Source organism: Chlorocebus sabaeus, chromosome 14 (genome assembly GCF_047675955.1).
Source record: "Chlorocebus sabaeus isolate Y175 chromosome 14, mChlSab1.0.hap1, whole genome shotgun sequence".
In the NCBI taxonomy this organism is placed as follows: Eukaryota; Metazoa; Chordata; class Mammalia; order Primates; family Cercopithecidae; genus Chlorocebus; species Chlorocebus sabaeus.
The window spans coordinates 38,273,238-38,339,198 of NC_132917.1; the positions used below are offsets into that span (position 1 = coordinate 38,273,238).

The 65,961-nt window shown below is 39.0% G+C and overlaps 1 protein-coding gene and 1 non-coding gene across 3 annotated transcripts; one reads left to right on the forward strand and one right to left on the reverse strand.

Moving 5' to 3' along the window:
* Positions 1–2,525: 2,525 nt before the first annotated feature.
* On the reverse strand, positions 2,526–44,001 carry HNRNPLL (heterogeneous nuclear ribonucleoprotein L like). 2 transcript variants are annotated; one of them, XM_073022930.1, is made up of 14 exons: positions 43,894–44,001; positions 43,475–43,637; positions 32,275–32,393; positions 26,256–26,493; positions 24,434–24,514; positions 22,666–22,767; positions 22,507–22,579; positions 17,889–17,960; positions 13,071–13,288; positions 9,360–9,481; positions 8,689–8,890; positions 7,957–8,014; positions 7,770–7,868; positions 2,526–3,243 (listed from the first exon to the last, which is right to left on the reverse strand). In XM_073022930.1, the coding sequence occupies exons 1-14, from the start codon at positions 43,902–43,904 to the stop codon at positions 3,188–3,190; spliced, it is 1,614 nt and encodes a 537-aa protein (XP_072879031.1). In that variant the 5' UTR covers positions 43,905–44,001; the 3' UTR covers positions 2,526–3,187. The 2 variants fall into 2 exon arrangements, with proteins under 2 accessions (XP_072879031.1, XP_072879030.1); XM_073022929.1 differs by lacking the exon at positions 43,894–44,001 and having other exon boundaries at positions 43,475–43,761.
* Positions 44,002–57,984: 13,983 nt separating this feature from the next.
* LOC119627490 (U6 spliceosomal RNA) lies at positions 57,985–58,088 on the forward strand. The gene has a single exon (XR_005243676.2). It is a non-coding gene; the product is annotated as a U6 spliceosomal RNA (small nuclear RNA).
* Positions 58,089–65,961: the final 7,873 nt, after the last annotated feature.

The following is a 65,961-nucleotide window of genomic DNA, read 5'->3' on the forward strand; positions in this document are numbered from 1 at the left end:
AAAATACCCCTCTAGGAAGACCTGCCACCCTTATTAAGAGGTACTGAGTTAGAGTGATGAGGCTAAGTCAATAAGGCTCACTCAAACCTTGATTACTGCTAAAAAAATAGGGGAGGGTGGAATGGAGGATAGAGAAAACAATATCCAACATTACTAGCTTCCTCATTTGTAAATTAAAACCCAGAGAATTTCAAGTGTTCCCTCGAATGAAGGGCTTTCTATGAAAGTAACTAGTAAAGCAAAGTCCATTTTATTTGTTCAAGTTCAAAAAACATTAGAACTAAGATCCCTAGAAGATGGTATTTTGCTAAATAAAATATATTAGGTTTTAATTAACACTTGAATCCATTTGATGAAAATGTTAGGTTTTAGGCAAACGCAACGATATTATGGATTAAATATCCACTATTTAAAATCCAAAATATCCGCGATTTAATATCCCAAATAATTTATTTGGTTTAAATAGTATTCATGCCTGCACATTCACTTACTTTTTGGTTGACACTGAAAATCATCATGAGCAGAGCTGCAGTACTATGAAGACAAAGGCCTGCTACTCTTCACACGAACCCTCAGTGGACTAAAAGTCTCTTAGACCAAACAACCACATGGAGATAGGAAGTTCATCGCTGTTATCTTACAAGCACTTTCGTTACCTTTAAGAGAAGCAAAACTCCTTGTGCTTCAGATTCCTAAGTATGTGAGAATGTTCTCCACTCAAAATTTCTGTATTCCAGAAAGAGTATCACTGACAGCTACTTTGCAGTTCCCTAGCAGCCTATCTGTAAAGAAAACATGAAACAACTGACCCCATTTAGTCATTTTTTCCCCTCTTCTCAATTCTGTTCAAGACATAGTTGAGTCAACCAAATCACTAGGATGTTTGCAAAGTCTCATGTTGGCTACAGTTGCAAATATTTTTATTTGGTGAAGCAACACCTTTAGCAGAACAGGGATTTTTAAAAGGCAGCTCATATTCCATAACTCAGTTTGGCAGATTTATTATCAAATACGTAGTAGGATTTGGATACAGAGATGGGATTTCAGTATTTTTTTTAAAGAAACTCAAAGCTAGTATTATTTCTTTATAGCTCTTAAATCTGATTTTTCTTGTTCTTCTAAAAGCATAAAGATAGCTCAGAGAAGAATGTTGCCAAGGCTAAGGAAAGAAGGAGTATTCACAAAGCAAACTTCATTAACAGCAGTTATCCCTAAGTAAACTATCAAAAACATTAGTGACAGCAGCAGCATAGGGCTTACGCACCAGTGCATACATCTATCAGCAAGGCCCAACTTACCAACCAGTTTACTCCCAAAGAATTCACTTATTTTGGTAGAGAGAGAGCCTTACAGATAAAAATCATTTCTACAAGTCAAAACTAATTAAAATCTAAATGAAATAAGCCCTGCCAATACCTACAGGTTTATTTCTTAATATCTTAGGCATTAAAAAGTCTGTAATTCTGAGAACCTACATTAATTTTCAGAGGAGGAAAGAAAGTAGACAACTATTACATAAACCAAAATTAAGGCATTTCAATTTTTCAACAGAGGTAGAAAAGTATTTATAGGGGGAAAAAAGCTTTGTTTATTGTAAAGTTAGATAAACTTAGGTATTAAATTGGCAACGAGTAAGAAACATACATAGCCCAGTATCGAACACAGTTCACACAGTTACCCTTGGCATAACTTACTGGGTTCTGTGATAAGGGTCTAAAATACTTCTAGGTTAAAATTTAATTTTTTCTTTATCTTTAGAGGAAATGCTGGTCCACTGCCATCAAAATGAGGGGAAATAAACGTTAATGTGTGTTTAGTTTCCATCTAAACTTTCTATTAAACAGCTCTAAAACTGTAAACACGTGCCTTATTTATAAAAGGACTTTTATATTAAAATTTAAAATAAAGTCTTTACAAAAGATCTAAATGGAACTTGCATTTACAAATTTGTTTAAAAGTGTCAGGATTACAAAACTGCTATTACCAACTATTGATATCAGTTATTCTAGGTAGATGACACATATTCTCCCTTCTTTTAAAGATGAAAACAAAATGGCCACATCAGTTTTTCTATTGTAAAAAAGCTATGAACTTGATAACAATCGTGCTATAGTCTCTTAATACCACGTTTGGTCCTTAAATCTTACTTGCCTAGGTATAAAATCTATTATTTTAAAAAGAAAAAAAAAAAAAGCAGATCCAGTGGGAGAAAGAATGTTTAATAAATGGTATTGAGACAAATAGCTATCTGTTTGGAATAAAAATAAAATTAGATCCTTAAATCTTGTACCATATAGAAAAATACATATTACTGATGGATTCAAGAGTAAAAAATAAAAATGTAAATATCCAAAATTCTACATACAATTTTAGGGGGTACACAGATTCTCTGAAGCCCACCCATAGATCCCAGATTATTATCTATAAGAGGAACCGTTAATTATAACCTCTATTAAAATCTCAATGCCAAATACTAGCTGTATTTAAGTCACATGCAACAAATGAAAATGAATGAACACATTAACTCATTGTTATAAGTTTATAAAATCTCCAAACTGGACTAGAAACAGAGAGGCATGTCAATACAAATGGACACTGACTTAAAAAAAAATACACCAATTTAAATAAGTTTGAATGCATACTGTACAAGTGTATCCATGTCTGTTAGCCTTTCAGAAATATAAAATCAGTTAAATCTGTAGTACTTAAAATTCAACATATGTAATGTTATTCTCAAACTTGATTAAATAAATACAAAGTTATGTTTAATATGAGTAACTGCAACATACTTAAACATCTAAACATATAATAGGAATTCTATATTAAAATGCAATACTTTCACCTGCATTAATCTCTTACACAATGAAAAAATACTTGCAGATAATTAGCATTAAGAATGCAAATATATTTTTACTGTGGAAGAAAAATTACAGTAATAAGGTTAGAAATTATATATCTGTATAATCTACAATGAAGCTGTAGATAGTCTACATTATGATATTCTATCTTAAAATGAAAACAATATTTAAGTTTACAACAAATTTACTCAAGGCAAAATATGTTTATTACAGAACAGGATCTTAAAGTAAGCAAGGCAACATGAGATCAACCATTTTAGTTTTTTAATGAAGTGTAGCTTTGAAATTGTAATAAAGGTGAACATAAATTCTAACATGCTCTTCTCTTCTTATAAATGGGATGATGTAGAAAAGCAAAGCTTCAATGTATAGGGATTGGAACCATCTGTAAAAAGTAAAAAACAGAGTTAATATTTCACTTCATCAAACTTTCAATATCACTTTGAAGTACCAGAGTAAATTATTTCACCTTTTTATACTAAATATAAAGAATACGGTGAATATAAAGCAGGAATATAAAGAAGTAAAACTGACCAGACTTGGTGGCTCACCTGAAGTCAGGAGTTCGAGACTAGCCTGGCTAGTAAGGCGAAACCCCTCTCTACTAAAAATACAAAAGTTAGCTTGGTGTGGTGGTGTGCGACTATAGTCCCAGCTACTCTGGAGGCTGAGGCAGAACTGCATGAACCTGGGTGGGAGATGGAAGTTGCAGCGAGCCGAGATTGTACCACTGCACTCCAGCCTGGGTGACAGAGTGGGGTGACAGAGTGAGACTCCGTCTCAAAAAAAAAAAAAAAAAGTAAAATTTCTAAGTAAGGTAAGGGGAAGATTTTTATTCATATTTACTGGAAGGTAAGCTCATGAAGGTAGACTTTATTGACTGCTACATTTCTATTGTTCTCAACACTGTCCGGCACTCAAATTTTTTTAGTGAACTGATCATTAAAGAATAAACAGTATCGGCCGGGCGTGGTGGCTCACGCCTGGGAGGCCAAGACGGGTGGATCATGAGGTTGGGAGATCAAGACCATCCTGGCTAACATGGTGAAATCCCGTCTCTACAAAAAATACAAAAAAACTAGCCGGGCATGGTGGCGGGCGCCTGTAGTCCCAGCCACTCAGGAGGCTGAGGCAGGAGAATGGTGTGAACCGGGGAGGCGGAGCTTGCAGTGAGCTGATTATCAGGCCGCTGCACTCCAGCCTGCACTCTAGCCTGAGGGACCGAGCAAGACTCAGTCTCAAAAAAACAAAACAAAACAAAAAAAAGAATAAATAGTATCAGGATTAAGCAGCAAAGTTCACATTGCAAAAATACTGCCAGCAGTTAACTCTCTATAAAAGTCAATTCAGGCCAGGCGCAGTGGCTCACGCTTGTAATCCCAGCACTTTGGGAGGCCGAAGTGGGCGGATCACGAGGTCAGGAGATCGAGACCATCCTGGCTAACACGCTGAAACCCTATCTCTACTAAAAATACAAAAAATTAGCCGGTCATGGTGGCAGGCGCCTGTAGTCCCAGCTACTCGGGAGGCTGAGGCAGAAGAATGGCATGAACCCAGGAGGCAGAGCTTGCAGTGAGCAGAGATCGCTCCAGCCTAGGCGACAGAGCGAGACTCCGCCTCAAAAAAAAAAAAAAAAAAAAAAGTCAATTCAAATTCAAATACAGTTTGGGAAGTAGGACAAAGCTGGAATGTACATGAAGACATCCGTGATCCCAAAAGGTTCCAGGAAATCTAGTATTAAATCTCTCTTCATCAATGGGGCATGTAAGTTTTGAAATTACTGGAAAAAAAAAAATTGGGTATACTTCACAAAAATATTTCTACTTTGCAAATTTTTCTTTCCTTTAATTTTTCAGACCAGGCAGAAAATAGCTTTTCCTCAACTGTATATATAAGAAACCAAAGCAAAGAACCGGTTTTGCTATCTTAATGTATCACAATTTTAGTATTAAAAGCTGTAGTTCATTAAAGAAAAAAAATTCCTGTAAGGGGAAAAGCATATGCATCAACAAGTGTGTACAAGACACTGCGAAGGATAAAAACATACATAACTGTCCCTATCTCCAAATAGTTTACAATTTATATACTATCTCTAATGTATTTCATATAACTTTAAAGCTTTTTAAAACTTTCTCTCAAAAATTAAGCCTGACTCACTACTTAATAACATTTCCCTTTTTTTTTTTAAACTAAAAGTAAAATGAGAAGAAAGGCGACATTGTGGCTTGTGCCTATAATCCCAGCAACTTGGGAGGCTGAGGCCAGAGGATTGCTTGAGGCCAGGAGTTCAAGACCACCAGCCTAGGCAATACAGCAGGACCCCCCATCTAAAAAATTTTTTTAAATAAATATACATCAATAAGCTGGGCGTAGTGTTGCACGCCTGTAGCCCCAGCTATTTGGGAGGCTGAGGTGGGAGGCTCACTTGAGCTCAGGGAAGTTGAGGCTGCAGTAGGCTGTGATTGCACCACTGCATTCCAGGCTAGGACATGAGCAAGACCCTGTCTCAAAAAAAAATAAAGTGTTTCTTACTTTTTATTAAGGAATTTTCAAACATACACAAAAATATAGATAGGTTTAATGAATCCCCACATACCTATCACTCAGCTTCAGTAATTGTCAATATTTGGCTGTCTTACTTTATCTACCTACCCTTCACACATAGTTTTGAAAGCCAGAATATTTCAAAGCAAATTTCAGATGTTATTCCACCCATAAATCATTCAGTGGTTTTTTTTCTCTTTTTTAAACCATCATTCATCACCACACCCAATAAGGTTCCCCTATTATTTAAATACCCTTTAGATCCAGGATCAAAGTAAATTACACAGCACAAAGTTTCAAAAATTAAACTTGAGTTTTCTCATGCCTGTAATCCCAGCACTTCAGGAGGCCGAGGTGGGCGGATCATGAAGTCCAGGAGTTTGAGACGAGCCTGGCCAACATGGTGAAACCCCGTCTCTACCAAAAATACAAAAATTAGCTGGGTGTGGTGGCAGGTGACTATAATCCCAGCTACTTGGAAAGCTGAGGCAGGAGAATTGCTTGAACCTGGGAGGCAGAGGTTGTAGTGAGCTGAGATTGTGCCACTGCACTACAGTCTGGGGGACAGAGTGAGACTCGTCTCAAAAAAAAAAAAGAGGCCATTGTTAGTATAATGGAGACAATAAACAAGCGGTAACAATTTCACTTGACACAAATTAAAACAGAATACCATTTTTAATCTATCATACTGGTAAAAACTGAGTATCTGACAACACTCAGTGTTGCTAAGAGTGCTGAGCAATGAACATTTTCATATACCACAGGTGGTAATGTAAACTGGTGCAACCTTTATAAAGTACAATCTAGCAACATTTTACCTAACTATAAATCTTCATGTCCTACACTACTGAAAAACTGTCCTAAAAACACACATTAGAAAGTGCAACTATTGATCAGTCGTGGTTGCTCACGTCTGTAATCCTAGCACTTTAGGAGGCTGAGGCAGAGCTCAGGATTTCAAGACCAGCCTGGGCAACACAGTGAGACCTTGTCTCTATTTAAAAAAAAAAAAAAAAAAAAAAATTAAAAACTAAAAAAAATTTAAAAATAAAAAAATGCAACTATAAGGATGTTTATATTATATTACAATAAAAGATAAAAACAAACAGAAGCAACCAGAGTGTTCATCAGTGGGGAGATACAGTAAATAAGACAAAACTGTGATACATCTCAATTATAAATAGCTATCCTGAAAATGCTTTAAAAAAGCAGCTTTGAATATGGTAATATAGAAATAGCTCCAAGATATATTAAGTGAAAACAGCAAGACATAGGCAAGTATGTACAGAAGAATCATTTTGTTTTTCTATTTTATTTTTTTGAGACGGAGTCTTGCTCTGTTGCCCAAGTTGGAGGGCAATGGCGTGATCTCGGCTCACTGCAACCTCACCTCCTGGGTTCAAGCAATTCTCCTGCCTCAGCCTCCCAAGTAGCTGAAACTACAAGTGTGTGCCACCACACCGGGTTAATTTTTTTTTTTTTTTTTTTTTTGTATTTTTAGTAGAGACAGGGTTTCGCCATGTTGGCCAGGCTGGTCTCAAACTCCTGACCTCAGACGATCCGCCTGCCTCAGTCTCCCCAAGTGCTGGAATTACAGGTGTGAGCCACAGGGCCCGGCCAAGTTTTAAAAATATATATAATTATATATACACACTAGGGAAGAAAAAAAGAATGAGACAAAAGGTTCGAGGTTGTAGAAAGCTTTAACTTTTCATTTTGTACCTTTATGTACTGTCTGAGTTTTCTAACCATATGCATGTATTGCTTTCCTCTAAAATGATCAATAGGGATTGTGGAAGTTATAGCTTGAAGGTGATTCCAACCTCCTGGTACTCCCACCTTGTATAGTCCCCTCTCACACTCACTGTACTATGTTTGGTCTCTGTGACCAAAAAAATTGTAATGTTAAGTGATGGTATGCCACTTCCAATGTTAGGTTATAAAAAACATTGTTGATTTATCTCTTGGATCACTCAGAGAGAAGTCAGCTACCATGAAAAGGCCAATGTGGCTTGACTGAGCCTGCACACAACAACATGAGTGCGCCTGGGGGTGGATCTTCTGGCTTCAGTCAAGCCCTGAGATTACTGCAGACTTAGATAACAGTTTGACTGCCAACTTCATGAGAGATCCTAAGCCTGAATCACCCAGCTGAAATGCACCCAAAATACTAACCCTCAGAAACAGTAAGATAATAAATGTTTGCTGTTTTAAGATGCTAAATTGTATGGCAATTTGTTGTACAGCAATAGATAACTAATACAGGAATTAATATGCCTTTTGTTTTCGTATTTATCTGTTATTTTTTAAGAAGCCTATTAAGTGTTATTTTTATATCACCATGAATGTTCTGTGAAGGTAACTTACTCGGGACTCTTATCTGATAGTGATTCAGTGCCGTCAGGGCTTCTACTGCATCAGTTTTACACTCCCATTCTAATAGCCCAGAAAGTGTTTTGGCTGAAGCTAAAACAAAAAAACACAAACTCAGTTATTATTACTTGCTTATCACCAACTTAACCAGAAAACTTTAAAAGAGGGACTGTTCACTTACGTTTTGCATCAAACACTTTATATTTGATAAATGTAAGAACTTCATGGTCATTACACAACTGCCAAAGAAAGTAAAACTTCATTAAAAATATAGCCAAAATAATATCCCATTATTACAGAAAGTAAACTTCATGGCAGAATTTAAGTTTCAATTCTGGAATGAATGGATTAAATCAAGTATGTTTTTACATACTTTCTCAAGTTGTACGAGAAAATCAATTAAAAACAGTAAAATTCTATAAATTATGTTAAGTAACTTAGTGCCGTACAATAAAATCACCGTTAACTAAAATACATATTCTCAGAGTTGACCAGGATTTATCTAGTGCTTAAGGTAGGGAGTAGAGTTCCAGAAAATCATTTATCTGAAGCATTTCTTACAATTCTTACTTAGCATTTTCTAAGTTAGGGGAAACAATATGGATAAAATTTTGTTGTGGGTGAGATTTAAAGACATGAATGTCTTTAAATAACTTTCTGAATGCAGGAGTAAGACGACCTCATTCTAATTCCAACTCTCAAAAGGACTGAACCACACATCAACAAAGACCAATCGAGGAATGGAGGCCAGAAAAGTACAACGGTCAAAGAATAAATTATCCGTACCAAGTAAATAAAATACTAATAATATCAAAAGCAAAAGAATGAGCAAGACGACTTCCAAATGAAGCCAAAACAGATTTTAAAATAGGAAATGGCAACATTCTATACACATTTGTATTTCAGTGCCTACCTTTGTGAAGGTCTCCTCTGTGACACACAATGGAACATTATAATAATGCAAAACACAGGAGGGTGGCTGGATTATATTCTTAGATGCTTGGCCAGCACTTGTAAAGCGATTATTTTTGCTCATTGCAAAATCTTTGTAGCTACTCGTACCATCCTCCAGCTCAAATATTTGACTTGGAACAACTGAATGTTGTTTAGACACGCTAAAGATTGGAAAGAAAAGACATACAAAAGTACTTTGTTAGATAAAAAGCAGCAAGTAGTCTCAGAATGCTGATATATTTTGCTTGCATAAATCTTAACCAAAAAAGGCATACATAGAGCTATTTAAATAGAGGATTTAGTTTGGGTTATAATCAATCACTCTTGTAGTTTAGACATCAATTAGAAAGAAAATCTATTAAATATATTCTCATATTAGAAAACTTTAACATAAAAACTTGCCCATTTTAACATGTTTTATCATCATAAAACTAAAAAACAGGTATAGCTAAGCAAAATCTCAGTGATATGACCCTAATCCTTATCTAAAATAACAATACTACAGCTGTTGTTTAAGATGTGCCCTCAGTTACATTAAAATATTCTCAAGTTGACATTAATGTCTCTAATAAAAAAGGATAAAGATTTAAAAATATTTTTAAAAATTTATCATTTAAGATAGATAATTACCAAACATTAAGTCTTTTCCCAAATAATTTGACATTATTAAGGTGTGTGACAGCTCTTTCTACAGCATACTCATCACCCATTTCTACCAGTGCTGTACCAGGAATGGTCTTCATAAATTTTACCTGTAAACACAAAATCCCAAAAAGGTGACCATTTAATTCCCTTTTACAGTAGCAGAATTTTTTAAAGACAATATGACCTAAGTGGTTTAACTAAAATACAGAAGATCACCTGGATTTTAACTATATTCTGCCATGTTATGAGATACCCTTAACTCTTATTAAAATTCAGTAGTTAAAAAGGAACACTATACTACTATTGTATAGCCCACTGAAGAACAGCACATTAATACATAATGTTATGTATTAATTATGTGATTTGAGGGCAATATACTTAACTTCTCTGAGCCATGGATTGTTGAAAATGTAGATAATACCATCTGGCAGGACTCATTAATATTTATTCTTTCAACAAATATTTATTAAGTGTCTAATATGTTTTGATAAGCACTGTGGTAGGTACTGGGGATTTAATGGTGAATGTTAACAGACATTATCTTCCTCAACCTTATATTCTAGTAGTTAAGTCAGAAATGTAAAAGTAAACAAATAGTAATTACAAACTATGTAGAATTCTATTAATGCAACAAACAAGATGCTATAAAAGAAATAATACAAAATAGCCTTGAGATAGCATGGTCACAGGAAGGCCTGTACAACGTAGGGGAATACATGTCATTTCAGGACAGTTTGGGCAGAGGCCATACTTACCCTCTTGTACTATTTCCAGTTTTAGAACATAATGCTGTAAGGGTTAGAAAGTGTAAAGTATGATATCATTCAGCATAGTGCTTAGTCTTGGGAAGTCCCTAAGTAGCTATTAAGTACAGTAGTTCCCCCTTATCTTTGAGGGATACATTCCAAGAACCCCAGTGGATGCCTAAAACTGCAGACAATGCCTGGCGCAGTGGCTCACACCTGTAATCCCAGCACTTTGAGAGGCCAAGGTGGGATGCTTGGTTGAGCCTAGGAGCTTGAGACCAGCCTAGGCAACATAGTTGAGACCCCATCTCTACAAAAAAAAAAATGCAAAAACCAGCTGGGCATGGTGGCACGCACCTGTAGTCCCAGCTACTCAGGAGGCTGAGGCAGGATTGCTTGTGCCCAAGAGCTAGAGGCTGCAGTAACCTATTACTGTGCCACTGCACTCCAGCCTGGGCGATAGAACGAGACCTTGTCTCAAAAGCAAACACACAAAAAAACTGCAGGGGAAGGGAAGGGAGGGGAGGGGAGGGGAGGGGGAGGGGGAGGCGGGTGGGAGGGGAGAGGGGAGGGGGGAGGGGGAGGGGGAAGGTAGGAGGGGAGGGGAGGCGGGAGGGGCAGGGAAGGGGGAGGGGGAAGGCGGGAGGGGGAGGGGGGAGGGGAGGGAGGGGAGGGGGAGGGGGGAGACAGCGAGACTGTCTCGAAAAGAGAAAAGAAAAAAGAGAAAAGAAAGGAGAAAAGAAAGGAGGGAAGAAAGGAAGAAAGGAAGGAAGGAAGGAAAGAAGGAAGGAGGGAGGGAGGGAGGGAGGGAGGGAGGGAGGGAGGGAGGGAAGGAAGGAGGGAAGAAAGGAAGAAAGGAAAAGAAAGGAAAGGAAAAGAAGACAGAGGTTAAGCATAGTATATACTATATATAAGCATAGCATATATATACTACACTTTTTCCTGTACATAGATACCTATGATAAAGTTTAATTTATAAATTAGGCACAGTAATAGACTAAAAAAAAATAAAACAAAAATTATAAATGATCTACTATAATAAAAATTATGTGAACATGCTCTCTCTCTCACAGAATCTTATTTTACTGTAGTCACCTATTGTTGGAGCAGTTAACAGTGAGTAACGGAAAGCAAAACTGTGGATAAGGGAGGCCTCCTGTATCAATGGCATAGATGACACCTTGAATGTATTTCCTTCTTATCTATTGACCTCTAAAGAATACTGAGAGTATATTTACACAACAAATGCAACATAGCATCTATTTCCATCACTTCAACTACCCACTTTAATAGGATATACTACACCTGTACTTGAACAAAACTCAGTTGTAACAGGATTTTTCAGCTTTATTTGAAATCTCTTGTCTTCTCATGGGCAAAATTCTCTCCCTTGATTTAATCCAATGACTATCTACAAATCTAATAGTGACTAAATATACACATTAAATATGTGGTTCTTGTATTGGTAAATCTTCAAAAGAAAGAAAAAATTAACTATATACGGATCTTTAAAGGATTATGATAGTTTGAGTTCAATGTACCACAGCCTATCATTTAAAATGTTTTAAAAACTTGGGAGATGTAGAGTGAAAGACACTAGAATTAGTCAAATAACATACAGAAAATCTAAGTTTCATTAGAAAAAGTAATTTGAGTTTCTAAATCATATGAGACAGTTTATAACACAAAAGACAAAGATCTACTAAAGATGTTGATTAAATTGCCTGATTCTGATTGTCTGCATATGTGAATAGCACAAAAAGAAAATATAAAGAAAGTTAAAATATACATTAAAGCCCATTTAATTATCAAACATGCAGTTCTCTCCACTTAACACTTGGGTCTAAGATAAAGTGTCTGTGTGAAAATAATACTTCTCCCAACGCTACTAAACCTATCCCATGTATTCTTGGCCAGTTACACAAGCGTAAGTATCCCATATGTTATCCCCCAGACCAAATGCGGAGTTTTCTTTTTTTTTTTCCTACTGTGATCAAATGGTTGACAAAATTCTTGTTTCAGAATTTTGAAGAGTTGCTTCCTTTGATCAAGGAGGCTTTAGAATTGATGAACTAAGAACTAAATGTACCAACTTTTCAAGCCATGTTCCCCTCCCACACAGTGACTCACATGCTGCAAGTACTTACTGTTGCAAAGAACACTAAAATCACTTAAAACAGGAAAAAAACACATTACTACAGTACTAAAACTCAAATTAGCAAGTGTATCAAACAACTGGTAACTTAGACTACCATTCACTTTCCTAGTTAAATTTTCCATGATTCTTTCAAAAACTATTTATCTCACATTTGTGAGAGATCAATAAATAAAATGTTGCAGATTTGGGGAAAACACAGTTATTTGATAATAAAGTTACAATTATTAAAGACCTCCAAAATATGTAAATTGCTAGACAGAAAGTTTTGGACACATTCTATCAAAGTGGGTCAGTTTCAAATACTGATTGGGCTAAATGCACATGGTTCCTCTGAAGATAATAGAACCCTGGCATTTAGGAGGCAAGTGCCTAAATTCTAGAACTCTTCTGAAATTCACAACTTCTGGCTAGGCTCTTAAGCTTGTTTTTATATATACCCTCCATGAAAGTAACTGTTCTTTCAACATGTTAAATGCTAGAATCTCTTTGAAATGAGATCACAAAAATATAGACTTCACGCCTCTCATACCATAGTGGTTGATTACTACTGCTTTAGACTTCTTTTTATATTGGTTATTTAAAAAATATTTGTAGTATCAACAACCTATACTTATTACTTACCAACAAAAAAACATTTTCCAGAGTTCTTATATAATGGATTTTTAGCTTATGTAGGTCATTACTGAAAGAACTTGGATATTCCTGATACAAGGAGAAGACACATATTTGCAGCCTTTTCAGAATTACTACTGAGTATCCTAGCAAAAGAATCTAATATAAAGAGAAACTTACCTTCTCAATATTTCCATATAAGCAGAATAGGTTGAAGACTCTTGAACAATTCATTTTTAGTTGATGTAATCCACTAACCATTACAACTGAACCAGAGGGATTTCCTCCATGCATGTAAGAGGAAGAAGCCTGCGGTAATGGATAAGCAACAAGCTCAGGTGTATCTCGAGAGCCCATTCTGTAACGACTTGGCAAAGGCAATAATGGACCATGGGATCCTATAAAAATGATCAAAATAAACAAATTAACTAACATATACATATACTTCTGTTTGTAAATACTTTAGGAGATATACTGCACCACACAAAAAATAAACTCTTAATATTAGCTAGTTTGATGTACAAAGAAAATTTAAATGTATGGATATTTCAGTATAACCCAAGGAAAATTAATAAAATTTGTATTCATTTGCACCAGATACAATATATATTGACCTATACCTGCATACACCAGGCTATGAGTTTATATTTTTAAAATATGATAGTTTAACAAAAAAGGCAATGGGGTGGGGGTTAAGAAAATGAATGTAAAATTTGGGGCCACTGTATATAAATTATACCTCAAATTTAAAAAATATCACACACTGGGTCCTATGGGGGGGGCAGGGATAGCATTAGGAGATATACCTAATGTAAATGACGAGTTAATGGGTACATACCTAATGTAAATGACGAGTTAATGGGTACAGCACACCAGCATGGCACATGTATACATATGTAACAAACCTACACATTGTGCACACGTACCCTAGAACTTAAAGTATAATAAAATAAATAAATAAATAATAAACCTCCTGCCAATGTCTTTTGGAGGAGTAATAATATTACATGTACAGTGAAATCTAGGAAGCTATCTCTATACAGATATACTAAAAAGAACTTCTTCAGTCCCACTGAAAAGTTGTTTCCTTGAATATATTTTACTGTGTACTTTCAGGTTGGTTATCTTATTCCTCTAATTCTAATTTAGGAAACTAAACCCTATATTTAGTTAATAACTCAACTACACACAGGTGTCTTATTACAACTTCCATTTTTTGAAACAGTATCAAAAACCCAGAAGGAAATAATGCCTGAGTACCTAAAACTATTTCAGCAGAAACACACACACAAATCTGTGTTTCTTACATTGAGAATCCTCATTAAGAATCAACTTGCTAACTTTAGAGTAGCTTTAAACAACTTTATCTGTTTTTCCCATCCACAATAAAAGTAACAAAAAATAAAGCGAGAGTATAGAATGAAAAGAAATGACGGTGGAGAAAACTGACACTCAAAGTAGGCATCGGGCACATTTTACAGCAATAAGAAGACAGAGAAACTCAAAAGCAGCAACTAAGATGGAGACATGCAGCTCAGAAACAGAAACCCTACACATCTTAGGTGCTCCTAAGTTAATTATAACAGAAGCATCGTCTGGGGTACATGCAAAGGTCCCCCTGATGTGCAAAACCAATCCAAAAACCCTAGTCCTTTCTCCATTTCTCAAGAACTAAAGAGTATGCAATGTCACTGAGTTGTACTTTTTGTAAATAAGACTAAGGGACAACTGTCATCTATCTACTAAGTGAATTACTAAGAACTACTAAATTTTGGTATTCATAACATACTATTAGAGCTTATGGTGGACTCCAATTTTCGGTATTCTAATAACAGCTGCCATTCATAACAACACAGTAACACTACCACCAAGCACACGCAAACTCAGTGTGAATTTCAGCAGTTTCAGGGAGGAATACTTTATCAATTTATCATCATCAGTGTCTCCTTAAATTGGTCATGGATTTCAACTACTCCTTTTATTGGCAACTGGTAGTTTAACAAAACAATCCAAATGAGCGACTGTTTAGTAATTACATATTTTAGCCTCTTAGACTGTTACACACACAACAAGATTCAAATATCAATTATTTTTATTCCTATCGCAAAAGTACATATACATACCACACTGCCTCCCCACCACCTACCATTTGCTTATACAGTAATGACACTTCACCATCATCACACTGAATTTTCTTTTTCATGGAAGTAAAAAGACACATGGTAGATAGGCAGTGGAAACTTTTACTCTATGTATAGTGGCTAAGGTCCAAAACCTCTGAGATCTACAGCCCTAACAACCAAAATCAGTCCAAAAGAATAACTAATGTTTATAATTATGACTTTGAACCATCATTATTAAATTACCTTATCTATACTACTTAAATTATTACCTATATTGTTTAAGAAAAATCAGAAGTCTTTTAAAAGTTTTCTATACTAAATTGATAATAGAAAGTCTGGGTGTTCAAAAAACTAATGCTTCAAATATTTAAAAAACTGATGTGGAAAAATAAATGGTATATTGACATCTTGAAGGCATTTTTCATCTTTTAAGCTTTAAAATCTTTGGTCTACAAACCATATCCAAAGATGCTACAAATTAATATACAAACTCTTCCTGAGCTTATAGCAAATAAATCTATATATCAATTTCTGCCACAGTTCAACTAAGAAAGCTTCTACAGCCGGGCGCGGTGGCTCAAGCCTGTAATCCCAGCACTTTGGGAGGCCGAGACGGGCGGATCACGAGGTCAGGAGATCGAGACCATCCTGGCTAACACGGTGAAACCCCGTCTCTACTAAAAATACAAAAAACTAGCCGGGCGAGGTGGCGGGCGCCTGTAGTCCCAGCTACTCCGGAGGCTGAGGCAGGAGAATGGCGTAAACCCGGGAGGCGGAGCTTGCAGTGAGCTGAGATCCGGCCACTGCACTCCAGTCCGGGCTACAGAGCAAGACTCCGTCTCAAAAAAAAAAAAAAAAAAAAAAAAAAAAAAAGAAAGCTTCTACCAGCTCATATCATTAAGTCTGGGCTTCCCAAATTAAAAGATGTAAAGAATTGTGATGATTCACATATATTTCATACTGCTATAATAAACCAATGAATAATAAACTTACTCTGATGGAATCTATGGGTCCTGAACCATAATTAACTCTTTCTATTCCCTTATAGGTCATCATATAGGAAAAGGAAAGGTAATCTATAAGGTGATTCCAAAATGCAAGTAAACCTGTTTTGCTGAACTGCTGATCTGAAGGGATACATTTGTGATTTGCAATATTTGTAAAAGGGCTCAATATCACTAGCACACATCCCCATCTTTGCTTTTTCCCCTATTACTCATCTTTCTTCACTTCTCTGCCTCTTTTTCACTCTCTTTCCTCCTATATCCCATTTTGCTTACTTTCCTAGAAAAGTAGAACAAATTAACCTCAGAGTTAAATATCTTAATGGAGACAGGTCAGAATGGATACCCCCCTAATACAATCCCACCACAACTCTCAAAAAATTTCACAATAGGCTTTTTAAAAATAAAAAATTTTTGCAGGGTATATAACATATTTTGTTTATACTATTTTTCGGTAAAAATTTTATAAAGGAAGGCAGACTTATACTAAGAAAAAATCTGTTTCCACACTACTACAGTACAGTTCCTTGTCCTTCATTTATTATTTCACAGATGTTTCTAATCCCCTTTGGCAAACTATTTAACCAGGTTTTAGCCTTTAGCTGACTGCCATGACTCTACAACTATACTACAAACTTGCAACGGCAAATTTTTTGTAATCCTCCATTATCAAAGTGCAAAAGACACCCAATGTTTCTTTATTGCAGGATCAGAACTACCCATACAACCATGTTTAATATTTACTCTGTTACAGGAATAACTAAGAAAAATAATCAAGGTACACACACATTCACTAAACCAACTGTAGTAAGATTTTCATTCTATACCACACTTACTGTTTTGACAAAACAGAGATGGTTTCAATCTTTTCTGCCATATAGACTATGGAACCTTAAAACACACACACACACACACACACACACACACACTCTCTCTCTCTCTCTCTCTCTCTCTCTCTCTCTCTCTCTCCCCCCCTCCCCGAGTTCAAAAGAAAAACACTAGAAAATAAGCTAAAACTCACAGCTAAGATTGGTCATTAAAGTAAATATGTAAGCAATTTGAACCGTTTAGGACAATAGGCAATACCAGGTGCTTTTCAGTGACCACTCCCAAGACTACAACATAGCAATTTCTATTTTCTGCCACTTTTAATAGTATTGTGCTTCAACTTTAAAGCACAGAATAGGTAGAGTCAATAACTACCACTAAAAACTAAAGAATATTTTAAAACCATTTACAGCTAGTTAAAAGATCTACTTATAAGGACGACAGTTTGATACCTAATGTTACCCTAACTTTTTCCTGGGGCAGATTATTATTCTAGGTTCCATAACCTTGTCAACGTAGCAAACAATAAAAGCTGAGAAGTTTTAAAAGGGGAATAAATATGAACAAATTTAACTGAAGCCAAAATACCAGCTATAGAACTAAAAGGTGAGTCTAACCAAAAGCATGGTTCCTTTTTGACAAATACCCTATTCTTTCTGCCTTTATTACTCAAAATTCCTCTTTGTTCCTAATTGCTGGAATGAAAGAAAATACACTTACTGAACAATAATTCTTCTTTCTGGTCCTCTTACAAGCCAGAACCCATTAAAAATCAAAACCAAACCAAAATATAATGGCAAAAAAGTATTCAATCCCCGACTAGTAGCACTCACTTATCTCAATGTTTTTTTTTTTATAATCAATATCCTAAGAAAACAAATTTTGGACAACTCCTGGGAGTACATTATAAGGGACTGATCCCATATAAACCGAGGCAGATGTGCAGGAAAAATACAGAGACAAGAAACATGCCATACTTCATCAGAAATGCAGCAAGTCAAACAGTTCATCTATACTACCTTCTTTCTGCCTTGACAACTTACCATAGCCATCATGTCTAAACGAAGAAGGGTGTTCTCCCAAAATGGCTTGTCTCTGGCGACCCTTTCCTCTATCTGACACAAAAGTAGAAACATGATTTTAACAATTTTGACCCAAGTACTTAACAGAGTTCTCAGATGGGAAACACCCATTCAAAACATCCAATACAACAATTCATAAAAGAAATATGATTCCTGGTTAACTTTAAACATCCATTCATATCCAATTTAAATACAACACCAAGAGTGTAAAAAATTAATTCTATCTAACAAATTCCACTTAACTTGAATATATCTTTTTGGCAAATGCCAAATACAATCACACTTTCAAATTTAAGGAAGAATGGATACTTTTCAGAAAGTGAATGTACACAATGCTAGAGGTTTGACACTGTACAGAAGTTTTTACCAATACATGTCTTTAAAACAAGCTTTAAGTGCAGTACTTTTGAAAGACAGTACCTGAATCATACTATTAGCTTCAACAGCAACACATTTTCAAAGTGGGCTTCTTTCAAGAAGTTTCAGCATAAGCCAACAACAACCTGTATTACATGGTTTCACAATCAGTAAACACAGAGTATTTTACATGTATATGCACATATTTACAAACACCTGACTTGAGAGCTGAAAATGTTCACATCACTGGCTCATATTATATCATGAATAGGTCATTGTCTATTGACCTTAACACCAGGTAGGACTATGAGCAACCCCCAAACTTTAAAGATGCCAAGATAAAGCTAACCAAGGGGGCTACATTATTGGATGAGAATACTACAATACTCTAAAGGATAATTTTTATTCTAGCTACATTTTCAGAAAAAGCATGCCAATTTTCCCAAATCTAATTAGAGACATCAACAAAAAAATTACTTATAAGTTTCTAAAATAGCACCTCCCATGTTGGTTAGTAAATTTTAAAAATCATTGTACAATACTTTTAGAAAGTTTGCTGATGAAATTACAGTGCCCAATAAAATTTTTTAAAATATGAATCTTAAGACTCTGGTCATTCTAATCCTTGAAAATTCTGAGAGGCTTTACCTATATCCTTAGTCACTTAAACAAATGAGGTTTATGGGAGATGAGAAATACTTTAATTTTCACTTCAGTCTAGAGAAGTAGAGTTTTAATCACGTATTCCAAGTTATTGTAGCACTGAAATGGACTGACACCATCTAGTTTAACTTTTATTCCATGTAAAAATTCTCTTTACATCATCTCTGTCAGTTGGGACCATTTAGCTTCTGCTTACCCAAAACCAGTAAGATTTCCAGATAGCCCTAAATTGTGAGAAAATTAATTTTTATATTGTATAGAAATTGATCCTCTACCCATATTCTACCCCATTTGGGGCCTTACAGACTTAGTCATTGTCCAAAACCTCTTCTAAATGCTTGAGTAGTTATTATGACTGTCCCCCCAACCCCATTTCCCCCAAGTCATTTCTTCTTCAATCTTAACATTCACAGTTCCTTCTACTACATGGCTTCTAACGTCTCTCATCATGCAAGTTTCACTCCTTTTGAGCCAATCTAGCCTACTAATCCATTCTGTTAAATATTCCTCTGCTTCAGCATATGCCATCAAACACTAAATACAATTCCTTATCTGACCTAGGAATCTTAAAACCACAACCATAATGTCTTCATGACTCAGTTTTATTGATACAGTTAACAGTGTGCTATAAAGGAAAGAGAACTGGGTTGGGAATCAGATGATTCCAATTTAAACCACTAGTTTGCTGTATAGTCACAGAAATAATTTTCATTCATAAATGAAGGAGTTAGATTATCTTCCAAGGTATCTTTCAGCCAAACATTCTCATTAATAATTCACTTCATTTGAAGTATTCGCTACCTAATAGGTCACGTAAAACAGAAGTGAGCAGAAAGCTGAACACTAAATATAACAGTTTCTTTTTTTTTTTTTCTTTTTTTTTTTGAGACGGAGTCTCACCCTGTCGCCCAGGCTGGAGTGCAGTGGCTGGATCTCGGCTCACTGCAAGCTCCGCCTCCCAGGTTTACGCCATTCTCCTGCCTCAATCTCCCGAGTAGCTGGGACTACAGGCGCCCGCCACCTCGTCCAGCTAGTTTTTTTGGTATTTTTTAGTAGAGACGGGGTTTCACCGTGTTAGCCAGGATGGTCTCGATCTCCTGACCTCGTGATCTGCCCGTCTCGGCCTCCCAAAGTGCTGGGATTACAGGCTTGAGCCACCGCGCCCGGCTAAATATAACAGTTTCTGAACAGTGGTAAGCTTTCCTAGAGTCAACTGATCTGATGGAAGCTGTGGACCTTCTCCCCAAAAAGATGCACCTATCTACAGGTTTTAAGATTTCTGGAGGGGTTCCCTGGCATCCTGGTTAGGGATTCTTTACACTAAAATATAACTCAAGCTGAAAAGGGCTTTGAAAAAAGTGAAGTTATGTTTTTAAAAGTTTTTTTTTTTTTTTTTTTTTGGTAAAAAAAAGTTTATGAAGGTCTTTATTTAGGGATAGCAACCTAACAGTTTCAATAGCTATCAACTTGAGTGTAAGCTAAGAGCTCTACAGAAACAAAAACATAAACTGTTATGGTCTTGCAAGACAAATATCTGTAAGGAATTAGAAAACAAAAAAAATTCCTTGAAAACATAAACTAAAACTCTTTTACTTGCTTTAATTATATTTCACTATTCACTTATCTACCTTACACATTTCCAAACTTATCTGACCGACTAGAATTATATGAAGAACTAACCTCAGCTGGCTTTGTGTAAACTTCAGACCTTTTAAAAGAATGTAAACACTATTAAAATAAGCTTATCTATACCTGTTTAAAAAGACCCTGAGAAAACCACAACCAAAACTATTTCAAATGAGATTTTTTTGTTAAAAAACAAAACCGCGTGGTCAAAAACCGTAAATTGACAGAAGTGAGAGATTTCTCATCAACCACTTGTCCTGTTGTTTGAGTGCTAAGGATTTGCTTTCTAATACTGACATCAACTGCACCAACCCTAGGCCAAGCAGATTTCCATAAGTAGTGAAAAACATGGGGTCTAGCCAAAGCTGCATTACAAAACAAATCTATTTGCAATTTCATGCATGAGGCAAGATCATTTCCTGGGAATTGAGAGTTAAAGGAGCCAATCATGTAAAAGTCCTAAATATGCAAACATGCAAAAGATCAATCATCACATTGTCTTTTTCTTTTTGCTAGAGTACATGCACTATAGAGTACCCACTGCCCAAGATATTTTGTATGCCATAAAATTTTTTTCTAGTCACTGACTTTTACAGACATACTTATCTTGAGTTTTTCCAATCTGTGGTTCAAACACTGATATTGTAGTTAAGATGTAGCCAATACTGCAGCCCCCTTGTTTTTACAAGATCCACATTTTAATTTGTATATTCCAGAATTGCCACACAGTTAGTTGAACAATTTTATCAGTCAAATTTATGCTCATGAAATCTAGCACTTATAGGTGAAGATGCATCTCAAATGAAATGCTCTTATTTTCAGATTTATCAAGTTTAAATATATTCTACCTTGAACAAACATGTTACTTTCACCTACATTTGAAATGTCAAAATTTCTAGTTACACAAATTGACATAGTGATAACCTTAAATTGTTACAAAAAGTGACAACTTATAAACAGCCACTTTACAAAAATCAAACCACACAGAACATCTTTCACATATAATGCACCTTTTCATTATGTTAGAATTTCTGTTCAGTGTCCACAATTGAGGAAAAAACAAAAAATTTAAAAAGTAAACAAGTGCAGCAAGTGTGCACCTTTCTAATCCTTTTATTTTTACTATCTGTGTGGATTGGTTGAGCGTTATCAATTCCCAAGACCTGTTAATAAACTGGTCCTCGTTATTTGCCAATTAACAATTTGAATCTAAGCTGCAAACAGTTACAGTAATGGGCATTAAGATTTACAACATTGCAGATGAAGTCTAGTTTCCGTTAGTGGAAAGTCTTAATTTCTACAACTGAAACCTTAAGGGAAATCAGACCAATATATACATACAACTTGAATAAATGGGCACAGTCTATCATGGTGTTCATCCCATGCAATTCTGAAGTACTGTTAAGTGTCCTCCTTTAAAAACTTGGGGTGATGGTGCATGCAGTATGCAGTCAAGGTGAATTGCGAGTCTGAGTTTTTCAGAGGGCTTTTTGCTGATGCCGATGTTGTGCATGATGAAGTGTAGAGTCAGCCTGCTGGAGTCCTCTATCCTTCTTAATGCCTCGTCCAGCTTGGGGGAAAGTCCTTTCCATAGAGAAGCAGTGTGCAAGTTTGCAGTTTGTAAGGAATATTCTGAATCAGTTTCCTCTCCTCCAAAGAGAGAGAGCTGCTTGGAGAAATGCAAGTCCTTGAACTGCGGGCGTGCCTGAATGTGTGGGCTCCTTGTTGAACTAAATATAAATAGCTCAGTACATACCAGTAGGGGGCACTAATGTTCAAGGTTATTTTCCAGCATTACATGGCCTTTTGCAACAAAAGCATTCATCAACAAGGTTTTCATTTGAACTAGCTCATCTCAGGAAAAAAAGAATCTAACTGCATGTAAATATTTGTCAGCAGATTAAGTACATTCTAAAATGCATGAAATACCTACCTCGTCTTCCCAAATATGGTTTAGTGTAGTCCCAACTGTCATTGTCATTCCTAATAACATTTAGACGAGTTGGCTGTTAAGATTGAAAATAATGTAAGTTCAAACTGTATATCCAAAGCATAAATATTTCTTTGGTAGGGTGTTGAAAAAAATATTTACCCGTGCATATTCAATTTTTAGTGTGCAACATCCAGCATATATATCAGCTCCATTGAGTGCTGCTTTAGCTTTCTGGGCACAAAGGACTGATTCAAACATAAGCTCTATTAAGGAAATTTGGTTTAAGGTATCTGATACTTAATCATCATTCACTCCCAAAGGACAGGATTGAAAATAATCACAAGTAGCTCTTTTATTTCTGGAAATGTTTTACCTATTTCAGGATGAATTTTATCAGAATTGTTTTGTTTTGTTTTGTTTTTGAGATGGAGTCTTGCTCTGTCGCCAGGCTGGAATGCAGTGGTGCAATCGGGGCTCACTGCAACCTCCATCTTCCGGGTTCAAGCAATTCTCCTGCCTCAGCCTCCCAAGTAGCTGGGACTACAGGTGTGTGCCACCACACCCAGATGATCTTTTATTTTTTTAGCAGAGACAGGGTTTCACCATGTTGGCCAGGATGGTCTCGATCTCTTGACTTCGTGATCCGCCCACCCTGGCCTCTCAAAGTGCTGGGATCACAGACGTGAGCCACCGCGCCTGGCCAGGAGAATTTATTTTTAAGATCGAGGGTGGCTGGGCACAGTGGCTCACATCTGTAATCCCAGCACTTTGGGAGGCTGAGGCAGCTCAGGAGTTCGAGACCAGCCTGGTCAACATGGTGAAGCCCCGTCTCTACTAAAATTACAAAAATTAGCCGGGTGTGGTGGTGGGTGCCTGTCATCCCAGCTACTCGGGAGGCTGAGACAGGAGAATCACTTGACCACCCTGGGCAACAAAAAGCGAAACTCTGTCTAAAAAAAATAATAATAATCAAGGGTACCAAAGAAAACAATACAACCAAACTATCTGCCTTAATTATTTTAGGTCATCATTAGTACTTTATAAATTGGAAAGCAGAGGAAATAATGGAGCATGGTCCCATTCGCTAGCAAAGGACAACTTGCAACCTTGAAACAGAAAAGATTTTACTCTTTAAGAAGAATATTACAAAGAGCCAAAATAAGACAAAACAAAATATATGATTTTTATATATTTCTGAGAGGGCAGAGTTTTATAATACTTTATCTAAAATTTTATCAGTGTTTTAAAAAAATTACTTAAGTCCATAATTTAAAAAAAATAAAATCACAAAGGTATATAAGGTAAAAAAACAAAAAACCAAAAGTGCCTTGCCAGAAGCAAGCACTATTAAAGAGTTTGCTGTATATCCCTACCTATTTCTATGCATACACATAAACACGTAGGTTGGGGTTTTCTCTTTATTATTATTTTTCAAGATGGGTCCAGCTTGGGGGAAAGAGTATTATCTATACTATTTTGTAAAACTTGCTCTTTTTACTCAACGTATGACAAATTCAACATAAAGAAGTTCTTATATAAACCATTACCATTTTAAAGGTTCAATAAAAAAAGGTAAGATTTTACTGACTCTAAAGTTTTGGTACTTCCAAACTATTTTAAAGAGGGAGTCAGAGTCAGAAAAGTTCACTTGGGATAAATTCCAAAATAGTACAAGTGTACATATCTTCAAATAGTGTTATTTAACAGCTTAAAGAGGAAGTACTAGATTGCTTTCTGGTAGCAAGTCATTCTTATAAATAGTAAAATTCCCTATGAGTACTGCAGTTTCATTTTTTAAATCTAAGTCACATAGATTTTTGTGAGAGGAGAAAGTAAACACCACTTGTCTGGAAATGCTTAAGCCAGAAAAAATAAGATCCGCATTAATTACACATCAATAAAAATTTACAAATAAAGGATATTCAACCATTGCTTGTATCCCATTTCTTTTGAATATAACAATACGCTGCACTTTGCCAACAGGGTTGCAGACAGTATATAAAACATCCTATGAAGGAAAAGAACAAGATTTCTTCACACTTTACATTTGGAAAAACATTAATGCTATACTTCGTTTTGTTTTACCTAAAAACCATCAACTGTCAAGATGTCATTTCTATTGATTATTAATAAAATTAGATTTTTAAATTATTACTTTTTTTTTGAGACAGGGTCTCACACTGTTGCCCAGGCTAGAGCACAGTGGCATGATCACAGTTCCCTACAGCCCTGACTTCCCAGGCTGAAACGATCCTCCCACCTCAGCCTCCCAAGTAGCTTGAGACTTCAAGGTATGCACCACCAAACAAGGTTAATTTTTCATTTTCTGTAGAGACAGAGTCTCACTATGTTGCCCAGGCTGCCTCAAACTCCTGAGCTCAAGGAATCCTACTATCTCAGTCTCCCAAAATACTAGGATTATAGGCATGAACCACCATACTGGCCTAAAATTATTACACTTTAATAAATCTTAAGTTATTTCTTCACCTAAACAATACACCCACATTAAAGTAGTTCCAATGGAACATTTGGAAAGCACTGTCACCTATTTTATCTCCTAAATGAATCCTCAATTGTTATTTTCTTAATAGGTGACTAAAATAACTTCTGATGATACAAAATAAACCGAAACTATAATCAATGAGTATTTTTTCCAAATGTGACTCTGAAATGTTTAATATTATAATCACTTGCATTATAGTAATAAATATGTATTAATATATAGTATTATAGTATTAAATTATAAAATTATAGTGTTAAATATATAGTATTAAATTATAGTAATAAATATATAGTATTAAGAGCTAATATTAGAACAACTCTGATACTGATTTTTCAAGGGATAATGGCTATAAAGAAAAGTCCCAAGGAAGATCAAACAGTTAGATGTCACTAAACAAGATGCCTGAGTCATCTAAGATTCTAAATACCTACTTAGGAGTAATTATTCAACTACCAAGAAATTTCTTGAGCACCTATAATTTACAGTTGCATTGTTACACACCAGAGATATAACAAAAAACAGAGTACCTATACTATATTACTTATATGTTTTCCCAACACCAGATATTATAAATATATTAATTCTATATATTTATAAGTCTATATTTAAGATACAAAATGTCTAATTAAATCTAAAGAGTATCTTACGCTTTAAGTTTATGTCCCAATATCATACGCCCAGACTACATATGATACCAACTGAAGTTTCCCTTACTATGATGTTCTTCTATTCATTACAAAAATCAAGCGTCTGTGTTACTAGCTTATCACCAGTAACACTTTTCAAAAGAGTAAAGAAGCAGGGAATTTAAAGTAAATCAAAGACAGATTTTTAACAAGCTACTGCAAAATAGTTCAAAATGGTATGTGCATCTTACCGTAACATGGGATTCTGTCATTACCTAGTAGATGCTCTTACACATATGCTGGCATATGCGTGACAGAGATTTTTTGAACCATTTCAAACAAGTCTCTCTAATTCCTTATTATCAAAACCAACACTGGTACTGATTATACATTAAAAATTTCAATGTGCCTATTTAATTATGACAACTGTGCTTATCTTTTTAACTAGAGTGCTCAGCATTTTTTCTTTGTTCATTAAACTTGCTAGTCAAGATTAATTTTTAAAATTAAAAAAGCTATTTTCTAGTATCTAGATGGTAATGAAAAAACTACATATCAGTCACTCTGGACACAAATTGCAAAATCACTTCTAATTTCATTTGTCACACTGAAACACATACCACTGTAATTGGATAAAGCGGATTCTGAATTGAGAGCAGAAGAACTTTGTTGCCTCCTGATGGATCATCAGTATTTCCTGGCCTAGTGATCCTTTTGCTTGTAGAATAGTTGAAAAAAGCCTGTTGACCAGCAATGTACACGGGTTCATCTGCAGCAAATGTCACACATTCTTTGGCACTATCTATGTTTTCAAATTCCACTAGAGCCTGTCGTTTAAATGGCATCATCATGACATAGCTGAAAAGGGAGATAAGGAGGAAACACAAAACCACAGGAAGTTCCGTTAACATTATTTGTCCTCAATTAGGTAAAAGCAGACTTTAATACAAATGTGTCAAATCTCACAGATTAGTACTCTTCATTACCTGTGTTCAATGTAAGTCAACTCTTTTTTGAGACAGAGTCTCTCTCTGTCACCCAGGCTGGAATGCAGTGGCGCGATCTGGGCTCACTGCAAGCTCCGCCTCCTGGGTTCACGCCATTCTATTGCCTCAGCCTCCTTAGTAGCTGGGACTACAGATGTCCGCCACCATGCCCAGCTAATTTTTTATATTTTCAGTAGAGACAGGGTTTCACTGTGTTAGCCAGGATGGTCTCGATCTCCTGACCTCATGATCCGCCCACCTCAGCCTCCCAAAGTGCTGGGATTACAGGCATAAAATAAATCAACTCTTAAATCATCCAAAGAATTGTGGTACACCAGGTAGATGTACACATATGAAAGCTTATCTCCCAGTGATTAAGTTTATCTACCTCATGATCTCCTCAAAAACAATTACCTGTTATTAGTTACTAACAAGACAACCCAGTTTACTCTTTGGGGTGCTACTCCGAAGCAGTATTAGAAAATTTCAAAGACACAGAAACCAACGGAGACTAAACTCAACAGAAGGTTGGCAGACAGAATCCCTACTTAACAGCAGAAACTACTAACCTCTCTTGAATTTTCTTGAATAAACATCCACACTAACAGCTAAGAACTGACTTTAATTTTAAAACAGATATAAATGGAAGCAACCACAGACTGACCAAAGTTCCAAAGTTCATACAAATAATCTCCTCCGAAACATTTTTACTATTAACCATCCATGAAAAAAATTCATTAGAATATGGCAATCATGATTGTCTACGAGCAGGAAGGTAAGATGTTTACTTTTCATAGTATACTCTTTACTAGAGAGACAAACAAAGCAGCCAAAAAACCCCAAAATACAACACATTAAGTAGTTCTTTTTGGAGGAGATACATTTTAAAACAGGAAATGAAGAATAAAGAAGTAAAGGAAGGGTGGAAGACAGAAATCACAGCACATGGATCACAATGGGGGAAACATGTCCTCTATTCACAGGAACGAGGACCTTAAAAATGCTTTAAAATACAATTAAGTGGTTATAGTAATAGCAGAAGGCCAAAGAAATGTCGGGTCCAGTACTCAGTGACATCACTGTTTCTCAATCAGGCATCCAGGACCTACTGCTACACTATGGAAACTGACAAATGGTACAGCATTAATAAGAAACAGATCACCTTACAGCCTGGCAAATTATTATTATAATAAATGTCAGCCTCCTCATTGATAAAACTTGGAGAATTGTCAAGATTAGAGTTACTACATACAAACTGCTAAGCGGATTGCCTTGCACATTGTACACCCTCAATAAAAGGTAACTATTACTGTATTATTATTTTTTTAACATACCTTTCCTCATTCATCTTTATGTCCTGAGAAGCTAGAAACAGAGCCTGGCACATATTTGTTACTCTAGGGGGCTTGTTAGTTTTCCCCACCCATATCATTCAAAATTAAAGAAGTATAAAAACAAGGTGTTGGATTTAAATATTTACCAACTAAAAGTGCAAGATATAAATCCCAGGAGACATTCCTTTTAGAAACACAGACGCTTCACTGAAGTTCTAAAGTCTTGCACGTGGAAAACAGAAAACCCTGGTATCAGGTCTATGCTAAAGAAATTCAAGAAGAAAAAAATCTTCTTTCACAAAACAAAAAGGTTGGTTTAATATCTAAATGTATTACTAAGTTTATGTCATTATGCTAATGATGCCATATGAAAACAGAAAATTATAAAGGTACTGATATGGTCTGGCTCTATGGCCCCATCCAAACCTGGTATTGAATTGTCATCACCAGTGTAGGAGGTGGGGCCTAGTGGGAGGTGATTGGCTCATGGGGGTGGTTTCTAATAGCTTAGCACTATCCCCCTAGTGCTGTCTCCTGACAGAGTTCTCACAAGATCTGGTTGTTTGACAGTGTGCGACACCTCCCCCTTTGTGTGCGCGCTCTCTCTCCCTCTCTCTTTTTTTCTCTCTCTCTTCTGCTGGCTATGTAAAGACATGCCTACTTCCCCTTCACCTTTTGCATAATTCTAAGTTTTCTGAGGCCACTCCAGAAGCAGAAGACTGTATATCCTGCAGAACCATGAGCCGATTAAATGTCTTTTCTTTATCAATTACCCACTCTCAAGTACATCTTTATAGCAGTATAGCAATGTAACAACAGACTAATACAGATACAGAAGTAAATTATTTATTGGCCTGTTAGAGACTTAGTAAATTTACTTTCAGTAACTAAAATAAGAAGTGAGCTGGCCGGGCGCGGTGGCTCATGCCTGTAATCTCAGCACTTTGGGGAGGCCGAGGTGGGTGGATCACAAGGTCAGGAGTTCAAGGCCAGCCTGGCCAACATGGTGAAACCCTGTCTCTACTAAAAATACAAAAAATTAGCCAGGCATAGTGGTGGGTGCCTGTAGTCCCAGCTACTTGGGAGGCTGAGGCAGGAGAATGGTGTGAGTCCAGGAGGCAGAGCTTGCAGTGAGCTGAGATCGTGCCACTGCACTCTAGCCTGGGCAACAGTGAGACTCCGTCTCAAAAAAAATAAATAAATAAATAAATTAGCTGGGCGCGGTGGCAGGTGCCTGTAATCCCAGCTACTTGGGAGGCTGACACAGGAAAATCGCTTGAATTCAGAGGGCGGAGGTTGCAGTGAGCCGAGATCGCGCCACTGCAGTGCAGCCTGGGTGACAGTGAAACTGTCTCAAAAAAAAAAAAAAAGAAATGAGATAAAAGCACAACTTAAAGTGAAGGTTACCCAGAAAAGTAGCATCAATGAAGAAAAAACTAAAATGTTTTATTTTCCTTTTTATTGCCAATATTCAATATAAAAAAAACTGAAATGTTACAGACATTTTACCATGTGCTTAAATTGTCTGGTGCACAGTTTTTTTTCAATCTTTAAAACGCACTCATATGAAACCAGGTATGGTGGTTTGTGCCTATAGTCCCAGCTACTTGGGAAGTTGAAGTGAAAAGACTGCTTGAGCCCAGGAGTTCAAAAAAATAAAGAAAAAAGGTATTAATATGAGAAAGAGTGGGAGATCAAAGAGAGAAAAAGCTAAAGAAACAAAAAAGCTAAGGGACATGGTGGGATCAATGCTTTTAACTCCATCAATCTAAACATCTTTACTAATTTCTAAAAAAAAACATAGGAGAAGACAACAGATTTAGTGCACAAACCGGGTCCCAAATGTTGTACTGTAAAACTAATCATTTCCTAATATCTCCTTTAATGGGAGAGAAGGGGAAAAAGAAATACAACATATATTTTAAATATTCTTTTGATTATAATTCATACAGTATAGAAAAATAACAAAAGTTAACAAACACAAGCACTTTTATCCTGACACAACACAACCATTCTTAATATCTTGTTATATTTTATTCCGAGCTTCTTTCCTATGCATCTAGTTTTTAGATATAAGCGTACTATATATTGAAATTGGTAATTCACCATTTTAATATAAACAGTTTCTATGCTGTTTATAATCCCACACCTTCCATTAAATAAAGGGAAAGGTTCCAAATTGTAACATTTTGAAGCAAAATTTCTACTGGAGTCTGTACAAGGTTCTTTCAGCCTTAATAGCAGCCACCTCTTATGCAAGTTCATTTCATACAACTGAAACTCCTATTATACTTATTTATGCCAATTAAGCTCTTAATTACACACTAATTTGTTCCAATTATTTCACAGACTTTTCTAACCACATAACTACCAATCTTGAGGGCAAATGACGCAAATTAACTGAATGACATTCACATATGGAATACTTTACCGGAGACTAAGTATCAAACAACCTAGAGTCTAAAAATGCAAAGGCCACCCAGGAGTAATTCAAATTATAACTTAAAATAGTTCTTTCTTTAATCCCTAACCTTCAGGTCATGGTACTAATTAACATCAAAATAGTTACTGCTTCCCAAAGTTTCCATTTGTATTTGCTCATCAACTTGTTTTCTGACATCTGCCTAAGAAAATAAATTTTAAAGCCCTAAATATACAAGAATAGAAGAAAAATAAACCACAGGCATCCACCTCTTTATAATTCCACAGGACAACGTGCCACTTACATAATCATTAGAAGGTCCTTATAGAGACTGGGGTTAGTCTACTGCCAACAGCAAGACTAAAGGTCTAAGGAGTCTGTCTACCTAATATGTAACTCTCCACACAGACTTAATTCCAATATCCACTCCAAATGACTGAGAATTGATATTATCAACTTAGTGATACACTTTCAACATACAAACTTTACTATGCCCATGTGGATTCTCAATTTGTACGTCCAAGGTTAACGTGTATTTGCCAAGTCATTTACTTCTCAATGAGGTCACCCAAGAAAATAAAATTATACCATGATGGAAGGTATCACCTAATATTACTATTCCTTTGAAGAAATAATCCATTTCTGCTGGATATCCTCTGCTGGACATCTCTGATCACTACGTCACTATCTATGCATTATCCTCTCAATACTCAAAAACTTAACCATGAATTTTTATAAAACTGAAGTAGTAAGGGTAAGTATCTGAGAAAATACATTGAAATTTCTCTTCTATTTATATACTTGAACTTGATCTGTGTCTTCGGTAGCTATAATAAAAGCTCCAAACATATTCATCAAGAAAAAAATAATAAAATCAACTCTAGATTATACTAAGAAAAGAACAACAGCCGGGCATACTCCAAAAATAATTTAGAATTTTTGAGTGTCTATTTTTGGCAGCAGATTCACTTTTCTAACTACGTTTTCACTTAAGTTAATATTATTAAGCATACACCAGCTGTGGGAAGAGACGGGGGAACCTGTGTGAATACAACGCACAAAAGGAAGACAAACTAGGATAAAATATTGCTCATGATTTGCATTAAGAACTCAGAGAGCCTATAATCCCAGCACTTTTGGAGGCTGAGGTGGGAGGACAGCTTGAATCCACAACAGCAGCTGGGGCAATGTCAAGAGACCCCCATCTCCACAAAATTTTTTTTTTAATTACCCAGGCATAGTGGCATATGTCTGTAGCACTAGCCATTAGGGAAGATAAAATGGGAGGATAACTGGGCTCAGGAGGTGGAGGCTCCAGTGAGCCATCAACGTGCCACTACACTCCAGCTTGGGCAACAGAGTGAGACCTTGTCTCAAAAAATAAAAAGAACTCATAGTAGTATGCACATAAACAAAAGAACTTACACAAATATGCACCCAAACAAATAATGTCTACCCTTAATCTATTTACTTTTAGTTGCCAATTCCTAAATATTCCAAAATCAGGAAGAAAAAAATCAATATTTAAGCATCACTACTTGAAACTCTGAAGATGAAGCGTGTAATCAACTCACTGGTTTAAAGAGTGTTTGAACAGGACTCATGTACCCATTTGAAAATCAGATGAAAAGTGCACATAATTTCTTTATACAACTTTGCTGGGGAGTGAGAAGTGATCATAGCTCCACAAAAATACATCCATGCATCACCCAGGAAGGTTAAAAATAGCAGGCTTAAAACATTCCAAAGAAATACAGTCATAGGCAAACAATAGATCCTACTTTGTTTATATATACAAACAATATTTACTATGCTAAACATCAAGGCTTGTAACAAGCAAGCAAGGATTATTCTGCCACACTGTTTTCAATCTACATGAAGTCCCTATCGTCCTTACCATATTGTCCCAAATTTTTCCAGCGCTTCCACAAGGTCTGCTTCCACCACAGATTCACAGAGTCCTCGAACATGGACGACGGGTGAAACAGAAACTTTATGATGACTTCCACCTGCCTCCTAGCAAGAGAAAATAATTTCTAGTTAAAAATTTTTAAGTCTAAGGCTGAACGCGGTGGCTCACACCTATAATCCCTGCACTTTGGGAGGTGGAGGTGGGCGGATCACTTGAAGTCAGAGGTTCAAGACCAGCCTGGCCAACGTGGTGAAACCCCATCTCTACTAAAAATACAGAACTTAGCCAGGAGTGGTGGCACATGCCTGTAGTCCCAGCTACCGTGGAGGCTGAGGCAGAAGAATGGCTTCAATCTGGGAGGTGGAGTTTGCAGTGAGCCGAGATTGTGCCACTGCACTCCAGCCTGGGTGACAAAGTGAGACTCTGTCTTAAAAAAAGAAAAAAAAATTTTAAGTCTAACTTGAATTGCATCTTTTAGTAAATTCAAATCTGCTTAAAAAGTAAACATTTTTCCCAGCACTCTGGGAGGCCGAGGCGGGCGGATCACGAGGTCAGGAGATCGAGACCATCCTGGCTAACACAGTGAAACTCCGTCTCTACTAAAAATGCAAAAAATTAGCCGGGCGTGGCAGCATGCGCCTGTAGTCCCAGCTACTTGGGAGGCTGAGACAGGAGAATGGCGTGAACCCGGAAGGCGGAGGTGGCAGTGAGCCGAGATCATACCACTGCACTCCAGCCTGGGCGACTGAGCGAGACTCCGCCTCTAAAAAAAGTAAACATTTTTAAAATCCCAAACCAAATCGCAATTCACAAGTTAGCAAAAGGATATGAGAATAAAATAATCAATTGTTTGTTTTAAAATTTTTAATCTCTAAAAAGGGAGTATTCTATCTCAGTAAGAAGTACAAAGATATTATTTAATAACATTTCCACTTCAAGAAAATCTCAGAAAGAAAATTTAGCAGATACATAGGGCATGCTACAACTGGAAGCATATTTGATACTCATTTCAGTCTTACCTCCATAAAATCAAAATCTCAACTAGTCCAAATGAACAAAAAGTTCCAATTAAAAATTTTTCCTCAACATGAAGATAATATTCTTATCTTTCCTGTAATGTAGATTTGTATCATCTTTTGTTCTTGTTTAATTGGTTATCCAGTCCCACTATAACTTGAAGATACTCACTTAGCATAAATTAATTAAACACATGACAACTAAAATTTATACAGGGGTACTATCTTTGCAAGGCAGGGGGATGAACAAGAACTACTCAAAAATGCAAGCTCTCCTGGGCATCTACGGAATATTGTGTATCTTCGAGTACGCAGGGCAGGATGTTTAAAAATGTAATATGGTCTTAAAGTTTATTTTTAAACATAGTTATCTGTAAAAATTACTTTGAAAATGCAAATAGCTTTCATTTACTTATTCAAGTTCCATTAAGACAAAGATCTGTATTTACAAATGCCATCAGGCACTTCTCTTGCATCGTAACTTCAGAAATGACTTTCACCATGTACATCCTTGTCTATACAAAAAAATTTTAAAGTTTTTTTCTCCATAACCAGACTAATCTGAAAGCACTATTTTGCCATTAAAATTTAACAATTGTTTTAAGAAAATTAAATCTCATTAAGGCTATTTTAAATGACTCACCGATTTTTCATTATTATAAAGACTGTTAGGAAAATATAACAAATGGAGTGCCCTGCCAGTAAAAATTTATGTCACAGCTGAAAGACAGGAACTGATTTAAATATATGAAGTAACCAGAGAGCTACTCAGGCTACTGTCAAATCCAAAAAATAAACTCAGTTCTTTGCCAATACTAATTCAATCGTTGGAATTTATTTGAATTGCTTATACCCCATCTTTCCTATGGTTAAACAGATATCCCTTACATGCCACTAAATTTGAAATGAATCATTCTGACTATACCCTAAGTAAATCAACACTTTCTGGCTGGGCGCGGTGGCTGATGCCTGTAATCCCAGCACTTTGGGAGGCCGAGGCGGGTAGATCACAAGGTCAGGAGATCGAGATCATCCTGCCTAACAAAGTGAAACCCGTCTCTACTAAAAATACAAAAAAATTAGCCGAGCGTGGTTGCGGGCGCCTGTAGTCCCAGCTACTCAGAAGGCTGAGGCAGGAGAATGGTGTGAACCTAGGAGGCGGAGCTTGCAGTGAGCCAAGATCACACCACTGACAGAGACTCTGTCTCAAAAAAAAAAAAAAAAAAAAAACAACACTTTCTTAAGCAACATTAACAATGAACAATCAAATGTGCATATCATCATTACATTCTTAAATATAACTGGAAATGAATAAAGCAGGAAGAGCTCTAAATAATACCTACCTGCCAAACAGAGCATGTATTTAAAGAATAACAAGTTTTACTCTCAAAATAATTAGACAATAATAATCTGCAAGATATAATTAAGAGAATCATATCAGTCCATTCTTAGAAATCAGGTGACAAAGGTAAAATAAAAGGGCAACAGAAAACTGTATTGGCCTGGACTCTTCAAAAAGTTAGTATCAAAAAACAGTGGGGGGAAGATTCCATATGGAGACTAAGAGACACAGCAACCAAATGCTGGGCCAGGCATGGTGGCTCACACCTGTAATCCCAGCACTTTGGGAGGCTGAGGCGGGTGGACCACAAAGTCAGGAGTTCCAGACCAGCCTGGCCAAGATGGTGAAACCCCGTCTCTGGCATGGTGGAGGATGCCTGTAATTCCAGCTACTCGGGAGGCTGAGGCAGAGAACTGCTTGAACCCAGGAGGCGGAGGTTGCAGTGAGCCGAGATTGTGCCACTGCCCTCCAGCCTAGGCGACAGAGTGAGATTCCATCTCAAAAAAAAAAAGACCCAAATGATGGCCGGGCGTGGTGGCTCGCGCCTGTAATCCCAGCACTATGGGAGGCTGAGCCGGATGGATCACAAGGTCAGGAGTTCGAGACCACCCTGGCTAACACGGTGAAACCCCATCTCTAGTAAAAATACAAAAAAATTAGCAGGGTATGGTGGCAGGCGCCTGTAGTACCAGCTACTCGGGAGGCTGAGGCAGGAGAATGGCATGAACCCAGGGGGCAGAGCTTGCAGTGAGCCGAGACTGCGCCACTGCACTCCAGCCTGAGCAACAGAGTGAGGCTCCATCTCAAAAAAAAAAACAAACGCTGTATGTGAGCCTTTATTATACAATAGTTAAAACTACTGTCAAACACATACGTATTAGGGACAACTAAAGAAATCTGAATACAGACTGGATATTAGGTTAACATAATAGAATTAATTATCATGTAATAGAATTAATTATCACGGTCTTTAAGAAAATAGTAATGGTTATATAAAAGAACATCCTTATTCTTAAGAATGTTGTGATATTTAGGCATGAAATGTCATCATGTTTGAAATTTACTTTCAAAGAGTTTAGGGGAAAAAAGTATGTATATAAATATAGATATGCAGATGTAGAGATAAAAACCCCACACAGCAAAAAGTTAAAAACTGCTGAATCTAAGTGAAGGGTATGCGTAAGTTTAACATTTTATGTAATAAAAAGTTGCAGAATTATTTTATAATATTTAAAGCCTACAAAAAGGTATGAAGAACTTTATTAAACATACCCATGGCCAGGCACAGTGGCTCACACCTGTAATCCCAGCACTTTGGGAGGCCCAACACAGGCAGATCACCTGAGGTCAGGAGTTTGAGATTAGCCTGGCCAACATGGCGAAACCCCATCTCTACTAAAAATACAAAAATGAGCTGGGAGTGGTGGTGCACGTCTGTGGCTACTCGGGAAGCTGAGGCAGGAGAATTGCTTAAACCCAGGAGGCAAAGGTTGCAGTGAACCAAGATCACACCATTGCACTCCAGCCTGGGCAACAGAGCCTCTGTCTCAATAAAAAGAAATACCCACGAACCCACCATCCAATTTAATAAATAAAACATTATTGGCCAGGTGTGGTGGCTATGCCTGCAATCCTAGCACTCTGGGAGGCAGAGGCGAGCTCAGGAGTTCGAGGCTCAGGAGTTTGAAACTAGCCTGGGCAACTTGGCAAAAACCCAGTCTCTAGCAAAAACACAAAAAATTAGCTGTGCGTGGTAGGGTACACCTGTAGTCCTAGCTACTCAGGAGGCTGAGGTGGAAGGACTGCTTGAACCCAGGAGGTGGAGGTTGCAGTGAGCCAAGATCTTGCCACTCTAGCCGGGGTGATGAGCAAGACCCTGTCTTAAAAAAAAAAAAAAAAACACAAATTGATCGCATCTCCTCTTACTATCCCCTTCCTTTCCCATTATAGGTAACCACTATCATGAGTATAGTGCTAAAAAATATAACTATTTTTCAAATTGCTCTTCTTACAAAGAAATGGATTATATAATCGATTTTTAGATCTCTCAAAAAAATCTCATTTTAATATATTATTATTAAATTATATTTCCTAAGTAGAATAAACTGAAACCACAGTCATCACTTAAAAGCTGGATGATGTGGGCTGGGCACAGTGGCTCACGCCTGTAATCCCAGCACTTTGGGAGGCCAAGGTAGGCAGAACACCTGAGGTCAGGAGTTTGAGACCAGCCTGGCCAACATGGTGAAACCCAATCTCTACTAAAAATATAAAAATTAGCCGGGCATGGTGGCAGGTACCTGTAGTCCCAGTGACTTGGGAGGGTGAGGCAGGAGAATGGCATGAACCTCGGAGGCAGAGCTTGCAGTGAGACCTTGCGCCAATGCACTCCAGCCTGGGCGATAGAGCGAGACTCCATCTCAAAAAAAAAAAAGCTGGACAAAGTTAAATATACTCAGTATGGTAATTAGGGGAAGATATGATTGTCTCAACCTCAAGGCAGAAAACATACCCCTCACCGCCTTGTACTTCCCTTATTCCCACTCAATGAATCTGCCATTCATAAGTTTATCTACCTTGATACTTCTATTTTTAAATTAGGTCCCCTTTTCTTTAACACACAATTTTCTCATTCCTTCTGTAGTGTTTTATTAAAAACAAAAAACAAAAACAAAAAAAACCCATGGTTGTTTCCAAATATAAAACCAATATATCAAAGATATCTTTTCAAACTATCTGTCTACCATCCTCTCCTGAGCTTCGTTTTCCCCCTCTTTTTCCCCCAAAATACTCATACTCTTCTTAAATCACTTCTTTTCTTTACCTGTACTATATACTGGTGACAAGAAATCTGGTGTCATTTGTAGAGTCTTCTCTTTTCTTTTTTTTTTTTTTGAGACAGAATCTCGCTCTGTCGCCCAGGCTACAGTGCAGTGGCGCAAGGTCTCACTGCAACCTCTGCCTCCCAGGTTCAAGCAGTTCTCCTGCCTCAGCCTCCCGACTAGCTGGGACCACAAGCATGCACCACCACACCCGGCTAATTTTTGTGGTTTTAACAGAGACAGGGTTTCACCATTTTGGCCAGGCTGGTCTTGAACTCCTGGCCTCCAGTGATCCACCCACCTCAGCCTCCCAAAGTGTTGGGATTACAGCTGTGAGCCACAGCGTCCAGCCTGTAGAGATTATTTTACCTACTCTAAAATAATCTCTTTTAAGCATCATACTATGAAGCTGACTCCTAAACTAATGAACAAATCAGTCTTGTTTTTACTCCCCATCAATATATTAATATTGTGGTCACGTCTTCTCCAACTTAAGGAGTCTTTTAATCTTTCCTCATACAGGAGCCCAAGCTATTTCCATTTCAGATGTTTAGTTATCTAGGCTCTCTCGTTTCTATCTTTATTGCTTACCAGACCAGCTGCGTATCCAGAAAACAAAGGCATGCTTGCAACATACATTCACTTTACAAACTTGCATAATCTCTTCTTTAGGTCAATTGGGTTAACTATAATGGCGGCATTATTTGGTCTCTACTACAGGCTCTAGACCTGTCTACTTACAGACATTTCAAATTCTCACCCCTTCAAAGGCCATTTCAGGAACAAACTCTTAATAATACAATTTTTTTTTTTTCACTACTCCCTCTTCACAGAAATACTAACATTAAATGCTAATTTTGACTACTGAAGATTAAGGACTAAACTCTACTGAAGAGAAGAAAAGCTCAGTACAGTATAAAAAAGGTTCAATAAACATTAGTTAGCACACCCTACCTCATCTACATTTCCCTCTTCTACATCATCTTTCAATTACCAATATTTGTAATGATTTATTAAGTCACACCTAAGTTTACTCTTCAGGCGAAATATCCTCCAGGTTCTTCTGTCATTCCTTTCATGATGCAACTTGTAGTGCCTTCTCCATTCCGGTAAGCTTTGTCTGGATACGTTAAAATTTATCAGTGTAGTCCCAAGAATGGGTACAGTATTTCCAGACATAAAACCATCGCCTATCTTACTCTGGACACTTCATATAGATCAAGGGACAAAGTTTTAATGGGCAGCTGTAAATATCATTTTAACCCACACAATGTTTAATCACACTTTTTCCTTACTAAATTAAATAATTACGTCTCCAGGTCTTTTCCTCTTTGTAAAGAAGCACATCTAAAATATGGGGAAACTAACTTTCCTATCCTAAGTTTTTCAGTACATTTGATCACATAACAGAGCAAAGATGTAAAATCATAGCCATATGAGTGAAGTAACTTTTTAAAAAACAAACTTTTGTTGTTGTTCATATAATAGGAATCATTTGGTTTTGCCTACCCAGAACTCCTTACCCCTTCTGCTTAAAAATAAAAACATTCAAAAAAAACCAATAAAAACAACTCCGTATTATTATTATACATGGGTATTTTCAATCACACGGTCATGCCTCCTCAACCTCAGAGGTGGCCTGGTGATTAATTAGATGGGGGAAGAGGGGAAGATCAAAAATGCTTGATAAGAAGGGATAAATACAGGCTGGGAAAGACAGGATGCTCTTTAGCTGCTAGCTATAAGAACGTCAGCCTAGCTTTACCACTACACAAGAGAAGAGGAGAATTGAAACATGGAAGGAGAATCAAGTCTCTATGACATCATCTCAATCCCCGGATCCAGCCATTCCTAAAACCAGTGTCACAATTTGGCTTTCCCAGTTACACAGGCCAATAAATCTTCTACCCCGCTCCCTTTTTGTTTTCCTTAAGCTCATTTAAGTTGTTGCTGTGACTGTAAGTCCTGAAAGTTGGATTCAATTTCATGGAGGCAAAAAATGCAATACATGATATAGAACCACAGATTTTTAGATATCTAATATTTTTTCACTATCATAGCCCCATCACCTGATACATGGTAGAAGCTCAATTATCATGTTTTAAATGAGATTAGAGATCACTGAGTTCCAGGAAGGTTAAGTGAAAAAGCTTGTTAACAGAGCCAATACACTCGCCTTGATTGTGCTACTGGCTCTATGAACAGCTCTTTTCACCGTAACGTACTAACATGAAGAAACAGTCTAAAACCAAAAGATGGTAAAACCTACTACTTTTCATTTCTTTCCCCAAACTAGGCCTAAAAATCCTCATTCTACTAGAACAGCTTATCTGGAGGAGACACAAGACACTACTGCTATGCAAGCTTCAGGCTCTGGCACTTACCTCTGGGGCACACATCCTTTAACTATTTTATTTCCAGGAAGTAGTTACTACACAGTCTTCTAAACTTCTCCTGTGGGAGCTAAGTGACCTCATCCCATCTCCCAACCCATATGCATCTCATAGATCACAGTAATATTGCTATCATCTGTAATATACATTGTGCAAGTGTAACAGAATAGTGTATCTTGAATTAAAACTGGATTTTCCATGTGCTGTATAATTCTTTGTTTCGAAATCCTAGGAGCTACAATTTTATCTTGGCATTCTGCCATCTTTCACATCTATTTATTAAAAGTTGAGAAACAAATTTTCACTTCATCAGCAAACAAACCACCTAATATCTGATTTGCCTATTTATTTACTAGCAGAAAAAAGAAAAACTTTAAAATCTCCAAAATAAATTAGCACTCCATTCCAATTCCTCAAGTGGTTTTGCCAAGTGAAGCCTTAATATTTCCAAGTGAAGCCTTAATATTTTCAAGTCAAGCTGCCTTCTTAAAAGAAGATACAGAAACTTACTACTCAAGTGGTTTTGCCAAGTGAAGCCTTAATATTTGCAAGTCAAGCTGCCTTCTTAAAAGTAAGAAGATACAGAAACTTACTATTAATACGATCTTGAAGGTCATGCCTATTAAATTTAAGAACACTACTCCACAAGAGAAAAATAACTGTACAATATGTGGCAGGAACCTCTATAATCAAGCTTTATTCAACAATGCAGCTCAATGAATGTGAAAAACCCTAACCCTAGGAGTTTTTTGCTCTATTAAAAAAGGTACCAGAAGACATAAATTTGAAGGGTGTTTTCTCATATCTAAAGTACTAACTCTTCTCTCATTTCTCTTTATACCTTCAACATAATCATCACTCACAATTGTCCATTAATTTTTAAGTTAAGAGCCTTTGTAGAACCACAATGTTTTTCTTAAATATTCATTTTCCTCTTTAAATCTAGTTAATATATTACCAAAGCACTCAACGTTAATCATAAAAAAACCAAACAATGTAAATCTTCAAAGGCTTACTTTGCACTTTACAAACTTCCAACTAGAGTTGAAAAGAATGCCATCATTGTACCTAATCTGCATTTACTTTAACAGTCTGACCACAAAGGTATTTCTTCTCTCGGCTGAAGGACCACTGAAGTTGTGCAAAACCCTTTTCAGTTACAATGAATTACCAAATCTCCGAATGAAGAAGCACAAGACAGTAAACTTCTATCCGGGGAATGCCTATCCTAATAATAGAATTTTATTATGTATAGGTTTCCATAGTTGCCACGATTTCAAAACAGTATCAAAAAATTACATGAAAAATATTTAAAAACAAGATAAACAAGTCTTCATTAGATTTCATAGTACAATAATGGTTTTACTGTTAAATGAAAACAAGTCACCCTTTCCTAAGAAACATATCAGTAGTAAGATAAACAAAACATTAAAAGTTATACCTCAATCTGCTTGTATCAGTTCCCGCCTGGGTAACTTAAAAGCAGCATTAGCATTACGTTAATCACTTAACTACAGCTTCGGGTAAAAAAGGTATGTGTTTCAACCTTCATATTTTACAGACTAAGAGAACTCAGAGTAGTAAACTGACTTTCTCATACTCACATTAATTGTATGCTAAGGCCAGGTGCTGTGGCTCAGGCTGTAATCCCAGCACTTTGGGAGGCCAAGTCAGGTGGATCTCTTGAGCCCAAGGGTTAAGAGACTAGCTTTGGCAACATGGTGAAACCCCTTCTCTACAAAATACAGAAAAAAAAAAAAAAAAAATTGGCCCGGCGTGGTGATGCGGGCTTGCAGTCCCAGCAACCCGGGAGGCTGAGGTAGGAGGATTGTTTGAGCCAGGGAGATCAAGGCTGCAGTGAGCCGTGATCATGCGCCACTGCACTCCACTCCAGCTCCGGACCATGGAGAGAGAACCTCTCAAAAAAAAAAAAAATGTATGCTAAGACTAGACTCTTGACCGTTCCCAAACCCTACTCGGTGCCATTTCCACCGCTCCATACACTTCGCTTTGGATACATTAATTATGTTATTTTCTTCCCAATATCCAAAATAATACTACTGATTTAACGCTTTATCTGTTTTCAAAAACAAATTTTTTATAAACTGATTTAAGTATTTTTCCAAAATGCTTGAAGACATTTCATGATGCTACACAAAAACTCAAGCAAGATTTCTAGCAACGCGGTACACTGAACAAATACATCTAAGTATCAGTTATATTCCTGTTACCAATTTCCACAAGAGTTGGCTTTGAACTGAAACTTCCTAAGAAAAAATGCATTTCCTTCATTCATACTTCCAAGTTACATTTTGAATATTTCAAACAGCTAGGCACAAAAATCTAAAGTAATAGCTAACACCGTAAGACTGAGAGAAAAAGTTCCTTTTTTAAATGTGTTGCAAAGTTCGCCCTCACATCCTGGTAACTGGAAACTGTAACGCTGGGGACTACTGACCAGCCTTTTTTATTTTTATTTAAAAATTCAAACGGCTATAAAGGGCTTCTAATGCGCGTCTTGTTTTTAAAAGGTAAGGTAAAAATCCTTTTAACCTAATAGTAGGATATATGTGTACAATTTCGTAATTCTGCTAAAGTTTGCAGAATTCATCACAATTCACATGTGTTAAATGTTTAAAAAACATCTAAGTCATTAAAACAGCTTAAGTGCACCAAAAAAGGGCAATAACGTTTGCTCCGCTTTGTTTCCTTAAAGTCTCCATCCAACTGAAGCTAACTACTTGCTGTGGACAAAATGATCGCATTCCTTCTGTCTCCCGCTAACATTTCTGGTAAGAGAAAGACAAGGCTCTGGGAATGTGCGTTTAATGCAGCCCTTAGCTCAGTTCATCCTTTCATGGGGCAAATCTGGAATAAATTACCAATGAGAAACTTTAGTAATTTTAAGATTTGTTTTACTTGAAGGTAGGTGTGTACCAACAGCTGCCAACACTTCTGTTAAAGTGTTGTAACCGAACAGGTAAAAAGTGCACTGAGCAATCATCACAAAACTGGGTAGAGCAAAGGATGCACGCCATGCTTATAAAGAGTTTAATTTTAAAATTTTTTAAATGAAACCTTCAAAGGAACTAGCATGTGAACGCCAAGGCATAATCTGTTATTTAATTGCGGCTCTCCATAGATGCGAGGCGGAGAGCCCCCGGTGGAACCGACGCAACCATCCCGGGATGGTGACCAGCGCGCGGATGCTGCGGGCAGAGGGGCTGAAGGGAACCGGTGGTCCCGACGCTGGCCCCGAGCCCGAGGAGTTAAACTAACAAAGAGCTCTCCGAGCCGCGAAACCCTCCAGAGCGGAAGCGACGCCTCCCCGCCGCCGCCGCGCCGCGACCCTCCCCAAGTTCAGGGCCCGGCAGTGGACTCGCTGTGGGGCCTGCGGCCAAGACAGGGCCGGGTTCGCAGTCGGGATGCGGGAAACAGGTAGAGGCCAGAATACAAGCCCCAAAGAGAAGAGTGGGCGCTTCGCCAACCGGGTCCGCGCAGCGGAAAAGGCTAATAAAGCGAGCGGGAGGCCCCGCACCGAGGCCCCGCCAACCGGCCCTGCTTCCCGGGGAGCAGCCAGGCACAGCGGACAGGGGGGCCGCGCTTTGTTACCGGCTGGGAGAAGCTCCGGCCGCCGCCTCCGCCATCGCCCCCGCCCCGAGGCGTCGCTTCCCGACGGTTCTCGCCTTCCTCGGCCGAGTAGTCGATCTCCCCCTCCTCGGTCTTGAGACGTTTGGCCTGGCTCTCGTATTCCCGGTCCTCCTCGTACGTCTCCCTGGGGGAGGAAGAGGAGGAGGACATGGCGGCGGCCGGAGGGACTGGCGGGCAGGAGGGTGGGGGTGGCGGTGGGGCGCGCGCCTCGGATGCCGCCGGCCAGTCCTCGCCGCCGGCAGCGCCTCTTCTTCGAGGGTCTTTGCGGCCCGGCCGTCCGCGGGGACTGCGCGGCCAGGAGACGGGCGGCTGAGAAGCGCGGACGGACTGAGGGGGGCGCCCCGGGAGGAGGCTCCGGAGCGGCCGCTCCCCTCAATTACCGAGCCAACATCCAGCCTCTCCCTCCTCCTCAGTCTCCGCTCCCTGCCCGGAGGAGCGAATCTAAGGATGGGGACGCGACCGTGGCTTCCGGTCTTCCCTCCTCCCCTAAGCCGCTCCCAGCTGCGCAGGCCGAGCCTCCGCCCCCGCCTTCGCGGTCGTCGCTCAGGATCGAATCCACCGCAGCCTGCGGGAAGCGCCCCCCCGGCCCGGGTCCTGCTCCCTATTGGCAGGGGCGGGAAAGTCGACCGGGTTTTCCATTGGCTGTGAGGGCCGTTCGTCAAAAGCCGCCGCGGCTCGGCCTCGCCTCCCTCCCCGCGCCTTCTGATCTCGCTGCCGTCCTGCGAGGCCCGGCGCGCAACGTCCGCCGCGCGCCGCCTGGGAGCCGTTGCGACCCCGCGACCGTTGGCGCTGTGCGGCTTCTACCCGAGGCCAGGCGTGGAGTGAACACGGACGAGCGACGAGAAGTGCAGGGAGGCCAGGGCTGCGGGTGTTAACCGCCCTACCGCTAATTTAAATGCTTTGTATCACCTCTTCAAAAGAGAACGAGGAAGAAAACCTCTAAAATCCCTGCAGACATACCCCCCAAAGAGCCCCAAAAGTGCAGGCGATGAAGGGAGAAAACGGCTTGGAGCCATGAAAGTGGTCTTTCCACTGTTTTGTGTTCAAAATCTGGTAGAAGTGGGCGGACTCTCCCGCCCCTAGCTGGGTGTTGGAGAACAGCTGTCAGCGTCGACTGAAGGCTGCGAGGCGCGCGTCGGCAGGAGGCGCTGCACGCGGGCGCGCGTAGGTCTGAACAGTTACAACTCGTTTATAACCTGCGCCCTTTACTGACAATGTAAGGTACTTGCCTGTCCCTGTAAGTCCCTGCTCCAGTTAAATATGTTTGAGTCCTTCCATATAAAATCTCATCCTCCATCCCAATTCTTTCTCTTCCGGACAGTGTTGTATTTCACTTGATCATTTATTGCTGAAAGATACAAAAGCCTTTGGAAATTATGTGACCACAGCTTGCTTCCTCTGTGGCGTCCTGAGGGCTCTTCCAAGATTTTAGTTGCTGCTCTCTTTTTGTAACAGGGCCCCTTATAACTCCCTCTTAAGATGTTCTGTTTTAAAAACTCTGGGAGCGCCTGAAGACAGGAACTGTGTGCAATTTTCATTTTTGCAAGCCCAGTTCCTGTGCAATCTCCAGCACAGTTTAGGTACTCAACAATGCTGAATGAGTAGTCCTTGGGAAATAAAGGTCCAGTGTATCTTTCAGGAGAGAAACTGGCAAATCAAGGTAACCTAGCTGCCCCCTGTCAGGTGCCTCTTGGAGGATTAGCTGAGATCAAGAGCCTCTTGTGTTTCCGTTGTCCTTGTCCCTCAGATGCTTCCCCAGATGTGGCTGTTCCTTTCCTAACAGTGTAGATTGCTTCCTCCTCCAGCCTAGTTCTCTCCAAAGTTATTTCCTCCTCCAAAAAAGCTATTTTTATTTATTGCTGAGAGTGCTTTAATGTAACACTTTTGTACGTTGTAAATTACACCGCCTGTCATTTTGGAATCCAATTGCAAGATTTTCCATACTATGCAGCTATAATCAAATGTATGTGCGGCTGCAGGTATACATTGACGAAACAGAACTAAAAAAATTATAAATTTATTTTTTAAATTAAAATGGAAGTCGACAGAAGAAATAGCAAAAGGTAGCCACAGAGCTGGCTGCAGATGAGAAAATGTCATTGGCAAAAAGCTTTGCAATGGTTTGGGAAAGTAAAATAGCAACAAGGGAAACAATGATACAATTCTGCTTAAAATATGTCCTATGGATTCATATGTCCCCTAACATGTTCAGAATGCAGGCATTACCTGGCCTTCAGAAAGCTGAAGATACCAAGGGTCAAAAAAAAGGTCTAACAAACCTACTTCATGTGTTATCTTTAGCCTCCATTGTCCTTTTTATAGCTGTCTCAGTATCAAAGATCAGGAAAGGATGAGCGAATTAATAAACTTGATACAAAGGAAACTTCCTTGATGAGGTGAGATGGGCCATTCCCAAGATATTTTTAATTTGCTCAAAGTAAAAGAGGCAGAAGAGCCGAGAGCTTAAAACAATTATTTTTTCGGAGAAAGAAAACAATAGAATATTATGTGAAATAATTGAGAGTGATGAGAAGCACTAAATATCTTTTTGCTAAGTATGAGCAACTACCTGTTAATTTTGTTTTATGTACATTTTCATATGCTAGGTGAATTTAGTTTGGTAAATTCTATTCACTCACAACTGGATTTACTAGGCCTTATACAAACTTTCCAAATATTTCTTGTGAAGATGCAAATATTTTAAACTCTCAAAGCCCTGCATTCAACCTATGGATTATACCACGTTACAATGCAACTCTCACACCAATGGGTAAGGAAACCCAGCCTTGCCAAACCTAGGGCTGCTGTGCTCAGCGTTCACAAACAGCAGGTGGAAGCCAATATGTACCAGTATTAAACTGTGTTCTTTTTGTGATAGTCCAGTTGAGTTTAAAAAAAAAAAAAAAAAAAAAAAAAAAAAAAAAAAAAAAAATTTTAGAAGTAAAACTCAGAAAGCATTTTTAAAGGACTTCAGTCAGTTTGTTGACCACGGGTGAAATGTGAGCTTGTTGCAGATGAATTGTTCAAACAGTGATAGTAGGTCCTTTGATAAGGAAAATACTAGCTAACTCATCACCGTGCCATGAGAAGAGCTAAAGAGGGAGGACATAAATTATATTCTACATGATTTCACCTAGGTGAGACAAATTACATACTGCCCAATAGCCAGAAATACCTAAGAAAAGCAGAAACAGCTCCTAAATGCCATGACTGTCTGGAACCTCTGATGCATTATGGCCTCAGACCTTTGACTATTTTCTGAACGCTTGACTGAATTGGCTGCTGTCGAGTAGGCAGCAACCAAGAGCTCCCATTGCCACAGCTCAAAGGGGACTCTGGTTATACTGGAGTAGGAAACAGGCTTGGGGCAGGCCTAGGGAAATTGAGAGTCAAGGGCCTTTATAATCAATCTAGCCTCAAATTGCCCTTTAGTTTTAAATCTTGTTACTGACCTATTACATTTATAAGACACTGTGCTAGGTGATGAGAGGACTATGTGAGAGGGTTCCTGCCCTCTCAAAGCTTGCAATCAAGTTGTGGAAACAAGGCTTATACCCAAGAGATAGGCTATAAGCATCCATATGTAATAACACACATACAATAATTAATAGCACATTTAAAGTGCCAGTCACTGTGCTAACCACTGAAAGGGTTTTGTCAATAAATTCTGACAGAAGCCTTCTACCAGAGGCATTATTATTACTCTTCCCATTATACAATTAAATAAACAGTCTAGGGGAGATTAAGAAACCTATTTTAGGACAGGCACAGAGGGAGGCAGAGGCAGGCAGATCACTTGAGCCCAGGAGTTTGAGACCAGCTGGGCAATGTGGCAAGACCCTGTTTCTACAAAAATTTTAAAAATTAGGCTGGAGTGGTGGTGCGTGCCTGTAATCCCAGCTACTCAGGAGGATGAGGTGGGAGGATTGCCTGAGCCCAGGGAGGTCCAGGCTGCAGTGAGCTGTGATTGCACCACTACACTCTAGCCTGGGTGTTGGAGTGAAACCCTGTTGAAACCGAAAAGAAAAGAAAACAAGTAAACCTGCCCTAAAGCTGCAGTTAATAAATTGAAAAGCCAGAACTGGAACCCCAGCAATCGGGTTCCAGAGCCAGTACTCATCATCAGGAGACCAATGATTTAATTATTGTGTTATTTACTACCATGGACATACAGATCTAATTTATAGTCACTTATTATATAATGATGCTAATTCGTTCACTAATTTCTCCTTTTTATTTCTTACTTTATTTGAGACAGGATCTCACTCTGCTGCCCAGGCTGTGGAGTGCAGTAGCACAATCATAGCTAACTGCAGCATCTACCTCCTGGGCTCAAGCAATCCTCTCACCCCAGCCTCCCAAGTAGCTGGGACCACAGGCACATACCACTGCACCCAGCTATTTTTTTTTTTTTTATAAAGACGGGGGTCTCACGGATGGTCTCAAACTCCTGGGCTCAAGAGATCCTCCTGCCTTAGCTTCCCAAAGCGTTGGGATCACAGGCATGAGCCACTGAACTCAGCTTCATTCACTAATTTATACCTGGGTTTATGTAGCTATAATCCTGGGAAAGGCTGAATATAGTTTTCATCATTTGCATCTGTATAAGGAAATTCAATTTACTTCCACAGGAAATTACAAATATGCACTGTTTTGTGTTAATTTTTAAATTTTTTTTTCTTGGTTTTTTTTTTTTTTTTTTTAGACAGGGTCTTGCTCTGTCACCCAGGCTGGAGTGCAGTGGCACAATCTAGGCTCACTGCAAGCTCCGCCTCCTGATCCTTGTGCCTCAGCCTCCCGAGTAGCTGGGATTACAGGCATGTGCCACCATGTCTGGCTAATGTTTGTACTTTTAGTAGAGATGGGGTTTCACCATGTCGGCCAGACTGGTTGTAAACTCCTGGCCTCATGCAATCCACCCACCTCGGCCTCCCAAAGTGATAGAATTACAGGCATAAGCCACTGCACCTAGCCTTAAACTTAATTTCTGTAGAAAACCCCAGAAATTATGTGAAAAGTGTTGCCATTTTCTGATGGATGCATTATTTGAATAACTAAAGATGCAAATTAGTTTTTCACACCCAAACTGAATTTCCAATATTGCTGCCATTTCATTGAATATGCAAAACTTTTGTTTCCTGCCTCAACTCCTGTAAAAGTCTAGTAAAATCTTCATGCACATCTTATTGTGAGTCACACTTCCAAAGGATTAGAGCCATAGAGGTGTGTTGTGATTAAGACAAACATACTTAACATGAAATCCAGCTATTCAGAGACAAATCAGTTAGTTTCTATGAAGTTTTGTTAAATCCAGAGTGCGCTATTTCTGACGATGCCACTTGTTTGACAGAGATCACTGAGAAAGAGCACTGTGGCACTGTTGCTGAAACTAACCCCTTTAATTCAACCTATATTTGCTTAGTTATGGTCAAAAGAAGCCGCAGTTCCAGGAGGATGCTCTCTGCAGGAAATGCCTCAAGCACTATTAGCTCAAGATGTAGTCAAGTGTAACCACAGTGGTCTACTCTATCAGGAATCGTCATGCACAGCTGCTCTGTGAATCCAGCTGCCACAGTGTTTGACCTCTTTAAAAAAAACTATGATAAATCTGCAAAAATAAAAGATTAACCTTAGAAGTGCTCACTCATATACCAGATAATGAAAGGTGAAATTCAGGGTTTTTTTTTTGAGACAGAGTCTTGCTGTGTCGCCCAGGCTGGAGTGCAGTGGTGCGAACTCAGCTCACTGCAAGCTCCGCCTCCCAGGTTCATGTCATTCTCCTGTCTCAGCCTCCCGAGTAGCTGGGACTACAGGCACCCGCCACCAAACTCGGCTAATTTTTTGTATTTTTAGAAGAGACGGGGTTTCACGGTGTTAGCCAGGATGGTCTCAATCTCCTGACCTTGTAATCTGCCTGCCTTGGCCTCCCAAAGTGCTGGGATTACAGGCGTGAGCCACCGCACCCAGCCAATTCAGGTTCTTGTTATTGGTTACAGCCATTTGACCTTAGTCTTAGAAATAATATTTAAATTATTTTCACTTTTCCCTCTGACTTGTGTGACTTGATATTGCTTTAGACATTTAAAAAATAATGTTGGCCGGGCGCGGTGGCTCAAGCCTGTAATCCCAGCACTTTGGGAGGCCGAGACGGGCGGATCACGAGGTCAGGAGATCGAGACCATCCTGACTAACACGGTGAAACCCCGTCTCTACTAAAAAATACAAAAAACTAGCCGGGCGAGGTGGCAGGCGCCTGTAGTCCCAGCTACTTGGGAGGCTGAGGCAGGAGAATGGCGTGAACCCGGGAGGCGGAGCTTACAGTGAGCTGAGATCCGGCCACTGCACTCCAGCCTGGGCGACAGAGAGAGACTCCGTCTCAAAAAAAAAAAAAAAAAAAAAAAAAAAAAAAAAAAAAAAAAATGTTAATACATTATAAGTTAATAAAGAACAAAATGATAGCATTTCTGTCCACAGTTGAGAGTGAATAGAATTTGCCAAATGAAATTCACCTTGCATATGAAAATATGGATAAAATTAACAAATAATTGCTCATACTTAACGACAAAAAAGTGCTACTGATCATTCCCAATTACTTCACAGAATATTCTATTGTTTTGATTCTCCTAAAGAAAAATAATTCAATTTTAAGCTCCCAACTCTTCTTTTCTGTCTCTTTTAATTTGAGCAAATTAAAAATATCTTGAGAATGGCCCATCTCACCCCATCAAAGAAGTTTCCCTTGTAAGCAAGTTTACTAATTCGCTCATCCTTCCCTGATCTTTGATACTGAGATAGCTATAAAAAGGACAATGGATGCTAAAGATAACACATGAAGTAGGTTTGTTAGACCTCAGTTTTTTCACCCTCCCTACCTTCAGCTTTCTGAAGCGGGCAATATCTTTGCATTCTGAATATGTTAGGGAACATTTTAATCAATAGGACATATTTTAAACAGAATTGTATCATTGTTTCCCTTGTTGCCATTTACTTTCTGAAAATAGGTCACTGTATTAGTCCATTTTCACACTGCTAATAAAGACCTACCCGAGACTGAGAAGAAAAGGAGGTTTAATTGGACTTACAGTTCCACGTGGCTGGTGAGGCCTCAGAATCATGGTGGGAGGTGAAAGGAACTTCTTACCTGGTGGTGGCAAACGAAAATGAGGAAGAAGCAAAAATATAAACCCATCAGATCTCGTGAGACTTATTCACCATCATAAGAATAGCACTCAGCCAGGCGTGGTGCCTCCTGCCTGTAATCCCAGCATTTTGGGAGGCCAAGGCAGACAGATCACTTGAGGTTGGGAGTTCAAGACCAGCCTGGCTAACATGGTGAAACCCCATCTCTACTAAAAATACAAAATTAGCTGGGCATGGTGGCCCACACCTGTAATCCCAGCTACTCGGGAGGCTGAGGCAGGAGAATTGCTTGAACCTGGGAGCAAGAGGTTGCAGTGAGCTAGCATCACACCATTGCACTACAGCCTGGGTGACAAAGTGAGACTCCATCTCAAAAAAAAAAAAATGAGGGAGAAAGACAATAGGGAAAACTGGCCCCTATGATTCAATTACCTCCCCTTGGGTCCCTCCCACAACACATAGGAATTCTGGGAGACACAATTCAAGTTGAGATTTGGGTGGGGACACAGCCCAAACCATATCAGTCACCTTTATTTTAAACAGGAAAAAAAGTATTTTTAACTATGCATCTTTTCTTCGGTAACCACAAGTCAGCTACTAGGTTTGGCCTAGATGTGTGTTGTCTAATATAGTAGACACTGGTCACATGTGGCTATTTAAATTTAAATAAAATTAAATAAAATGTAAAATTCAATGTCTCAGTCATGCTAGCCACACTTTAAGTGATCAATGGCCACATAAAAATGACTACCTCATTGCACAGGATTGGACTGGACTGATCTCATTCATCTTTGTGTCTTCAGCACCTAGAACATTGCCTGGCTAGATGTTTGTTGATCTAAACTAAGCTTCTCTTTCTCTGCCACAAGAAAAAGAAGCATATGAAACAAAGCATGTCAGCTTTGCAAATTATGTCTATGAAGATGTCTCAAAAGACTGATCTATAATATGATCTGCTCCTCACCCATATTTGAAATGAAATCATTTTTAAAATATAATTCCATTTTTCAAATAACTGCATAGATATGGTTCATTTTGTGCACTTGATGTACCAAAATGCGTATCATTTACATTTATAAATCAGTCCATTGTAATAAATGTGAGAGATGCATTTTAACAAAAACTTTCCTATTGTGAATATTTTCAAAAGTGAAATTCCTTTACAAAGTGAGTAATTACTCTCTGATTTACCTATAAGCACATCATTATATAAAACTCAGAATTTGGGCAGGAGAAGGGAGAGCATCAGGATAAAGAGCTAATGCATGCGGTGCTTAATGCCTAGGTGATGGGTTGATGGGTGCAGCAAACCACCATACCACATGTTTGCCGACATAACAAACCTGCACATCCTGCACATGTATCCCAGAGCTTAAAATTAAAATAAAATAAAACTTTAAAAAATAAGAATTTGCCCTTAATTGAGGAATTAGACAAAAAATAGTTTTATGTTGAATGTGCTATTATAACCATCTGATGTAAAAAACTTTATAGAATAAAGTTACTATTATTACTAACTACAAATAAATAACCAGCACTGTATAGCACTTTACTATGTACAAAGCAGTATCACATACATTGCTTAATTTGATTCTCACAGAAACTGTATAAGCTAACAGGGAAGGTCCTTACTGTCTCCATTTGGCAGGTGAAGTTCAAAAAGACTAATCTTTTGTCTCTAAATTCCCATCTTCTTTTCACTATACCAATAAGGACATATGAACTATCTATGGTAAGTACATTGGAATTGGAACTTTTAATTTTTCTGCCTTATTTAGATGGAAACACTTTCCTAGAAATATAACTTTTTTTTTTTTTTTTTTAAGACTGAGTCTTGCTCCATTGCCCAGGCTCCAGTGCAGTGGCACAATCTTGGCTCACTGCAAACTCCACCTCCTGAGTTCAAGTGATTTTCATGCCTCAGCCTACTGAGTAGCTGGGACTACAGGCACCCTCCACCACACCCAGCTAATATTTGTATTTTTAGTAGAGACAGAGTTTCACTATGGTGGTCTTGAACTCCTGATCTTCCCACCTCTGCCTCCCAAAGTGCTCAGATTACAGAAGTAAGCCACCATGCCTGGCCCTAGAAATATAATTTTTAAGCAACCTATAATTTGTGTAAACTAAAACTATTGTTTTATACCTCTGGAAAAAAATTTATCTTACCAACTATTTATAAGAAGGCCCTCAATCAATATTTGCTAAAAGATCAATGACTACATGAGTGATCCTGAAAACAAATAGAGCAAACTATTATCAGTCAAAGTTCAGTTGCAAAGAACAGAAGCCAGTCTGGTTAGTTTAAGCTAGAAGTATTAAAGCACTTAAAGAATTGAAACTACTAATGGAGTGACTCACAAAACCATAACTCAGAACTGGGGAACCAGAAGAGCTGTGCTGTTGTTCATTGTGAAGCTGACTGCTCCAGCACTACGCCACCATACCACACTCTGGAAGCCATCACAATCAGGAGGCTGCCACTTCCATGGCCAGCTCCAGAATCACACCATACCAACTATAATCTGCACTGGCCAAGTAGATGCACCGCCCCATGTTTCCTGATACTCAGGAAACTAATAAGTGAACCCTGGAACCTCCAGAACCATTGTTACAGAAGAAAAAATAATGCGTCCAAAGTCAAACCTAGCAGCAGAAACAGCCTTCCAGATCTTACAGAGGCTCTGATTGTTGCAACTTAAGTAATAATAGGTGCAAGAGAGTCTACAGATGCAATATTTGACTTACTAGTCTCTGTAGGAGTCTTGGCCAATTGGCTAACGTGTGCTCTTTTTAGAATCTTTTGTTAGTAGCAAAAATTGAAAAAAAAAAAAGATTCTTGCAACAAATTAAGAGAACTAAAGATAGCAATGATCAACTAACATATTACCAAATCAACTCTTGTTTTTTTTTTTTTTTTTTTTTTTTTTTTTTGAGACGGAGTCTCGCTGTGTCACCCAGGCTGGAGTGCAGTGACGCAATCTCGGCTCACTGCAAGCTCCGCCTCCCGGGTTCCCGCCATTCTCCTGCCTCAGCCTCCGAGTAGCTGGGACTACAGGTGCCCGCCACCACGCCCGGCTAGTTTTTTGTATTTTTAGTAGAGACGGGGTTTCACCATGTTAGCCAGGATGGTCTCGATCTCCTGACCTCGTGATCCACCCGCCTCGGCCTCCCAAAGTGCTGGGATTACATCAACTCTTGTTATAAGGATTTATTATAAGATTTCAGTGCAGGCCGGGCGCGGTAGCTCAAGCCTGTGTTTTTGTTTTTTTCTTTTTTTCTACAAAAAAAAAAAAGATTTCAGTGCAAAGAAGAAAGTACTAATACACCATTTTATCTCAGTCTGAAAGCAAAGTCTCTAAGATGGCTTCAGCTATTCTGCATCTGGCACCAAAATGACCACAGGAAGGGAGAAGAGAGAAAGCTAATCTGCTTAATTGTTTCCATAGTGCAATGTTTTTTACAGAAAAATAAGTGAAATGTACAAAACATGATTCTTGGAAATGCTTCTGCATGAATACTAATGTGTATATCTGCAACTTAGACGTAATTTTTGGTGTTTTTTGTTTTTGTTTCTTTGAGACGGAGTCTTGCTCTGTCACCCAGGCTGGAGTGCAGTGGCCTGATCTCGGCTCACTGCAACCTCTGTCTCCCAGGTTCAAGCAATTCTCCTGCCTCAGCCTCCTGGTTGCCTCAGGCAATCCGCCAGCCTCAGCCTCCCAAAGTGCTGGGATTACAGTCATGAACCACCAATGAGCCTATAATTTTTGTTTTTGGTCCTGTAGACAGTAAGACAAAACTCAAGTCCTTTTAAACTAGGGAAGGCAAAATATTTCTACCTAGTCAGATTGAGTTATTTTCACAAGCAGCAGCATTTCCACCCCATCATCCAGCTAGTGGTGGGGCACTAGATGGAAATAATTATTGGGTGAGAAAAGAAGAGAGAGAATTCTGTAGCCACAGCCTTATGTGTTGAGGGATCCTGTGTGCACTGTGGTGTGGCATTCTGAATGGTTGGGGCACCACAAGGGCCCTGTGTGGTGCGATGCCCTTCCCGGGGAAGGAAGACGCCAGAAGAAGAAAAATGAGTGAAGAAAGCTGAAATCACCAAAAAAAAAAAAAAAAAAAAAGTCATCTACTTCACAACTTTAAAACATTACCTCTGCCCAGTCTTGTAGTGGAGAAGGATGATTGCCTAGGGACCTCCAGATTATCAGACCCCAATCTTTGAGATTCAAATATAAAAAAGAGAACAATGGGTCAAATAGACAAATGATCTAGAAATTAAACGGATTGGAGCATCAGGCCTCTATCTATTGCTATTTATTTACTTCCTGGCATTTGGGAGAGATCTCTTTGGAGGCAGCTGTGACATGCCAGGCATCACAGTTCAATACTGGGGCAGATTCAATGATTCATAATCCCAGTGACATCCTTGACACATTGTGAAAGAATTGTTTCTGTTTCTTAGACACCCACAACTACAAAATCAGTTCCCTCATGCCCCAACCCCCTACCCCACCAGCCTTCTTCTGCAGTAATAGAATTTTCAGCTGGGCATTTGACCGCACAGAGGCTACATCTCCCAGCCTTCCTTGCATCTAGGTGTGGTCATGTGACAAAGTTCTTGCTAATGGAATAGGAACAGAAATGATAGGTACATCTTCCGCATCACTTGCTTCAAAAATGTTGTTTGCCCTCCACATCCTCTCTTTCTCCTTCCCACGTGCAGGAGTATAGAGGTAGCACTGAGTTAGTTTCCACCATGCACAACATATAAGGGATGGCAGAGAAGCAAGATGGAAGGCACAGGGTACCTGGAGGATTTTTACTGAGAAGAGCCACCCTAGCCTGGACCAGACTGTTATCTGAGAAAGACAAACTTCTATTATGCTTGTGTACCTTATTTTGGGATTTGTTGATATGGCCATCTTTAGCCAATACCTAATATATCTCCAGTAAGTCTGCAGAGGGGGAAACTAGATGGATTGCTGGAAATTACAGCTTTGTTTTCTCTAGACTGTATTCTTTTACACTTTTCAAGTTTTGTGCTACATACATTTATTCTCTTTTTTTCCCCCAAGTTTTGTGCTACATACCCTTACTCTCTGTTTTTTGTTTGTTTGTTTGTTTGAAATAGAGTCTTGCGTTACCCAGGCTGGAGTGCGATGGTGCGATCTCAGCTCACTGCAACCTCCACCTCCAGGATTCAAGAAATTCTCCCGCCTTAGCCTCCCAAGTAGCTGGGATTACAGGCGCCTGCCAACATGCCCAGCTAATTTTTTGTATTTTCAGTAGAGACAGGGTTTCGCCATGTTGGTCAGGCTGGTCTTGAACTCCCGACCTAAGGTGATCCACTTGCCTCAGCCTCCCAAAGTGCTGAGATTACAGGTGTGAACCACCGCGCCCGGCCTATTCTCTGGTTTTTAAAAATCCATCAATTCCTTAATTTGTTAATGTCTTTGTATCGCTGTTAAACAAAAAACAGGGCCGGACTCGGTGGCTCATGCCTATAATCCCAGCACTTTGGGAGGCTGAGGCCGGTGGAGGTCAGGCGATCAAGACCATCCTGGCTAACATGGTGAAACCCCGTCTCTTCTAAAAATACAAATTAAACAAAAAACAATGTTATATTCGTAGAGAATGTTTTTTTCATCCTAGCTGAGAAAAAGAGCCATGTATTTGTCCCCAGACTTTTTTTTTTTTTTTTTTTTTTTTTTTTTGAGACAGAGTCTCGCTCTCTCACCCAGGCTGGAGTGCAGTGGCACTATCTTGGCTCACTGCAACCTCCACCTCCCAGATTCAAGTGATTCTCTTGCCTCAGCCTCCTGAGTAGCTGGGATTACAGGTACCTAACACCATGCATGGCTAATTTTTGTATTTTAGTAGAGGCAGGGTTTCACTATGTTGGCCAGTTTGGTCTTGAACTCCTGACCTCAGGTGATCCATCCACCTCGGCCTCCCAAAGTGCTGGGATTACAGGCATAAGCCACCGTGCCTGGCCCAGACTTTTGATGTCTTGGCTTCCACCACCAATGTTAGCAAATATTTCTAGCAGAGTCTGGTAGCAAAAGCAACAGTCTTTAAATCACTAAGTATAATGATGACTATAAGAACCAATCGAAACACGACAACATTCATGTGTTCCTGAAACCATCCCTGTAAACTTTATAAAATTAGTCAGGAAAGGAGGGAGGGGTAGAAACGAAAATAAACCAAGCTCACAGCGCATTCAGCGTTAATCATGAGGCCAGCTGCTCTCTGTCTGCTTCCTCATGGTTGCTTGGTGCCTGTTGCCTCAGAATCACATAGAACCTGTTATAAGATTTTAGTTCCCCTTAACTCCTCAATAGATAACAACTGGAACATTATAAAATGTTTAGCTTTATGTTTGAGATATTCTTTCTGGTCCCACATATCAACAACATTACTGACATCAGCTGGTCTGAAGGAACCCCCAGGATCTCACTCACCAAGGAATGCAGTTTTTACATCCTGATTATTTTATTCCCCTTACACTGACCAATCAAAAACTCCAGTTTTCCAGCCCCTCAGCCTCCCTGATCATCTTAAAAGCCCCAGCCCAGAACTCCTGGGAGGAAAGGATTCGAAGTTCTCCTCCCATCTCCTCACTCGGCGCCCTCTGCTGCAAACCTTGCTGTCTCAGTGTAACTGGTCTGTTACTGTGGATCAGGCATACAACCCTGTGGGTCCTACAACATTGCCACAAAACATAATAATTGTATGGGAACACACTGCTTCCTCTGCTGTCATCTGCCCCAGTAAAGACAGTTACATTCAGTTAGTCACTTCATGTGTTACCACTCCTACGTTCAGCAAACATTTATGATAAACATTTCAACCTGACCCTGTCGTAGGCCCTAATAAAAGAATAAATAAGACACAGTCCCAACCCCCTCTGTGTCCATTCCAAGTACTCATATCTTAAAGACGGCTAAGGCAGATGGTTATATCTTTTTTCCTCCACAGACTTATGTGAGATTTCAAACACAGTGGATAACACAAATGAGGGTAAAGAGATATCCTCCCTGTAACATGAAATGATGTCATTACTCAAAAGCTAAAACCACAAGCTAGAATCCTCCCCCAGTGCCATTCTTCCCACTTACAAAACAATAGCATTAGAAGCTATAGTCAAAGGCAGACTTTAACTCTCTCTGATAAACTATTAATAACAAATGCATTTTACCAAAGTTAGCAAGATCCCCATACCAACCATAAGAGCCATAAAAATGATAATATCCTTTGTCAAAGTAATTTTACTCAGGAGAATTGAAGCTTAGTCCAAACCAATATAGAAGTCATATGTGGCGCTCGCTTCGGCAGCACATATACTAAAATTGGAATGATACGGAGATTAGTATGGCCCCTGCGCAAGGATGACACGCAAATTCGTGAAGCGTTCTGTATTTTTAATGAGATCACCTGGACACAGGAAGGGGAACATCACACACCGGGGCCTATTGTGGGGAGTGGGGAGCGGAGAGGGATAGCATTAGGAGATATACCTAATGTAAATGACAAGTTAATGGGTGCAGCACACCAACATGGCACATGTATACATATGTAACAAACCTGCATGTTGTGCACATGTACCCTAGAACTTAAAGTATAATAATAAAAAAAAAGAAATCATATGTGTAGAGATGTTCACAATATTATCTATGACATCTAAGGGTCAAGAAATGGTTAGATAAATCATGATTGTCAACTAGATATACTGAGCGGTAATTATAAGACTCTTGTGACAATAAAAAACAATTTATTATTTAATGTAAAGTTTTGAAAAGTCTAATTTTTCTTTTCTTTTTTTTTTTTGAGATGGAGTTTTGCTCTTGTTGCCCAGGCTGGAGTGCAGTGGCACCACGATCTTGGCTCACTGCACCCTCCACCTCCTGGGTTCAAGTGATTCTCCTGCCTCAGCCTCCCAAGTAGCTGGGATACAGGCATGCACCACCACGCTCAGCTAATTTTGCTTTTTTTTAAGTAGAGACGGGGTTTTACTATGTTGGTCAGGCTGGTCTCGAACTCCCGACCTCAAATGATCCACCCATCTCGGCCTCCCATAGTGCTGGGATTACAGGCGTGAGCCACCGTGCCTGGCCTGAAAAGTCTAATTTTTAAAAGTCTGACTGTGTGTACCAGGGCTTCCCAACCTTGGCACCATTGATGTTTTGGTCCAGATAATTCTTCGCTGAGAGGGAGCTGTACATTATAGAATGTTTAGCAGCATTCTTGGCCCCTACCCACTGGATGCCACTAGCGCCACCCATCCTCAGTAGTGACAATCAAAAATGTCTCCAGACATTCCCAACTCCCCCCAAGGTGGCAAAATCACCCTGAGTTGAGAACCTTGTGTTATACTCTATGATCACAGCTATGTAAAAATGTATGCATATGTGGACAAAGCTGGGAGGAAATTCGGAAAAATTTAAAAGGCATTTCTAATAGGATTATGAAGTTACTGAAGTTTTTAAACATCCTCTTTAATACTTTTGCAATAAAAATACTAAAGGTTAAAATTGAATACTGTTATGAGTCACAAACTCTTCTAAGGAGTTTTAATCTTTAAAAGTTATTATACAGTTTCATTATTAGAGATAATTTTAATCTCCCATTATAATGACATCAAAGGAAACTTTATTTAGTGGATTGCAAAATCATTTTTTAAAAACCCATAAGGCCAGAACTGATATGTGATTCAGATGGAGAAGGACAGAATGACTCATTAGTACTAAGCATAATTCTTATTCCACAGAATGCTTCTTGGAGCTTGCTCAAATTCAGAAAGAATTTCTAAGGAAATTATGTGTAAGAAAAAAATGAATTCAGAATGATTCCATCACTGCTACCCAACACTGGATTTGAGTAAGAACTTAATGTATGTTTGGCGTCAATGGGAAAGTCACTTAAAATATTTTGACAATTCTCAATTTTATTTTTTAAAATGTATTAAGGATTATAGCATCTAACATTCGCAGAATGTTCTACAGTGTTCATTCTCTCATTTAGTGAATTTGAGCCCAAGAAATAGAACTTCAGTTGTGAACATGTGTTGAGTAATATAAGTAGGTAATATAGAACAAAGAGTGTAGGCTACTCTAACACTGAAGGGTTGAGAAAGAATAAAATTGTCAATATTCAAATAGCCATTCTCTTCCTTGCTCCAGTAGAACAGGTGATTTTAAACTGTTTTAGAAAGTCTCAATGATATTATTCTACAAAGCAATATATCTGAGAAGTGGGTAACCCACTGCCTAAACCTTGCCAGAGAGGCAGGTGTAGATGGTTGACAATCACGCCCTCCTGTTCTGAGGCATATGTGTGATTCCATAAATAAACGCAGGGGTATCTGATGCTTGACTTAGACAGCTATGCCTGGAGGCTTGGGGAATTTGGAGGCTGAGGAAGAAAAGAAAAGGTAAAAGGCTACGAGCAAGAATCTCAAGAGACTGGAGAGAAAAACATGGCCTCTCACTCCTCCACATTTACTCTACCCCAACCCATTTGGTCCCGTGGACCCAATTAGGTCTTTATGAAGATCAGTGTTAGAAGATGAAGGAACTTTCTCATGCCATATTGTCAGATTCAGCATGTACAGCACTGTTTGAGACCCAGGTAATAAAGGACGAGTGGGCTGGGGGCATTGCCTTCATTTCTACACAGTGGGAGCAAAGCAGTCCAGTAAGTGCTGTGTAGGACAGGGCAACAGAAAATCAGAAATTACAGGAAGGGCCCCATCAGCAGGGCCAGCACCTCCATCCAACAGATTTGGTACAAGGGACTTCTGCCAGGAGACTGGACCTTCACAGGAACATAAGCAGACTTGTCCCTAAGGACATACAGGAAGCTCGCTCACAACTCCCAAATTAACTGGTGCAGATTTTATGAGGGGAAGTTATTGAAACCTTTCAGCTAAGCATTTAGTGTTATTATGAATTTTTTTGGTTTCCATGGGTTGACTAGGTATGGGAACATTCCGACTACATCTGATTTACAAAAAAAAATACCCCACCAATTCCCGGTTTTACATTTCATAGGTGTCCCTCACTTTAAAAATAAGTATTTCATAAAAGTTCACTATAAATAAGATATGAAGCAAATTCTATTTTCTCATAGGTAGCCATTTTTAAGTATAATTTACATAAGGAGTCATCATTAAATTCTTTTTCAGTGAACAAAAATTCCAATAAGTGGATCAAAAACTTTTGATAATGAAGGACAGTGAGACGAAGGCTAGCTCAGAGTAGGCTAGGCACTGCAAGCCAATAGAGACACATCTCCAACTCTAAAAGTATTCCTCCACCATTAGCCACTGCCATGGTCACAGTTACCAGATTGTCAAGTTCATATTATGAAGCCTAAGAAGTAACAGTGTAATAGCATCACTTCTGCAGGTACTATGATCATGACTCCGAATTAAAGTTCACTTAAAGCGACATAGAACAAATCAGTTCTGTGTCCATTCTGAAAGTTTAGAATGTTTTATATTGAATGAGGTGATCTGTGTTAGGGGCTATGCTAGCCGGCACACAAGGGCAATATTCTAATCCATCACTGGTAAGAGAACCTGTAACAGACAGCTCTCATTTTTAATAGCCGGTTTCCTCCTTATGATAGAACTCTCATTTCCTGTAAGGAACCCGATCCATGTGCCTCAAGTGGAACTGAACTCTCACTCAGGGCTACACATCCATCATCACAAGAGTGGGCAAGTGACCCGACCAAGCCAACCAGAGTTCCCCATTTCCCTAGTCTGCTTGGTTATTCCAGAGAGATATATGTGACCAAGTAGAATGTATCAGAATCAACCCCAGGAGGTTTTTGTCAGAGCTGCTGGGAAAGACTGGCTCTTTTTACCAGATTTACTAAGCTAAGAACATAGCAGCCTGGGATTGGAGAAGGTCAGAATGAAGCTGCAAGAGGTAAGCAGAGCTAAGAGATAGAAAAACAGCCCTAAAGACATCCTTTGAGCCCCTGGATCCCAGTTATGTCTGAAGCTGGTTCCACACTGACTCTTTTTTTCTCATACCACCCATTCAGGTACAGTAGGCTTCATTGCTCCAATCCAGACAGTTTCCCAAGGTCATCAGGAGTAGAGATTCCCAGCATTTCCCAGTTCTGGGTTCCTGGGATTTCTTCCAGGCAATGGTGCCAACAAAACAATTGGTGGGACAACAAGAATACACAAGCACACGATTCACTGTCTTTGTTAACTTTGACCAAAGTCAGGGCAAGAGACAACAGTTGGAACTACCCACAATCACTCCCAAGCCTGCAGAGTCTAACTAAACCTTTTTATGTAACATACACTATTTTCCTTCTGATATTATTTTATATTATTTTATTTTACTTTATTTTGAGGGGGGCACGATCTCGGCTCACCGCAGCCTCCACCTCCTGGGCGCAAGTGATCCTCCCACCTCAGCCTGCCAAATAGCTGGAACTACAGGTGCACACCACCTTGCCTGGCTAATTTTTTTGTGTTTTTTTGTAGAGACAGGGTTTCGTCATGTTGCCCAGGCTGGTCTCAAACTCCTGAGCTCATGCAATCCGCCCACCTCAGCCTTCCAAAGTGCTGGGATTATAGGCATGAGGCATGGTGCACCCAGCCAATATTATACTTTTATCAGTGGTACAAATCACTTTCAAAGCTCCACTACAGATAGTCCCCCAAGGTTCAGTTAGCTAGACCACCTATAGTTTTGCCCCTAATTGTTTACTTTATTCAATGTGGTCTTTGTCATTATCATAAAGAGGGTGTTCTATTGTCAGAACTGGAAAGGGAGCAAAGCAGCACACCACAACTTGAATGGAACTTGAATCATACCAGGTGAAATTCCCATGGATTCTTGGCTCCCTTTGCATTTGTTTTCACATAAACATTCTGCAATTTCTGCCAATTTGTGTCCTTGCTTTCTCTCCCTTTCTAAAACTTCTGGCTGACAGGTTACTTTGCCCTGAATTTACTGATTTAACTCATTTTACTTCTACTAACTTACCTAAGGAGCTTTTCTTCCTCCTACATAATAGATTCACTCTCTGAATTTCTCCTTTAGATCAAAATTGTCCATTCAACTTGAACCACCCACTTTAGTGAACCAATACATGCCTCTTTTGGAATTCCTCTTTTGGAATCCTACCTGTTTGGGTAAGATTTCTTTCACCAATAAGTGATTTGAGCTCCTGCCACAATCTGCTGAACTATTCAGTTCTTCTCAGGGTTTTCATTCCTACAGCCAACTATTGGGATGCTACTATGGTTTGAATCTGTCACCCAATATTCATGTGTTGGAAACTTAATTGCCATTGTAACAGTATTAAGAGGTGGAGTCTTTAAGATATGATTAGGCCCTGAAAATAATGTTATCTTAGGAGTGGGCTCCTAACAAATAGATAAGTTTGGCCCCTATCCTGTCTGTCCTGTGTGCTCTCTTGCCTTTCTCCATGGTGATGACACAGCACGAAGACCCTCACAAGATGCAGACCCCTGAACATTGGACTTCTCAGTCTTCAGAACTGTAAGAAATAAATTAATTTTCTTTATAAATTACCTAGTCTGTGATATTCCATTACAGCAACATAAAACAGACTAGGACAAATGCTCATTACCATACATTCTGGGATTCAAAATAAAGTTAACTAGAAAAAGGAAGGAAAGCATGGTAGAGTGACCACACTTCTGTGCCTCCTCCCAAACACCAGTGACACAATAGTAAAGGAATACACAGAAAAGAGGTTTTAGCCCCCAGCAACAAGTTGGAGAAGGAAACAAGAACAAAGAATGTTCAACAAGGCCGGGCGCAGTGGCTCAAGCCTGTAATCCCAGCACTTTGGTAGGCTGAGACGGGCAGATCACAAGGTCAGGAGATCAAGACCAGCCTGGCTAACACGGTGAAACCCCGTCTCTACTAAAAAAATACAAAAAAAAAAAAAAACTAGCCAGGCGAGGTGGCAGGCGCCTGTAGCTGCAGCTACTCGGGAGGCTGAGGCAGGAGAATGGCATAAACCCAGGAGGCGGAGCTTGCAGTGAGCTGAGATCCGGCCACTGCACTCCAGCCTGGGCGACACAGCGAGACTCCGTCTCAAAAAAAAAAAAAAAAAAAAGAATGTTCAACAAACTTAGGGAAGATAGAAAGTGAATGGAGAAGTAAAAATTACTTAGTAGGACAGAGGAAGTGGAAATCTAAGCATCTTGGAGGGGAACTTCAATGAGTAATGAGCTATAAACAGTCTCAGTGCTTGCAGGCAGCAAGAACCACAGAAGGTAGAAGTGAAGCTGTGACTCCAAAATTAATAAGATTGGATGGCTACATGTGTGGAAAATGGTTGGACTTCCAGTTTCCTGAACAACTCTCAAGCAGCCAGACCCCTCTCTGCTCACTACCCAAAAAGAGAACGGAGGTTCATACTCTGATTAACCCAACAGTCTTTGAACTTGAAGATTAAGCCACATGCAGAACAAAATGAGTTACAGAGCTGAAAAGACTGGAGTTTCATGTAAGAGACTATGTACTGAACTGTGAACATGTCAGGCATATCCCTTTCTTGCTCCCAAAATGCCAGCAACCAAGCATGTACCTACCCCCACCCCATGCCCGCCCCCCCCACCAAACCTAATCAATCCTCTGGAGAAACTGGATAGTCCCAGAAAAAAGGCCTTCAGGCTCTGACATTACAGGGTTCCGCAATAATAAAGCTGGTTCACCATATAATCATCCTACAGAAAAGCCCTTTAGGCAACACACATTGCCAATGCACCCAGAGTTTCCAAAGAGACTTTTTAGGAGGCACTCTTAAAAATAATAGCCAGCCAAGGATCCCAGACATTTCAAAAAAGTCTGCAACATGAAAGACAAATACCAAAACAAACAGAGAAAAATGGAATTCAGATGTTAGAAACCAGAGAGTTCTTGACCCTGGAAAGAGTAAAGTCAAGTTACAATCACTGTTTGTGAAGCTGTTTGATCAACAGAGTTAGTGCTGCTATGGCTACAGTCTCATATCGCCAAGGATAACATTCAACTACAAGTAATAGAAAACCAGACTTCAATGGCTTAAACAAACAGCCGTTTATTTTTGTGACATAACAAGAAGTTGGAGGTAGCAGCTGCAGGCATTCGTTCAATGTCTCAATCATGGCAGAAATGGCACCTCTGTAATTTTCCACTCTTTTCTTCAGGGTCCAAGATAGCTGTTGCAGTTTCAGGAATCACATATGTATTGTTCAAGGCCACAGACGGAAAAAAGGAGGTAAAGATAGTACCAACTAGATCTGTCTTTATTGTATCATCTTATTGGTCAGAAGCATGTCATGTGGCCCCCGATTTGGCTGGGAAAGTTCATATCTATACCCGGAAATGCCATTGCTGCCCTAATAAAATTAGGATTATCTCAACAAGAAAGAAGAGGGAAATGGTCACTAAGCAGGTAACTAGCAGCGTCTATCACAGTCTTCAAAACAAATTGTAGTTCTCTGGAATTTATACTTTCATAAGATCATAAATGATTTTTAGGTGGTGACATAGAAGAAAGACCTAGAAAATGTTGATGAAACTAAAGGTAGAGATTCTGGTGTTTTATCTTTCAGATGACTAGAGTTTAGCCTTTTTATAGCTGACATCACTTAAATGTCTTTCCTGTAACAAAGACCAGGAAGAAGCCACAGTTCCACAAAAATATGAGGTTATAAAGACATGGAATTCAACCTAGATGCCCATCAATGGTGGACTGGTTAAAGAAAATGTGATAATACACACCCTGGAATACTATACAGCCGTAAAAAGAATGAAATCATCTCTTTTACAGCAACATGGATGGAGCTGGAGACCATTATTATCCTAAGCAAATTAACTCAGGAACAGAAAACCAAATACTGAATGTTTTCACTTATAAGTGGGAGTTAAACATTAAGTATACATGGACTTGGCCGGGCTCGGTGGCTCAAGCCTGTAATCCCAGCACTTTGGGAGGCCGAGATGGGCAGATCACGAGGTCAGGAGATCAAGACCAGCCTGGCTAACACGGTGAAATCCCGTCTCTACTAAAAAATACAAAAAACTAGCCGGGCGAGGTGGCGGGCGCCTGTAGTCCCGGCTACTCGGGAGGCTGAGGCAGGAGAATGGCGTGAACCCAGGAGGCAGAGCTTGCAGTGAGCTGAGATCCGGCCACTGCACTCCAGCCTGGGCGACAGACAGAGCAAGACTCCGTCTCAAAAAAAAAAAAAAACAACAAAAAAGTATACATGAACTCAAATAAAGGAACAACAGACACTGGAGCCTACTCAA

Bases quoted from the DNA above. Each gene is read 5' to 3' on its own strand.
- HNRNPLL (XM_073022929.1), bottom strand. From the start codon at position 43,663: ATGTCCTCCTCCTCTTCCTCCCCCAGGGAGACGTACGAGGAGGACCGG. The intron at 22,580-22,665 runs GTAAATATTTTT...CAATCTTAACAG, and splicing joins TAAAAATTGAATATGCACGG to CCAACTCGTCTAAATGTTAT. The intron at 7,869-7,956 runs GTAAGTGAACAG...TTTTTGTTTTAG, and splicing joins TAAAGTGTTTGATGCAAAAC to CTTCAGCCAAAACACTTTCT.